The following is a 72089-nucleotide window of genomic DNA, read 5'->3' as shown; positions in this document are numbered from 1 at the left end:
TGTCGTATCAGAAACGTCAGAGGCGATGCAGCATTTATCATTGTAGAGCTTTCACACTAAACCCACAAAAACGGCACCGTCTGGAGATTTTCGATTTTTAGCTCAGGTTTAATTCTCTTTTGTCGCATGCGTCACTTTGGATGCGTTGATGCTCTGGACAAGATAAATGGAGCAGCAGCTCAAAAGTGAGGAATCGCATCAGGATCGATGAGCATCTGGCATGACATTGGACACCCGCGTATTTGCGCTTCAGAGTTCGCAAAAAAAAAAAACACCCTTTCGCGCATTCACGAAAACCCACGCTCATGAAGTTGTTGTTGTTGTTTTTTTTAACAGATTCCCTTGCTTCTTTTTTTTTCATCTGGTGACACTTTTCATATTTTCACGATGCACTGTCGGTCGGTGATCTTGTTCACCGTATGTTATTTATTTTTATTTTTATTTATTTTAATGAAATGTTACTTGAGCAAATATGCTATTTGCATACCCAACTGGTATCTCTCCGCATTAATTGGTCCTCAAGAAATAACTCTCAGTTTCAGGGAGGGTCATGACCCCTGTGCGAAGCAATACTTTGAAAAGTGTCATTGCAGAAGTGGAAGCGTGTTCAAAGGATGCGGGCGAGCTACGATTACCCTAAAAAAAATGATATGGTCTCCCTAGTCTAGATATTGGATTTTCCTCTGTCCTCGGTGAGACAAGAGCAAATCCCCCCCCCAAAAAAGAAGACTTCATCCACTTTTGGCTTTTGAGCTCAAAGTGGTAAATGAAGAGGAAAAGGAGAAAGAAGAGGAAGGGGACACACGTCGTGATGGAAGCATCTCGGCCTCAGCGTGGGCCAATTATCAAGCGCCAGACGGCCAAAAATATGCCCTGCTTAGGATGCTGTCTTGTTTATATGGGGGTCAGGCAGGGGGGGGGGGGGGACTGGCAGAGTGTTCCACTGCAGCTGTGCAGGAAAACACACGTGCGCACGCGCACCGGGATGTCACACTTGGACTTGAACATGTGGGGTGAAAAGTGGGCAAATCAATCAATCAATTGCTTGACGCCAGCTTTCAACGCTCCTAAAAAAGGACCCATCTTCAAGAGTCTCACAAATATCCTCGGCGTGTGGCTGCGCTCGACCCTTTCGGCAAGCCACTTGATTTTTTTTTTTGGGGGGGGGGGGGGGGGCTGGAAATTAATTAGTGTTCATTTCCAGCACACACACCAAAGTCCATAAGGCACAAATGCGAGTGGAGGGAAGTCAGCGAGCGAGCCAGTGAAATTGCACTCGCACATCATCCATTTCCCGCAGATGGCCGCAGAGCCTCGGACGCACTTAATCAAGCAAAGGGCACACCTCCCGGTCTCCATTGGTTTCTAATGGCATTACGGCGCACAAGGAAGATTTACACATCCCTTAATGTGCCCCGGTCCTCTGCATAAAAGTATATACAAAGGTTAATATTGCAATAATATGTTCCTGGAGGGCATTGTAATCATTATCTCTCTGCTGGTATCAATTAGAAGCACTTTACTGCAGGTAATGACAAAGATTCCGCTACAAAATGACATTATTATGATTATCCTCATCTATAATTCCGGACTGGATACACAAGACGAGCAAGGCAGGGTGGGGGGGGACGAGAGAAAAAGAAGCAAGTTCAACCAAAGGTGGCCTTAAAAAGTGAGAGCAGGCCAGGAAGGAAACTCATTGGAAGTGCCTGCGTGCACACATGTGCTGCAACTTTCAAAGGGTCAAATAATACACAAATACAAATGTGCTTCCTCTTATTCATGGCCCAACTGCGTGTGTCCCACTTTCCTCAGAGCAGCTTAAGAGTGCGTGTGTGTGTGTGTGTATCCACATTGTTGTGAGCATGCTAAAGTTGTTAAGGTTTGTGAGTGCTGACCTTAGCTCATCTGGCAGCATTGCTAACGAGCAAAAGGTGAATAATTGAGGGAATTCGTTTTTTTTTTAAAAAGAGGAGAAAAAAAAGGAAAGAAAAGTGGGCCGAGCGACGACGGCATTGGATTTAATAAGCGCGCAAACGAGCGTGCCGGGCGTGCTTCTTTAATTGGCCGTGGCTGACATCCATCACACGGTTGTCATGGCGCTGACCTTTCGATGGGCGCCATTCATAACCAGGAAGTGGCGTTTACGTTGCCGATTTTGCATCAGGTGCTAATGTTAGCATGCGTCACGTGCTCTCGCAGATGGAAAAAGGGCACTCGCAGATGGAAAAAGGGCAAAGGTAAGTTTGAGTCAAAACTGCTCGAAACGTGACCACTGAGGGACACACAAATTCACTGATGTCCACACATGGATGGCCCTGTCCGCCTGAGACGGGAGTTGACGCTTTTGTTGCTTATAAACTACGACGTAGCGGAAGGTCACATCTTGGCGAGATGACTGTCATGCACTTGACTTTGGAGTCGGCCATTCCTCCACGAAGCATCTCCAGTTGTTCCAGAATGCCGCTGCTCGCCTCTTGACTGCTACTCCTAAAAGGGAGCATATTACTCTTCCTCTGGCATCCCTTCACTGGCTCCCTGTAGAGTTCTTTTGAAGATTCTATTTGTTTAAAAAATATATACTGTATATATATTTTTAAATTCTTTTCACGCGGTAGGGTAAAGTAGAGTCTGCAAAATGAGTGGCACTGAACTAGTTAAAATATTTTTATGAACACATTAAACCCACAGATAATTGTTTTTCTTTTTGAACTGCCATACCAGAGAGAAAACTCATTAAAGAGGAAATAGACAGAAAAAGTAACTATTGCCTTCAGGGCAACACGGGGGGCATTACAATTGATTAACTCGGAATACATCGAGCTTGCCTATTTTGAATGATTTAAATGATTCCTTTCATGAGATCATTAAAAAAAACATTTCCTTTAGGTACATGTCAAATATCGAAATAATATCAATACAGCTCACGTCGCATGTCTTCCAATATCGTGCAACCGGAGCGCGCGCGCACACACACACACATACTCACACACACACACACACACACACACGTTGGATGGCAGCAGGCCACACTGGACCACGTGGGGACATCAGCTAATCGGCACAAGTGCATTCAAGCTCACAGAAATCATAAATCTAAAAATATCTTTTAACTTTGGGGGTGAGACAAATTGATGAAATGTTTTTTTTCTTTTGCTAACAACTGTTGATCTCTGGAATGTTTTCCCACTTGGAAGACGGAGTCACTCTCGTTTCAAGCGCTCTTTGTTTATCTGCAAGTGTCAAACTCAGCACTTGTTTACAACGTGGACGCTGTTTACATCTGGGTGGAGATGTGCTTTCGTCAGACCAAGGCGATCTTTTTTTTTTTTTTCTTACAGTGTGTGAGGACTGAAGCCTAGCAGATGAATCTGCGTGGAAGTGACAGTGAGTGTTTTTATACTGGGACAAAGTCAAATACGTGCAGGTGATCGGTCTCAAGTCCTAACTTTTCCCTTTTCCAAAGTCCCAAACGACTCTGGTCATTGCGACGGATGAAGTTAGAACTGGTGGATGTTGTGCCTCTTATCTTTGAGTCGCAATCCTCGTCTTTATCTTTGATTGTTTTAGGAAAAACGTCACCCTCGATTCCAATTGTAACCATCTTCCGAGCTCCCGCCGTGACACGCGCTTCAACGGGCATCTTCCGCACTTCGGTGCATTGTCATGGTAGCGCAAACTCTTCTTTCAAAGCTAACGCTATGTTTCCATGAAAACGACGTCTGACGTAAACAGTCGCGTCCCGTCCAGTCATGAGGCTTCTCGTGAATACGGAAGATGTCGAATCTTTCCCAAGTGTTCGCCAAGTCTTGAAATTGACAACTTCAAAACCCGACTCGGGTCAAGTCAGACGGCGGGACGCGAGTCCGCCAAGGCCGCTTCATGAGGAGCGTGTGGAGTGATGAATGTAACGTTAATTTGATCAGAAGCCCAAGTTGGAGCACCTTCCTCTGGGCAATAGGCAGGAACATAAGAGAAATGGAAATCCACCCAAAGGGATAAGATTTTAAATAGATATCAGCCCATATATGAAGGCAGGCGGTGCCGGGGCCCTGGTGTGTAAGTAGGTGTAATTTGGAGCGCGTAATGAAGGACGAAAGGCGCCATAGGTTAATCTGATTGACCCCACCGCTCGGGGGATGCGGGCATGGAGCCGCCACGAGAGCGGCTCCCCAGCCGTCGAGCTCCGCCTGCCCTCCGAGAGGTAATGAACGCTGGAGAGGTGATAGGGAGCGCCCCGGGAGGAGGCGGAGCATAAGGGGTGGGGGTGGGCTGGGGTGGGGGGGGGGGGTTGCGCTCGCGAGGGAGGGAGAACCTGGAGAAAAGTGGGTCTCCTGCACTAACCTCGTTACAGCAGGAGAAGAAGCCCTTTTCTTTGAAAGTGTATCTGCACTGATACCGTTGATATTGAGGAGAGCGATGACACCAATGATAGAGGACGCAGATGATAAGGTGACCCTACGGAAATTACCAACGCCGCTGTTGGTACTGATTCGATGGATGATGCAGATGACACTTGAGACGCAGATGGTACATCTGATAAGACCGGTAAAGCTGATCATACGGATTGATGGGACTGATACCAACGATTCCGGTGGTACCCATGTAACGAGAATGATGACAAGGATCCCGTTCATGAAACTATAATGACACGGATGATATTGCCGATACAGATGATGATACTCATGATAACGAATGACACTGTGCTGAGGAAATGATCGGGACAAGATATGGGTCAAACGGCTACTGACGATACTCACGATACTGATAAGTCGATGATACTCGAAGGAACAATGGCAACGATAATTGCGATGATACCAGTGACATGGGATAGACTGATGATATAGTTGACGCTGATGACTCTGATGATACTTGATGAAACTCGTGACAATAGACGATGCTGATGACACGAGGGATATATCTGATTCAGATGATACAGATGACACGGAGATACTTTGTTTCTTAGATACCCAAACAGTTCAATATCATCCATCCATCCGTTATCCGAGCCGCTTGAGCCTCACGACGTGCCGGAGTCCATCCCGGCCGTCTTCGGGCAGTAGGCGGGGGACACCCTGAACCGGTAGCCAGACAATCACAGGGCACACGTAGACCGACAACCAAATCTCACCACGTGATACATTGATACTGTCATTGAAGACCCAGAAACCATGATCTTTTGGCTCCGCGGGTATCCGATGCTCGCCCATGCGGACGACTGAGTTCATCTGGGTTGGCTTCGCTTGAGTTGATTTGACTCGGGTTAGTCAGTTCTGCTTTGGCCTGTCTGGTTTTGGATGGGGTGGTTGAAGTTAGCCAGTCCTGGCTTGGCTTGTGTTGGATCGCTTCGGCCTCACGGAGGAGGGCTGGGATCCTTGGGGTTTGTTTCACTTTGGTCTGGTTTTGGTGTGCGTGAGGCCTGTCCGATAATCTTGCCGGTCTGTCCGCTGTGACTTTGTAACTCTATCGGTCCTGAGCAAATAAATAAGATCATGCTTTTGAGAGTGTGTATTTATTACACCTGAGTGTGCGCTATCAGCCGCGGGCCCCGCAGAGATATTGGCTTACAGCGCCCCCCGTTTGAGATAAAGGATATTTAATATCCTCTGCTTGTGTGTGTGTGTGTGTGTGTGTGTGTGTGTGTGTGTGTGTGTGTGTGCGTGTGTGTGTGTGTGCGTGTGTGTGTGTGGGCTAAGTAGCAAGCAGGTAATGCCTTCATCTTTGTCTAAACACACTTTTATGGACTTTAAAGTGCAATGATGGAATGGGAGAGGGGTCAGAGATAAATGTAGTGTAATGGCTCAAAGCGCTAGATTAGCTGTGTAGCCTGTCTGGGGGATAATGCTTCAAGGCAATTCCTCCTTAAAAGGGGAAGGGAAAAAAAGACGGAGAAAAAAGGTGCTATCTCCAAACACACACACACACACTCACACACACTAAATAAGAAGCTCCTCTACTTTGCTGTGTCTTGGTGTCACTTTGCGTTAGTATGGCTGGCGGCAAAAAAAAAAAAAAGAAAAAAATTATTGGCGTCACGACAGCCCATAATGAATGTTCTGAGCTAGCAACATTAGCATTAGCCAGCACGCCGCCTCCCGCCTTTTCCGCCACATATTACCTTTTGCTTATTTGCCACCTAAATGATGATGAGCGTCGGAATGATTGCCAAGATCGTTTCGATATGACAGAGAAGAGGAGGAGGACGGAGCCGAGCATTTGAGGGCCATTTACGGAGCTTCGTCATCCAATCACACGTAAAGGCGAGGAGGAGGAGGAGAGCCACCGTGTGGGGTTTCTTTGAATTTGGTTCACTTTGATTTTGTTTTTGTTTTTTTGGGGGGGGCAGGGGGGGGGTCTGGGTTGGTCTGGCTTGATTTCCTTGTTGGATGTGGTTTGTGTTTATTTGCCTTTGGTTTGTTTGCATTAGTTGAGTTGGGCTTGATTTGTCTGGTTTAAGTTGTTTAGGTTAGGTTGTTGGTTTGGTTTGTGTGTGTGTGTGTGTGCGTGTTTAATCTTGGTTGTGTTTGGTTTGTTTGGATCTGTTTTTAGTTTTCATTGGAAGTGTGTGTGTGTGTGTGGGGGGGGGGGGTTCTGATTAGATCCGGTTGGGTAGACTTTGGCCTGGTTTGTCTGGTTGGGTTTTAGGGTAATTTAGTGTCGGTTAGGATTCTTTGGATTTCCTTTGTTTTGGTTTGATTTGAGCCGGTTTGTTTAGTTTGGTGTGCATTTCAGCTGTGCGGACTTTGTCGGGGTGTTTTCGTTTGTCCCGGTTTGGTTTCTGCCACACGTTAGCTTCTGCCGATTTGCCGTCGAAATGATCACGGGTGTTGGCAAAGCCAGCCCGTCTCATTTCGCCATGTTATGACAAAGAGGAGGAGGAGGAGGAGGAGGAAAGAGAGAGCGGGAGAACTTGAAGGCCATTTGGAGAGCTCCTTCACAGATCAATCAGGAGGCCTCTTCATCCATTACACACGTGAGGAGGAGGAGGAAGAAGACAATCGCGTTGTTGTCCTAATTATGCGTCGGGCCGATGCATTATTCACTCGCGCAACATACATCGGCAGGGCCGCGTATGAGTAAAATAATTTATGACGAGATCTCTTCCTCTAAACGCCCTCCTCCCCCCTCCTCCTCCTCTTCCCTGCCTGTCCTGCATTTTCATCATTTCCACCCCCCACAGCCTTCCCTCTTGCCCCCCCCTCCTTCTTTAAATCATACTTCAATAAAATGTGCCACCCGTATTCATTTTGCATGAGACCTCCGTGGAAGTGGGGGTGAGAGGGGGGGGGGGGCATTATCCCGAGTGGCAAGACGTGTTTTTCCAACAAGCCATCAACAGACAGACAGCCAGACAGCGAAGAACAAAATAACAAAAGACTAAAGAGGGAAGTGACACCAATTGGGTGCACATTAGTACCGCCAATCACACATGGGGTCCCATCGTTCGGTTTGCACCTGTTTCGGTTTGGGTCTGGTCAGGTTCGGTTTTGGGTTGGTTTGTGTGGGTTTGGTGTTTGGGTTTGCCGTTGGGGTTGGCTTTGGTCCACTTTGATTTCATTTGGCCTGCTTGTGGTTTGGTCTGACCTGGACCGGGATGGCTTTTCTGTGGTGTAGTTTCTGGGCTGGTTTGAGTCTAGGTTTATATCACTTTCGGTCTTTGGGTTGGGCTCGTTTGTTCGGGTTTGGGTTAATGTGTTCCGTTTGGATTCTGTGTCTTCTGGTTCAGTCTAGTTTGGGTTTACATTTTGGTGCGATTGGACGTGACTTGATTTGTACGCCATGAGGTTCAACTTCTCTTCTGATTGCTTAAATGAGATTGAAGGTTTCTTTCTTTTTCCTCGACTTTGGTCTTTTCGATGAAGAGAAAAACTCTTACCTCGCTGACAGTTTCGGCTGTCGCTTCAGCCGTCGTCAGAGCTGTCACTGCTTCCTTGTTCCTTGTATTTCGACTCGATCAGCTGTTCTTAAGACACGCCGCAAGGAAGCAGTGACGGCTTCGACGAAGGCTCAAAGGACAGCCGAAACTGTCAGCTCAGTAAGAATTTTTCTCTTCCAAGCAAAAGAAACCTTCAACCTGTCCTGATTTGAGTTGGATTTGGTCTGGTGGGGTTTGGCCCATTTCTAGATTGGATCCTTGATTGACGGATTTGGTCTGATCTGAGTTTGATTCCTTTTTGGATTTTGGTTGGATTTGATTGGATGTACATTGACCTGGTTGGTTTGGTGCTCCCCTGTCATGTGGTGTTCCACAGGGCTCAATTCTGGGGCCTCTGCTGTTCTCGTTGTATCTGCTCCCGTTGGGTTCCATCTTAAGGAAACATGGCATTCCCTTCCACTGCTATGCACATGACTGCCAGATCTATGTCCCACTGAGCAAGAAAGACGCCTTCTCATTAAGGCCACTCCTATCCTGTCTGGAAGAAATCAAAACCTGGATGGCACAAAATTTCTTGAAATTCAATGAAAAGAAGACAGAGGTGATATTGTTTGGTCCCAGTGGCCCTTGTACATCCCATCCTGTAGACTTGGGCCCCCTGTCTCCTTAGCTTAAGTCAACAGTCTCAAACTTGGGCCTTACACTGGACAGTGATTTCAAACTTGATCGGCAAATTGGTGCCGTTGTTAAATCCAGCTTCTTTCACCTTAGACAGCTGGCCAAAATAAAACCTCTCCTCTCACATGAACACTTTGAGACAGTAATTCATGCCTTTGTCACATCCCAGCTCGATTACTGCAATGCCCTTTACTTTGGAGTCCGCCAGTCCTGCATTAAGCGCCTTCAGCTGGTCCAGAATGCCGCTGCTCGCCTCTTGACTGGTACTCGTAAGAGGGAGCACATAACTCCTACTCTGGCATCCCTTCACTGGCTCCCCATACATTTTAGAGTTATTTTCAAGATCCTCTCATTTGTTTTCAAATCTCTGAATAATCTCGCGCCACCTTACCTCTCTGAGCTCATCCGCCCCTACACACCTGCCCGGCGCCTCAGGTCTGGGGACCAGACATTTTTAGAAGTACCAAGAACTAAACTGAGGCTCAGAGGGGATGGAGCCTTTTCTGTTGCTGGTCCCTCTCTCTGGAATGACCTCCCACTGAACATTCGGCAAGCCTCCTCGCTGCCCATCTTCAAAACCCTCCTCAAAACTCACTTGTATTCTTTGGCATTCGACTCAGCATGACTTAGATTTGTTCTTGGTTTTACTGTTTGGTGCTTTCTACCGCCTTTATTACCGATTTGTCTTACTGTTTATTGTGCGTGTTAAATTGCTCCATGTACAGCACTTTGTATGCAGCGATGGCTGTTTGAAAGTGCTCTATAAATACAGTTGACTTGACTTGGTGCAGATTTGTTTTTTTTTTTCTGGTTTGGTTTATTGGAGTTTGGCTTTACTTTTTGGCGTGGGCTGATGTGGTTCGCTTTGACCTTGTTCGGGTTTGTTCTGATCTGGGTCGGTTTGGGCTTTGGTGTGGCGTAGCTCGCCATGCTCGGTGGTCAGGTCTGTTGCGTTAGGTTGGTTTTACTCGCTTTGGATGAGTTTGATCTGCGGAGCTCGTTTTCTTAACTTACTAAGTGTGCAAATTAGTTGCTTGATGACTTGTTTCCGCTAAAAGAGAGGAGAGGCTTCTACTCCAGCTGGCCAAACCCAAATGTGCTATTTTTGCAGGCTGCTGGATCACAGCGGTGCACTTGAGTTGTCTTGTGGCCAGCGGAGCCAGACAAACCGCTGCCCACCGATTCTTCCGTGTTACACAAGGCGAGTCGGCTCTTTGGTCCCCGCGGGACATGAGAGCGGGGCACACATTCACACAGGAAGAAGAAGGGTGGGGGCCTTGGCCATAGCACAAGTTGGAAAAGACAGGATGCAGTAATTAGAAGATTTCCTGCCTCACGTTCGCGTGACTCCGACTTGCTTCGAATGATTACCAACATTCGCTCGACCCCTTCGAACCGAGCGAGGACCTCGGGATGGCCTCTCACTGTCACAACTGCGTTTGGAAAAGTGGAAGCAAACCACCGCATCAGACTCGTCAAACAAGACGAGGTGTCTTGTTTTTGCCAAAGCCGAACCTTTCCCCAACATCAGCAGTTGGTGTGCTGCGCACGGTGATAACCACCTTCGACACCGCAGGGAGGGCAGTGGCGCTCTGTCCATCTCGGGGCAGGAGCCACCGGCCCGCCACCGGCAGTGGCCACTACATGACTTTTCACAACGCCAACATTGAAATACAAATATTCATTCAATGAAACCATTTCAAAATGGCATAGGTGTATCTTTTTTTTTTTTTTTTTTTTTAACATGAGTGGGACAAAGAATACAATTATTCATTGATCTCTCTTGTCACATTTTGTACTGCAGAACCAGTTGGGAGTGTCCATGGGAAATTTCCCTTCAGGGACAAAAAAGTAGATGAAATGTACTGAGATGAAATTTTGGGGACGTACTTCCATTCTGGGCCGCTCATGGACTCTCTTGAAAATGTTGACGCAGGATCTCTTTTTGGGAGCAGCAGATCGGACCGAGGTGGCCACGTCACTTCTGCCTGGCGAGTCGACCGCTTGCTGTCCGCCGGGATGACTATTTATTGATTGAAACTTTGACGTCTCTTCATACCGCTGCAATTCTACAGGTAAGTTTGCTAACATTGGTTGCTAGCTTGCCCTTAGCATATTGTACTTGAATTTTTAATTGCACTCTTAGAAAGACTTACGAATGAGAACAATTAATGGTGGAAAAACCTCGGAAATGGTTTGCCTTTGTTGTTTTCAGAGCACAAATAACACATGGCATTCCTAGGGTGACTTTTTCCTACCCGGTGTACACACACACACACACACACACACACCACACACACACGATACACTGCGACGGTGAGCACCCAATCGAAACCGCTTCCCGCATTCAGATAATTAGATGACGTCAGCATCGATGACAGAATTGCTTCCAACAAAGCAGTTCCCTTCCAGACAGAACAGCAAGATGAGGAAAAGCAGGCTTTTGATTGGCAGCGTGAAAGGGGTTATATCCACACGGTTGGCCGCTATTTTGTTTTGATCAAAATCGAGCCAACATCAATATTGCAAATTCTTTTTAACAGCGTTTTAATCCAATGAAAGATCTTCAATTCTTCTCGACGCGGATATATTTCATATTTGTCCATTCTTCAAGCTCATTGTGGCTTTCTTATTATCTCGCTTAAAGGATGAGGAGGGAGGGGGCGCGATGGTGTAGATAGTGGAGAACTTTGAACCCCGCTCAGCTGTCCAGCCTGCATTTGGATCCTGATGTACGGCGTCAACGCCAAGAGCGTGACGACGGATGCTAATTAGATGCTAATTGGAGGAGCGCTTCCAAAACGCCTCGCAAACATCACAAGAACAAAAACATCCATGTGGAGGTTACATTTTCAATCATGAAATGCATTGTGTATTGTATTGCGAATATTTTGTCAATTGAAAATAAAAAAAGAATGGCGCAGCTTGCGAATTCGGACGCAGCTTGCGAATTCGGACGCAGCCTGCGTTGTAGCGGCCATGACACTCTCTTCTTCTCTGATGCTCAATTACAGGCTTGGCGTTGGTGGCGCTGGTGAGCAATGTCCGCCATCCTGTGGTTAACACTGGTATTACATCTTTCAATGCCTCAGCAAAAGTAAACCTGTTTCGTTCAAAAAGGAATGGAGGGCTATGCCGAGTGTCGGCGGCCCGCGGGCCTCCAGTTGCTCATCCCTGATCTTGGAAATGTCGAAATTTTACGGATGAAATGCCTTCAAGATGCCGGTGAGCAAGGTGGACTTTTTGATTTGTTGAAATGGTTCCCACAGTGAACCGAGCAAGCTGAACACGATCCGAACAGTTTGGGATATTGTGAAATGTCTCGCTGGAAACGAATGGGACATTTTGGCAAGAGCCGGACTGATACGTGGAGTTCTGCAGCCGATCAATCTGGGACTGCTTCAATGTGTTCTGCTCAGCAAAGGCAGGACATTCCGTTGTGTATTTTGTGCTGATTGGGCGATACCGAACTTTTGTTTTGACCCATCACGGCAACGGATGAAAATGTCGCCGTCGGCACGCGCTTCGTATTGACCAGCTGAGTCCTGTTATCTCGACCGGTGGTACGGACGGCAACGTGGCGTTGAGCCATAGTCGTGTTTGCGATGGCAAGGGCCTCTTTGAAAAACACGACCGTGATTTCTGAAGCAAGCCGATTGATTGTCAACCGAGTAAAGTTTTGGTCATACAGAAGGTCGCTGAGGGTTCAGTTCGAGTTGGGCTCATGAAGTAAAAGCACATTTTTGCTCTGAGTGTCATTTAAAAGCGAGTCTCTGCCAACGCCGCGTGACTCCGTCGTCAAGCACGCCGGCAGAAAGAGGGTCAGGGATTAGAAGGCAACATTCCCGCCGACTATCCGAGCTCGTCTGATGCTTTGTTGTCACGGCGCCAGCGATGACGACCCCCCCCCCCCTCAATCCCCCGCCCTGCGAGCCCCCCAAAGTGGCAGCGCTTCTTTGATACGTCCTTAAGTACACATCACAGCCCGTCAAATATTCAAACAACAGCTGTCTCCAAACATAACGCTAATATTCCCGTCTGGCCGCCTTCGGAGCGTTGATTTATCAATTCATAGGAATTCAAATATTCCCAATAAAGTGTAGCAAACAGAGGAGGTGGCGTAAAGCATGAAAACACATCAGATTTCTTCACCGCCCGCCTTGTTTACCGGTTCACGGAAGGCTGCGCGCAAACAGAATGCAAATGCCTCTGATTGGATCAGGTGACGGCAAAGTAATTGTATTTGGAGAAATGTCCAAGATTTGTTCGTTTTTTTTTTTTTGTTTTGTTTTCTTTCCTCCTCTCTTTTCCACGCCGTCATTATCGGTGGGGGGTTTTCTTTATGAGATCTGTCTTAAACAAAAGCCATCATGGCCCGCTCGGCTTTGTCACATGCATCTTTAATTTCCTTTCAATTAAAAGTAAATACGCGCCTTTAGTTTTCCCTCCCCGCTGGGAAATCCAAACAAGGCGAGTCAACAGCAGTAGACAGGTGAGGAATATTCATTTCAGCTTGACACGCGTTGACAACGGGGAGATTCAACAGGCTCGCTATCAACCATTTGTAGCAAAAAAATAAATAAATAAATAAAAACCACAACAAAAAACAGAAAAGCAACAAAAACAAGCTCAGGCTGAGAAAACCTCGGCAAACTAAAAAGTGTCTCATTAGATGGTGCCTAAATCACGCCTCCCGTCGCTAACGCCGCTTTTGATCACGGTCGCGTTGTCACGCGGAAACAAGATGTCCTCCCACGTTGACAGCCATCGCAGCGACTTGCTGCGTGTCGGCGGCCTTTGCCAATGTTTACTTTGGCTAATATCCGCTTTCGAAACTTCAAGCTACGGAACGGTATTGCTGCCGCACCCAAACGCTCAAAAATAAGCAGTTTTGCATCGCCGGTTGTGAGTTCAACTTAGGGTTTTGCGCCTCATCGTTAAACGCATTGAGCATCGACATTTGACATTCACAGATTTCCAATTATTATTTTGGTTTTTTTTTTGGGATAATTGAACACGCGAGACCGACCCCAAAGCACCTGCGTCACTTCCACTCGGGTTGTCGGAGGTGGCTGCAAGCTCCGGTTGGCGAGCAGCAAGCTTCAGCTGGCTAGCTCGCGCAGCTAAACTCAGAATTGAGCTCACGTAGGGATGATGAGGAAAGATGGACGAGTCATGTTGGTTGCTAAGCTAACCTAAGATTGACACGTATGGTTTTACACCAGGATGAAGTGTTTCGGCTGACCGGGAACGATTTCCACAAAGGTCTGGCTGGAACCACGTTAAAATGGAGTGATTCCAAGTTTGAACGGCGGAATAGCAAGCAGTTTAGTAAGTGGCTGGAGGCAACTAAGAAAATACGCAAATATGTACACTTGTCACGACAATTTTTTTCCCATGTATTTTTTAGCGCCTTTCCCCGTTCAAAATTCATTCATTCATTTCGCTGACGCACACCGCTTCCATTCACAATGCAGCCGCGGAGAGACCGAAGCTCGCTAATAAAAGCAGCCAAGGTTGCCAATTGAGCAATTTGGTCGCTATCTTCCTATTGTGATGACATCTCATTTCTTTCTCCAATGTCTCAAATAATCCAAACATCAAACGTGCTACAGAACCCGTATTGCACGTGTAGCGCTCGGTGTTCGCAAGTCGAATTTTATAAGGTCACTAGCGGTACGAGTAGCACGCAGTTGTCAAAGAGTGCAGCGAGCTAATAAGATATACAATATGCAATGGGGGGGGGAAATAAAACAACCAAACTCCCGAAACGTTCGTGATTTGGCAGTTTCCGTTGGCATGCATTTGATTTGGATGGAATGACTTGCAAACGGTTAAAGGGGAACATAAAAGTAAATAAAGCAAGCGCCTCATAAAAGCGCACAAAGCGTAAAACAGCGGTAACAGTTAAAAGATCATCATAAAAGATCAAAGTGTGGCAGTTAAAAGATGATCTTTTTTTTTTTCTTTGCTTCTTCAAGTCCAGATGAAATCGGGGCGTGATGTCATTATGGCACGTGAATGAGATCACAAGTTGTCATCATTTTTTTTTTTCTGCTAAGGAAAGCAAAGGAGGAGGAAAAGTTTCCGGAATGTTTTCTTGACGCCGTCAAATTCATTCAGTCCAAAATCAAATGAATTGAAATGATTCGTTTTCATGGTTCTCAAGTCTTAGCTAGCCTGCTAATCGCCATTTATCTTTCAAGGAACAATAGCCGTCTGCCTGCCGACTAGCGCTTGGATTACAGTATTTGCATTTCTTATATATGGTGCGACAATTAAGCTTTGATAGCGTAGCGAATTCGAGCAGCTTGGCTTGAGTTGCCGTTTGTGGATGACGACAAACGGTAAGTCGGGGAAACATGAACTCATGAACATAGCAGCATGAATTGTTGTGCCTTGTCGTAGCCTTGGCATAAATGTTACACTTGCGTCGGGATTGATCCATTATTGCCGATTTCATCGTCAGAGACTGGATGTTTTCCACCCCTCACTTTTTTGGGACAGACACACCACATTACTATTTTAAAAAAAATATTTTTGTCATGGGTGTGCCAGAACTAGCAAGACTGCTAATCCCCGATGACCTATGATTTACATTTTGTATGATCATTCATATGACAGAATAAGATAAGAAAACCTTTATTAGTCTCGCAATGGAGAAATTCCCGATTCACAGCAGCAAAGTTATGAAAGGAAGAAGTAGAACAACAAAATATAGGAGCTGCTGGAAAGGCAGCCACTCACGCGGCGCCATTTTGAAGTCAAAATTTCTGCATATATACGGAATGCTCAGATAATACGGATTGCGAACACTCTGTAGTATTAACTTAACTCATTCAGTACTAGCCAATTCTGGACCAAGTCTGAAAAGACGTTTAAAAACGTCTTTGGGAGTGAATGAGTTAAGAACCCGGTTTGCGATTTTAGATCACCCCCCCGCCCACCACCAAAAAATAAAAAATAAATAAAACAGTATTTAAATGAAACATGATCCGTTTGTAAAAAGATTATTTGCTGTCCGGTGTTGCATCAGTCGCTCAAAGTTACACTTCCAACTTTTGCACAGCAGAGATCAGAAAAGCTTGACTTGGCACTTTTCTTGAATCGAGCATTTTGCTTGTTGTCAGCTCGTTGTTACGGGTATGCAGGCCCGCTAAAGGAACAACAGACTTCCTTCCGCCTTGCTCGTACGGTTCGCATTAGCTGCATTTCCATGCTGTGATTGATTTGTCTCTGTTTATTTTGGATGGTTTGCGATGTGTTGTATCGGTGGCTACATCTCGAGCATCCGTCCAAATGCATCCATCTTTTGACTTCCACACCCATTCCAAAGGACATTTTCATGTTGGAATTTTCCAGATGGTTACACGGCGTCGGCTAGCCTGCTCATTTGTCTTGTTTTTGACAGGATTTCTCTAAAAATGTGCGTCTAACTACTACTGACAACCGATGGACTCATTTAGTTCTTGGGGTTTGGATGAAGCGCATTCCTGACATCATTTTGCGCCACTATAAAGCGCACACCAAACTGCAGCACTTGCTAGCGCTCCGCTAATTTAGGTTGGAGGGGGGTGGTTGGGGGTTGTGTTTTTGGCTGACAGCAAGCAGCGTTTCTGTGAACACGAAGCCCCGAACATGCTTTAACGGGATTATTGGCAGCGTTGTGTCGTGTTCTATGCTTCGTTTCACGCTTGCTCCAAACAACGGCGTTATCGCGCGGCATCTATTTTTGTTAGCGACTCCGCTCCAGTCTATTTCTGACACCTACTTGTGGATATTTCAAACGCACCATTTCTTTTCAATAAAAGACGACTCACAACTTGGGAAGCCGAGCCCCCAGGCAGGCAGTGCTACATATTAAAGTACCAAAGAAGAAGAAGAAGAAGAAGCAGAAGTGTAATGGCTTCAAGCGGCGAGCGGTTTTAAAGACCTGCACGAGGCAGGTCTTTGAACTTTTATTTATTTATTTTTTCGTTGTCGATTGCCATATTTTCCTTTTTCCTCGCAAATAGCAGATGAATATAAGGAGACACGCTCACCCGCAGCGGGAAGAAAGCGAGTCCGGTGATGCGAAGGCACACATGCTTTCGATATATTGAGTTGAGAGTCAAAAGAGGTTGAAAATACTTGGAAGTACGGAATGTACCAATTGTCTGGAAGATGTGACAACTGAGTTTAAATTTGACACTACATTGAGTGAAAAGCACTTTTTAGTGTTGAAACTTTACGTCTTGAGGGTTCAAAGTGCAATCAATGTTCAATTCATTTCAGCATCTTTCTGCCCTCCCATGCAACTGGTCCATGAAACTCGCTGGTGCAGAAAAAAAAAAGCACACACAAAAAAAAAACAACAACCATAAAACATTTACATCTTTGGAGCTTTTTCCAAAAAAGTCATGCAATACTGACTTTTTCTTCCCGCGAAGAAATGCCATTTCTGAAGGAGTAATTCCATTTTGTTTGGACCCATTTACTTTTTTTTTTTTTTTTAACCGAACAGGTGTGCAGGACTAGCTGACAAGTGACTTTGATGTATGACTTGTATATAACGTGTACATGAGTACAATATGTCTTGATTCAGATAGCGACTTCACAACTGCTGCAGCTGTAACAAAGCCTCGCACACGACGAGCATGATTTGTACGTGAGTAGTTATGACACGCCCGCTTGGCCGTCACTGGCTGCAGACGATCACATGACGTTGCTTGTCCAATCAGTGCTGAGGGAAATTGAATTCTATACTGAGGCCATGGGGTTTTATCTACTTGTTTCTGTTTTTAATAAATGTGTTTTTTTTAAACGTCTTGAATTTGTAATAAATTACATTTTTATTTTTCACTTATAAAGGGTTCGGTGAACGGGCATATGAACCGGTTGGGTTCGGTACCGCTAACTAGGTTAAGAGCCACTGATCTCGTATGTGGCTTTTTTTTTTTTCTCTAAGTCACCACTAGCTCCACTATTACGGGCGTCGTATGTTCAAAGTATGCCTTGGATTTGATTGGGACATGCTCGAATGTGATTAGTAGGCATTGACCAGCAGGAGACCTTTTACGTGCGCAGTACGTGACGAGTAGGCTATGCGAACTGATGTATGACTACTATTTGACGAGTAACCAGGACAGTGACACCTAGTTGCAGAAATTTCAAACGCGTGATGTATTTTCGAGAAAATCCGATTCCTTAACCCGAGTCCCGAGGCAGCGCTGCATAATCGAGCGCCGAAGAAGAAGAAGACGACTCCGACGAAGAACAGCGCGCGTAATGGCTTCAAGCATCCACTGAGGAGCTGTTTTAAAGGCCGACATCAAGCGTGTCTTTGAGGCCTTTTAATTGCCGGCTCCCCCCACCCCGCACGCCGCCGCGACTCGCTGACTCACAAATATCGGCGGGATTTTTCATGTCGTACCAACATCACACGCACGCGCACACACAGACACACGCGGCGGGAAGAGAGCGATACGAGTGACGGCAAACCACTGAGCTGTACTCTAATAACTAAGGAGACTATTCAGCCTTAATTGATATGGCCTTTCTTAGCATGAAAAGAACAATTATTTGCAGCGCCGCATGCTTCTCATGCTCACAGCCAGCAATCAACACAAAGTGCCCTGAGTGGAAGTAACGCACGCACACACACACACACACACATTCCACCTAAGAGGGGAATTAAAGAAGCACACTTTATTTGATTCGCCCTCCAGGAAAAACAATCGGGGATGATAAAAACATAAGCCGGAGTATTAGTAGAGGAATGTATTGGAGGCAAAGAGAAACACGGTTGTTAACATGCTAACCCGCCGACTCTTTACAATAATAAACAATGACGAGCGTTGAAGAGCGATGCTGGGTGTGTGTGCGTGTGTGTGTGTGTGTGTGTGTGTTTGTGTTTTAAACCTTTCTCATAGTACAAACATTGGCCCCCCGACAAATAAGTGAGCTGCCTTTAGCTTTGATTGCAGCACACTGTTACTGACTGCTGTTTGGACTATCTCATACATTTCTTTTGAGACACGCCCGGCGTATGCTTTTCATTAAAAAAAAAAAAAAAGAAAAAGGAAAAAAAGAACATTGACCCATCAATAACCCAAAGACTAAACCCGAATGCTAACGCTACTCTTAGCCGAAGCCAATACGCCCTGAACCCAATCGATTTCCATAGCTTGGTTGTTCAGGTTTTTCAATAAACATCAGCAACAGACCAGATGCGTGATCGATTAGGATTGGGTCCAAAGTAGAGTTAAAGTTCGGGTCCGAGGTTCGTTGACGTTGACTGATACGAGAAAGACAGTTGAGTTGCGAAGGTTTGCGGGGAGGGCAAACTTGAGACAGAGTACCGTATTTTCACGACTATAAGGCGCCATTAAAAGTCTTAAATTTTTTCCAAAATGGACAGGACGCCTTATAATGCGGAGCGTCTTGTGTATGCGCCTTGTATATGAGTTCCAAAACCTGACTGACAGCCGACACACTGTTTATATAGAGAAAAGGCGGAAGTGAGTGTGGACAGGCATGCGGCAAAGAAGTCTGTCAATCAGTGAAGGGTGGGCGTGTATATATAGTATATCCATCCATCCATTTTCCGAACCGCTTGATCCTCACTAGGGTCGCGGGGGGTGCTGGAGCCTATCCCAGCCATCTCCGGGCAGTAGGCGGGGGACACCCTGAATCGGTCGCCAGCCAATCGCAGGGCACACGGAGACGAACAACCATCCACGCCCACACTCACACCTAGGGACAATTTAGAGCGTCCAATCAGCCTGACATGCATGTTTTTGGAATGTGGGAGGAAACCGGAGCACCCGGAGAAAACCCATGCAGGCCCGGGGAGAAGATGCAAACTCCACACAGGGAGGCCGGAGCTGGAATCGAACCCGGTACCTCTGCACTGTGAAGCCGAAGTGCTAACCACTGGACTACCGGGCCGCCTATAGTATATATATACAGTATATAAATATGGAGAGAGAGAGAAAAGGCGGACGTGAGTGAGGACAGGCATGCGGCGAAGAAGTCCGCCAATGAGTGAAGGGTTGGCGTGTAAGTGGACGCTAAAGGGACGCCCCTAGAAGGTACCAACACCTGTATAAAGTGTGGGTATGTGCATTATTGCAAAACAACTTTGGTTTTGATTTCTAGGAACCCCCGAAAATAAATTCTACAAAGAGACACGCCTACGAAGCTCAGTTCAAACTTCAAGCCATCGGTTTTGCTTTTGGCATGCGTGCCCATCTCACAGCGGCGGTGAAAAACCAAGTCAAGCAAATGAACTCTGAGCTTGCCGTCATTCCCGGAGGCTTGACTAACGAACTCCAACCGCTGGACATCGGCATCAACCGGGCGTTCAAAGTAAAGTTGCGAGCGGCTTGGGAGCAATGGATGATCGATGACAAACACGACTTTACAAAGAGTGAGAGGCAGCGCCGGGCGAGTTACGCCACAATTTGCGAATGGATTGCGGCCGCTTGGACGACCGTATCTGCTTGCACTGTTGTTCGAGCTTTTGGCAAAGCCGGCATCATTTCTGTGGAGCCACATGGCAATGAGAGTGACTCTGACAACGAGAGGGAACCCGGCGTTTTTGATGGATTACCGGTACTTGCACAATTGTTCAATTCTGATACAGAAGATGAGGACTTTGATGGATTTCTGGGTGATGATTGATCGAAAAACGTGAGTACATTGTAAGATGGCTAAATAAAATACAACCGAATTCAGTTTTGCTTCCGTTGCCTTTTTGTTTATAGCGTGTATCCGTATGTCTTGGCATGCTACCGTATGCTACAAGCTAACGTGTTTTTAGCGTGCGCGCATGCATGCCCTATGTTTAAGCTGGCGTATGTTTTACCACTGTAAAACTGTGCCCAATAATACAGTGCGTTTTGTCTATGTGTCAAATACAGAAATAGCACCTGTCAATGAGACTGCGCCCAACAATACGGTGCGCCGAACGGTCGTGAAAATACGGTAGGTGTGTGTTGAAGGAAGCGATGGCCATTCCATTTGTTTGGCCTTGGGGAGGTCTGCCGTGTTTTTCGGCAAAACAAAACACGCACGTGGAGCCACAAACGGCGTACAAATGTTTCCTTGCTGATTGCGCTGATGAGGAACGACGTTGAGTCCAGTGACAAATGAAGAGGGGCGACGGGGGCAAACCCGGTTCGCTTGCCGAGCTTTAAACAAGCCAAGTTCGAGAGGTAAACACATCGGCGGCGCCAAATCTTTTCCGGCCATTTCTACTGACTTCCCTGCGAAGTATCACTCGGTTGTTTCTGCTTGAAACGGCAGCCAGGTCGCTCCGTCGCGAGCTGCCGCTTTTCCCGCCCGAGCGTTTCCCGCATCTGGACGTGAACTGTTTTAATAACACGGCGTGAAAAAGGAGAATATTTGGCTCGTCGCGGCTCCCCAGGTAATTTGCGCACTCCAGATATTTTTATCCTGTCCAACGTCTTTCAGGCGCGGCGTCGACGCGCATCATCAAACGGCGGCTCGTGATAAATATTCAAAGAAAACACGCTCGACTCGTAAAATAAATGAGCTTTGTGCGAGAACGCCGGTGAGCAGCTGGAACACAACTTTGCATTTGGATTGACATTTCTCTCCCTTTCTTGTTGTTGTTTTGACATTTGCCGTCAAGCTAAGCTAGCAGGTGACTCGCATGTAGCTCAAAGCCGAGCGGATAGCGCCTAGCATGACAATGGCCGCAGAAGACGAGCACGTGACGACGTGTTGCCCGGTATGCCACTCCGGTGCGATTCTTACAGTGTGTGACTTGTCACTGCGAGTGGCGAGGACAACGCTTACGGGATTGCGATATGGCGAGTCGGGAATTTCAATGGCTAGTCAGGCTCGTGTGAGATTCACGGGACGTTACTGATACATGACCGCTCGATTGTGACAAGGATGGCGAGTAGGTACAGATTACGATCAGGTTCCATTTGGTGTGGCAGACAAAATCATGATCACGATGAAAACTCAATTCTTCGTGCAGCCCAATTGGGAACGCTCGTAAGTCGGCGGAGTGTCTTTGATTCGCGTTTGACATCTCAACTTATTTCAACGGGAATATCGATTTGCTCTTGGCCCCAATCGAGTATCCTTCTCCAAGTGAGGTTTGACGTGGCTGTCGCCTCTGCGCTTGCTTGCCGTTCAAAGGGAAGGAAGGGAAGGATGTCAAGCCTTGATGAGATTTTACCCAGTGCATTGTTTTAATATTCATGCGCAAATATTTCCGTAATGTTTCGACAATGACTGCTGCGGCTGCTGCAGCCCAGGTGAAAAAAAAAAAGATATATATATATAAAAAAGTCAGCGCGCTGGAACATAAAAGCAATCAGCGTGTGTGATTTAACAACAACCTCAGATCATTAACTATCACACGCGCGCGCACACACGCACGCACACACGCACGCACACACACACACACACACACACGTATATGTACAGTCAGCTCTGTCTTTAATGTACATCTTTGTCGGAAACAGTTATATGAGATGAAGATGTGTGTTTATTGGGGGTGAGGGCTTCAACGAACAGGCAATCTCGTCTGTCTGTCTGTCTGTCGGTGCACGATTGTAGCTCGTGCGAGCACAAATGTCAGCTCTGAGCAGTTTGCGGACTCCCCGCTAAGCTCTTGGAGCGCTCAGATCCAGACGGCCTCCATCTTCTGGACTCTTGTCGTGCCGAGTGCGTGAGTGTGCGTGTGTGTGCGCTCATGTGTGCGCGCGTCTGCATGTGTGGCTTATGCTCACTACAAAACCAGCAGTCAAGCGCTTCAATGTTGATATTGCATTGAGAACTTCATTTTCAAAAGATGTTAGCATAAATGGCACATTGTGGTTAACAGCTAGCTTGAAAACGACAACGGAGGCACTCAGGGGTCAAAGGGTGAGTATTTTGACTTTATTTTCGTTTCCTGTGCGTGCGTGCGTGCGTGCGTGCGTCTTGTGATGACGACTCATGCATTATTCACCGAAAATGAAGAGAGCGACATTTGCATATTTATCTGGATCGGCACCAAAATGAATATTGATTCGCACTTGGCCAATGCCAGCTATCTAGTTTTGTAGCTACATTTCCGTAAAAAAACCAAACAATTTATATATATATACTGTACATATACTGTATATATACATACATATAAAGTTAAGAATTTTTTTACGGAAAATATAGTGCAACAAAAACAAATGACAAATATCACTAAAACATAATTAACCTGATAAACAACAATAATTTAATAATTTGAAAGTAATAAATACTCTGAGGCTGAAATTATAACTACAATTATTGAACAATGTTTGCGTGTGAAATTCATCCAGCCTAAAATGTAAAACACGAGTTTGAATTTGCAATGTTTTAATTGACCTCCTTTTTTAAATTAAATCTGTTGAAGTAACCTTACATTAATTTCTGCTTCAGTCGACGTGTTTTACATTCATCTCTACGTAGAGTATTTTTTTAATCAAAAGACAAGTAAAATTATAGTAAGAATTTAAATGTAAAATTAACCGAACCGAAAAGTCACTTTCATTTAAATACCTCGTTTGTCTTTACATGATACTTTCATTCAGGATAAAAGCAACTCATTAATTCTTTTTTAAATGAATGTTTAACTAATAGAATAATTCATTTAAAATGTAAGTCAAAAACATTTTTTAACAAATAAATCCATTTTTAAAAAAAAAAGTTTGTGCATTCATTCATTTTCCAAAGGGCTTATCCTCACAAGGGTCGCGGGGGGTCTGAAGCCTATCCCAGCCGTCTTCAGGCAGTAGGCGGGGGACACCCTGAACCGCTTGCCAGCCAATCGCAGTTAAACAAAGTTAATACATTAATTTAAATCTGATTTTAATTAAAAACATGCCAAAGGAAGATGTTGAATCCATTTGATAATCAAACATGTCAGTGAATGTATTTGAACGACTTTTGTATCATTACCTTGAATGAAAAACAACAGTTACAAAAGATCCCATTTAAAAGGTATTTGCCCTGGCCTGGCAAAATACACAAGTAAAACAAACACGCGCACACACACACACACAAATGAATTATTATGAATTAATTATAAACCAATTGTGCTTTAATCAAGCTGGCAGTATCATGCATTTGATACGTTTTTCTCAATGTAAATATAATGTCAAGTTTTTTCGGCACCATAGGCATGTCGCCTGACAACTTTTTCTCAAATTCATCTGAATTATCATGCAGAAAAAACAAAGTGAGAAACTACTGAACTGGACCGCATTTAACGTGAGCCGCGCTGACAACGCAATCAACGCATGGAAGCCCTGTCGCGAGTTTTTAAACAGCTGAATTGAGACAGTTCACTCTTCTCTCGCGATGGTTCTTTCTTCAAAAGCGACTCAAGCCGCACGTGAGACGCCTCGGTGCAATAAAAGACAGATTAGAAAAACGCAGGAGACATTAAAGCATCCCGGCGGCGGGCGCGCGCCACCTCGGCTGGAAAACGCCAAAGACGCCGCGCGGTGTCGTCCCCCCGTATCGAGGGGGCGACGTCACGTGACGTTAAAGGCATTGTGCGGATGTAAAAATACAACTCAAAGTCAGGGGGCGGGGGCATTAACTATTCAATACCTCCGACAACAAAAGTGATGACGCCTCCCACGTGAAATAAAGGAGACAGCTAAAAAAAACACACACACACAAAAATCCCAAAAAGTGCCGCGGCGGGAGAAGGCAACGAGGCAGGCAGCAGGTATTGTTGGCGTACAAAGACGGCAACAAAAAGGCAGGCGGGGGCAGCCCGTGGCCACCAAGACGGGCTGCAATGCTGCGGCGGTTGAAAGTGCTTTGGCGCCAGATGACAGGGAAACGGAGAAAGGCTTGGAAAAATCCTGGCGCGGCATCCCCGCGCCTGCCGGGGGCGACCCGAGGAGAAGCCCCCCGGCCGCGCTCGGGCTTCGGCGGCGTTGCGGCCGGCCGGCTCCCTTCGGCACCGCGTTTCGTCCGGTCGTTTTGCCTTTCGCGTTTTGGCTCTCCCGTTTCATCACGGCCATGTCGACATCTTTTTGACGCTGAGGTTTTGCAAATGCCCTTTGCAGAGAATCTTTATCACGATTGTTCCTTTGCTATATTTTCCATGCTGATTATTTTATTGCTATTGTGGCATCAAAATCTTTCTGTTGCACTCACTATTCCGAAAGCAGCCCAAATCCTGCGCATACACACACACACGCACTACACACACACACACACGCACACACACACACACCCAAGTGCTTTGGCGAGAGATGACAGGAAGGAGTGTCAAACGCTTGAAACGATCCTGGCATCCCGACGCACGGCAAGGGGGTGCGCCAAAGGCGGAGTGGGGTGGATTCCGGGTAAAGATCAGCCCCAGCTATCAGTAACATTACAACACGGCTCCCTTGGGCTTCCCGGGATTTGCGCTAAGCAAAGTATTCCCGCTAGGAAGACGCTCAGCTAATCCTTTTCAAGCGGACGCCGTGGACATGACTTTGCAAACAAACGCTCATATGTGCAATTCTGCTGTGCTTTTTCGGGGCACTTGTTGACTCAACCGCGCATGGGGAAGGCAGGATTTTTCTCTTTTTTTTTGGGAGAGGAGGGGGGCACAATATTTTTCTTGGTGTTTTTCTCCACTGCCCAGGATACGATGTGAAGCAGAAGTCGAGATCACGACGATTAAGACAAATGACACTCGACTTCCGGAGAGTTGGGGGTTGCGCGAAATGTTTTCTTCTTGCCGCGGGGCGTAAAAGGAAATAATTGAGAGGCGCCGCATTCGTCCCCTGGCGGTTCGGTGTTCCAGTGGTTAGGGCGTCGACCTCACAGTGCAGAGGTACCGGGTTCCATTCCAGCTCCGGCTTCCCCGTGTGGAGTTTGCATGTTCCCCCCGGGCCAATGTGGGTTTTCTCCGGGTACTCCGGTTTCCTCCCACATTCCAAAAACATGCTTGGCGGGCTGATTGAACACTCCAAATTGTCCCTTGGTGTGAGTGTGAGCGTGGATGGTTGTTCGTGTGTATGTGCCCTGTGATTGGCTGGCAACCGGTTCAGGGAGACACCGCCGACTGCCCGAGGACGTCTGGGAGAGGCTCCAGCAACCCTTGTGAGGATAAAGCCCATCGGAAAATGGATGGATGGATGCATTATTGCCAAAAGTAGACAAAAGTCAGCTCACAAGCACATTGAAAACACACACACACACGTACACACACATAGCTGTTTGGTTTTTTTTTTTACGTTGGACTTTTTGCGAGACGCGGTTTCATTTGGTGAATATCCTCTGCCCACTGACGCCCTGTCACAGCGCCTTACAATCGCTTCACGTCAGGAAGTCAAACATTTGCGCTCTTTGTCGCTTCATTTCTGTTTCGGTCGTGGCGGTTCTTGTTGCGCATCGGCGGTCAGCTGGTTCAGTGACGGCAAGCGCTTGCTGATGATCGCGTGGCACGCTACGGTCAGGGTTTCTCACATCGGGTGTGAAACCAAGGCCCAGGTTTCAGGGTTGGGAAGTATGCTTTGAAACCAGGGTTATGCTTTCAAATTGTAGGCTTCGACAGACCGGATTCAAGCAAAGGTTCAGGTCTGAATTTGGATTTCGAGCTTGGGGTAGAGTTTTACGGTCGGCTTTCAAGTCAAGGTTAGACTTTGAAGGTACGATTTAAAATAAATGTGATGAGGGTTTGAAGACGGTTTGAGGAATTTCAAACTAGGTTAGGATTTTCAAGCAAGTATCAAGAATTTAAACAAAGGCTTCGCGTTTCAAAGCGGGGCAATCGTTCGAAATGAGGCTTTCAAGCAAAGCTCAGGCTTTGAAGGTTTTGTTAAAGAGCGTTCATTCAAAAGATGATAACCTTACAGTCTGGGGAGAAACCTTCCTGATGGTTGTTGTTGTGTCGAGCATGCTGCTAGTCCATTAGCATGCTTGGAAGCCTGGCTGTTCCTGGAGGAAGGACACAAAGAAGAAAGTTGCAGTCAGTAAGAAGAAGCTGTCAAGTGCGAGCGCGTGTTTTATGGGGAAACAATGTGACACGGAGCCATCTTCATCTTCTCCCTCCATCGCGGCCTAAATGATGAGCATTAGCGGCTAAATGGCCCTCGCGCACAACGCCGTATTTAGCGGCTAATTGCTAATTACGCCGCTCGGCCAGGCAATCACTGTCCACACCCCATTCGTGTCCTTCTTAAAAATAACCAGCTCTTAACCCTTGACCCCCCAGCCCATCAGCGACCCATCTCACCGCACGCGGGCCCGATGGAAGGAGAAGGTGGAATTATTGCAGCTCCAACACCATTAGTTCCATCCCATAAACACCAAGAGCTCACACGCGTATATATCAATATACAATGATCGTTATGAATATATATCTATATATATGTAGGGATTTATATACATTTCTACAGGTCATTTAACCATCTCCCTCCAATTTGACACCGTCTCCCATTTGAAGCTCTTTTTCCATGCATAATAATAAGCTTCCACGTTAGAGCCCTAAGATGAAAATACACAGTGGTCATTTGAGAGACAAAATCATCATCATTCTAAAAAAACAAAACAAAAAAAACTTTTCATTCCATCAGTAAAAATAAGGGGAAAAATAACTTGAGAGGAATAAATTATAGATACTCTATATGAGGCGCGGGGGACTTGAATAGAGTTCACCAGAAAGCGAATTAATTTTTCGGTAAAAACCATCTTTTTTTTCATTAATTTCAAATTGCCAGCTTCAAAGCACTGCTACTGACAACATTTTATGAACACATTTTTTTTTTCATTCCTTTCAGTGTCCTGCTACTGTGCAACAAATGTAAACTACAATAACAAGATAATATGAATTGGGCCAATCTGGAATCATAAATACGCCTGATAATGCAAAGCTAATCATTTTAAAGTTACGACGGTACGTACGTCGTTAGCATCACTGCTACTTGCAAACGTGACAAGAGCGATTGACGAAGAAACTGCTCCAGTTGTCGTGGGCAGGCTGTGTGAACTCTGCTTGCATTTTCATTTCGAGTGCGAGTCGTTCAAATGATTCAACGGGTTTCTTGTTTAGCCTTCTTTTTGACGAAGTAGCAGGCACTCGCGCCCACGTCGCCCTGGACTAAGGGAGGAATTACTGCTCTTGCCAAAATAGCTTCATCTGTGAAGCGGTGCCTTTGGTCATTTTGCGACGGCTGTTTTGCTTTCCGTTTACTGCTTCGTCTTCCGTTTATTGGCGGATTCTGTTGATTCAAACTTGCGAACCAATGTTCGAAGGGTGACCGACCCCGATTGGCTCGAGTCGCGCCCATTTCCGCCACGTCTGCTTCCAGCCCTGTGCCCCTAAACGCTCCGTACAATTTTAGATCGAAAAAAACCCAATTAATTAACATGAATATAAAGTTGCAATATTACGAGAAAGGAAAGGTATCCAATCCATAAATATCAAGAGACCAAGAGTTCTCCCTTTCATAGATGTGCTGCTGTAAATTGGGAATTTCTCCTTTGTAAGACAAATAAACGTTTTCTAATCTTATCTTATTTTATACAGTACAATACATCAAGATGACACATATACATACAGGATGTGTACTGTAGAATAGTCACGTTGAATATTATTCTACCTTTGTTTCTACAGGTCATTTCAGCATCCCCATCAAATGTATCATTTTCCATTTGAAGCGTTGCACTTTTTCCATACATAATAATAACCTTCCACGTTATGACATTAACATGAAAATATGCACAAACCCCCCCCCCCCAACAGTTTTCCCTCCGTATCATCATCATCATCATCATCATCATCATCATCATAAGACGAAGGGTACGGGAAAAAAAGCATCATTGTTTTCCTGTAGCAGTGTCCCAGCAGTGTATCAGCAATTTTACAATAATAAGCGTTCATAAATTGTGCATATTTTTCCATGAATATTTCATGCGAGGGCCACTGACCACGCTGCTGATATAGACACTCTCCTCTAAAGACTAAATTAAAGCCAGCGATAAATAAAAGCCTTTAAACACCTTTTACGCGCTCACGCGCAAGTCTATCAAAGACAAAAAAAACATTAGAGGCATTTGGGTGCACGGAAACTGTCACAACTGCTTTGTGAGCCCCAGCATGATGAGTCATTTTCAAAGAGGATAAAGAATATATGCCCATGACGATTGGTATACTGTCTGTCTACATGCGTTGATGCAACATTTGTGTTTTAATATCTGTCACTTAAAGCATTATGAGATTACGTTAGTGATTATGTTTCCCGTTGTGTGGGTTATCTGTGTTGTTAAATAAATAGCATTGCGATTCTCTCTGCTGAATGTTTTGTGGTCACTCGTTTATTACGGGTGTCACATTCCAAAAATAACCCACAATAGGTGCAATCTGTAAAGTAGGAAACTTTTTTGGAGCAAAACTCCGGTTTCCTCCCACATTTTAAAAAACATACACAGAGGGAAAAAAACAGCAAATACACGAGAATAAAATTGCACTGTTTTTCCATTAAACACAATAAAGTGCATGACAACAAGGTATGATTATTTAACCAAAAACAACGGCGACATATTAAGTCCCAAGGTTTTACTGAGAAAACTTGCAATTACAAGATGATAAAGCGGCGGCATTTCACAAGCCCAAAAAAAACCTTCCAAACTGCTATGTGACGCCGTCGCTGTGGATGAGGTGAGCCAAGCAACTAACGTCATGCAAATACATGTGAATGTGTACCGATTGACTTTTTGTCAGCAATGTGGCGACGGCATGCAATGAATCAACTTTTAAATTATTGAACACAATCTTGCACAAATGCGCGCACGCACACACACACGCACACACACACACACGCGTCAACTCCTGAAATAATTCATCCAGATAAAAGGCCTGTGTACATATACATATATTTATGCGCGCCCATATTCATATGCAGTCGAGAAGAGAGGAGGAGGGAAGGTTAAAACAATTCTGCGCTTCTTTGTACACTGAAGCCTAAAATGTGATTTGCACACCTTAATTCGCGCCGCCTGCGAAGCTCTGACAGAGAAAGGAAATCAAGTCAAAGAAGAGTCTGTGTAATATTAATGAGAGCTCCTCCTCGCATGCGTTCACTCGTCAGTCAGTCTTGGGCATCGCCGTCGTCTTCGTGAGGTCGGACGGGAAAAAAACAGCCCCCCCTCCTCCCCTCATGCACACCTCTACTTGTGCAGTTGTCAAAGTACACGGTGGAATTCTCAGAAAATGTCCTTGATTGTCAGTGTTGCGCTTTGCTGATCATCAACATGACATTAGAAAGGCGATGTCGTGACGTGCTATATAAATGCGCTTTTGTTCTCGCTAGCTGCTAGCATCCGTACTTTGGTGCCGAATAGTACCACGAACAAATTAGCAAACGAGTTGATGTCATCGCTATGTTGTCAGGCGTGCCGCAACACGCTACGTTTTATACGTGGACCTCCTGGTCTATTGCGCTCTAAAAGTGCCATATGGCATCATCAAGTACTGCCATAATTTCGACGGCCCTCCTAACCATCGCAGGTTCCGTATTCTTCCTTCACGTAAGGAGGAAAAGACCAAAAAAAAAAACAACAACAACAACAGTGCCTGGCTCAGACAGCCAACCCGTCCGTGTACGGTACAACGGCGTGCAAGCGGTCAATTAAAAAAATTGATGATGGTTCCCACTGTTGGATGACATCATATACAAAGCGTTCATTCTATTGCGGCTTTAAATTTTCTTTCTTCATTGTGGCGACTTTATCATTTTTTGATCAGGCAAACTAGCCTGTTAATACTGCAGGTGGTGGCCGGATCTGTCGGTCAGTCAGTCAGTTTGTTGATTAGTTATTGTGTCAGTCAGTTTGGTGGTCAGCCAAGTCTTTAATGGGTTTGTCACTCGGTCAGCTAGTTGGTTCGTCAGACGGCCAGTCATTGAGTCATTTCGTTAGTCTGTTAGCACGTCAGTCACTCGGTCATTTTGTTTGTCGCCGAGTTTATTGGGCAGTCAGTCAGTAAATCGGCCACTCAGTTACTTTGTTCGTGAGCAAGCTTTTCAGTCGGCCACTCTTTGTTCGTTATTAATTTGTCAGTTAGTTGGGCAGTCAGTTAACGTGTCAGTTACTTAGGGTGTCAGTCAGTTGGGGGGGGGGGGGGTGAATAAAAGCGCACTTAGTAAAATGTGTATTTCAATGTCTGTCATGCGAGAAGGGCAGCAGAGTTTAAGCCTAACTCTGTGTGTGTGTGTGTGTGTGTGTTGGCACACATCCTTCTGGCACACGCACGCATGCACACACACGCAGAAGATCACATCAAGCGCCTTCTCCAGGCCTTGTCGGAATTACGGCACAGAAGATCTCCTCTGAGCTGTGTTCCTCTCGCAACCAGCGCCATGCCCGAGAATACTCGGGATGAGGAAGACGAAGGCGAGGCTGGGGGGGGGGGGGGGGGGGGGTTGCCAACGGGCATCAAAAAAAGAGCATTTGTGGGTGCGCCCTGTTCTTCTACGATGGTCAAATCAGCTTGGCACAAGAAGAGGCCGCAGCGTCTAATTCAGCCAAAGCCATTTTCTTTTGTATGGAAGGCAGGAAAAGATGAGAGGCGACAGAGAAAAAGGCCTTGAATTAACTCCTGGCGTGCGTGCGTGTGTGTGTGTGTGTGTGTGTGTGTAGGTGAGCGTACAATAAACACCTCCCTCAAATAGATGCCTCCGTCTTTCCCATTGGGGAAAAAAAAAAATGATGATGACGATACTCACCTGTACTGATGCACACCACTGGTACTGATAGTGATGCTCTGTTGATCCTGATGGAAGTCTCATGAAGTGATGATACTCTAACTTGTATTGACAATGCGGTAAAGAGCATTGTCAATCTCGGTAGACCGATACGTCTACCAATAATACTGACACCGATCATGCCCGTTCCTACTGAGGATACTCTGTACTCTACTGGCTTTACGAGCGGCTCTTTATTTTTCCCTTTTGTGTTGGCAAATTGTCGAACAATAAGCACCCCATAAACTATTGAGCGGCAAACAACAAGTGTGATCTTGACATATGTGCATTACACTCATCTCATGACTAGCCTTATCATCTCTCTCTCTCTCTCTCTCTCTATCTCTCTATCTATCGATATATTGATAGATATATAGATATATACTGTATACTATACACATTGTCTGTGCATGATTGATTATTGACGTCTGACTACGCGAGTGTCTGACACAAAGACAAAAGCGACGAGCAGTAAAGGAAAGTGACAAGCACGTGTTAAATGTATGAATATTTCACTCATGTTTTATGAAAATGAGAATGAGGACACGAGGACAAATCCTCCCTAAGCTTTAATTAGAAACGTCATTTAAAAAAAAACCACGCGCGTACACACACGTTGAGTGTAGTCTAGCGTACAACTTTTAAAGTGTATTAAATGCTGCAATCACATTTAAAAACCTTATAATCTCTCCATATAATTAGAATTTGATGGGTAATTGAGAGTGTGAGGCGCAGGTCAAGGTGAATGTTAATTCTCTGCTCGCCACAATGACAAACCTTCCTCCCTTCCAGTCAGGAAAACAGCCCAAATATACTTTTACTATCATTATTATTAATATTATTCAGAAAAAGAGACTTAAGAAGCAAAATCTGCTTGAAGGGATTTTTACCCGCCACTTTCAACCCCACGGCGAAGAACAAACAAACAAGCAAAAAATCGGTTGAAGTGCCCGTGACTTCAAATGATCAATAAAAAAATAAAAATAAAATAGAGATCACAAGAACAACACACAAATGTTTGGTCAAGTTTTGCACTTATTTGGAGATTGTCCAAACGTTTCTCATCAATTCGCAACATCTCTGTAATTACCCATGAGAAATCACCAAACCGTGATTGATTGACATTGATTACGATGTAAAATCTCTTAATTCTTCACAATTGTGACTTTGATTTGCTCTTACTTAGATGATGAGTGTGTTCAGCAAGATTCGGGAGTACCTACGCGTTTAATTTCATGAAGCCATGACTGTGGGTGCTATGACAAACAATGACTGCTTCCTTTCAAATTTGCATTCAAATCAACTTTTGATTTCATCTTTGAAAATGTCAAGAATAGAAATCAATGATGGCGGAGTATCGAGGTTTCTCACGATAGTCCATCCTGGCGACTCAAGAGCAGCCCCCGGCAGCCCGGTCCAGCGGGAATTCGCCGTTTTGCTCTTGATGGGCCACTCGGGCGGGGGGGGGAGGCACATGCGGCACCCGATCCACAACGGATTCGTCACCCGTCGGTGTCAAGGCACATATCGGCCACTTCAAGGCAGCCCATATCACAAACATCCTTTGGTTAAAAATGCAAAACTTTGGCAGCGACTTAAATCGCCGATGTCGTAAACAGCGTGCGAGGAACGAAACGAGTGAGAAGAGCGCCGTCGTCGACGAGGAGTGGCGGCTAGCGTGCGGCGACTCGCCGGGGTTCAAGTGGGTCAAGTGCGCGGGCCGCTCCTGTGAAGAGGTCTTCGACAAGAGCGGCCCTGATGGCGGCGGCCATTAGCGCCACATTGTTGACGCCCACTCGGCCGCCGTCGGGGTCGCCGGCGCAAGACATTCATCCTGAACATTCGCGCTAGCTAAGTGGCAATAATTGCCCCGGACTTTTTCGACAACTGAAGGAGCCGCCGTGAAAGCTCGCGTTCGCAAATCTCAAGTGGCCTCGAACACAATCGCGTTCAGCATACGATTGATACTGACGATCATCGACTGATACGGAATTGCGCATGGCACTTATTACGCATACTTGACATACAACTGATACTGAAAATGATACTCCAGCGAAACAGATGACCCTCGACGCTCATGCTCAGCAAATTACTCAGACCGAGGATCGTCGTCTCCTGATACTGATCTGCATCTTTGAACTCTACTGATACTGATAGTAGGTACCCATACTGTTGATACAGAAAATATTCGATTGATATCGATAACCTTTTGCTGCTACTAAAAAGATAAAAAGACTAAGATTACTGAGGACTCGTTATTGATGATTTTGATGATACCGGTGATACTCTACTGGTGCTGATGATGCCGGTACCTGGTTCTCCATTGATACCGATTACGATGCTTCTCATCGGCAGCATTGCACCGGCAAGGTTTCACTTTAAAACTCACTTAAATCATGGTTCACATTTAGATTCTGTTCCACAAACAGTTGTAAACCAAACTTTTGCCGCTCAGTCCGACATGGGCTTGGAGTGTTTACTCTCCCGCAAACAAAAAGAAAAAAAAAGGAGGCTTGACAGTGGTGTAGCAGTGTCGGCTATAAATGTAATTGCATCATAAAATTGTAATTTCCATTTCAATATCCACGGAATCATCCCTCGAAATGGTGTGGTACTCAGGTGAGCTTCAGGTCAACTTAGTTTGACTAAACTGGGATTCATTTTAAATGGTGCAAGATCAGATCTCTTCTTCATTTTAAAATTGGTTACTTTCAATTTGGTTTTACTAATCTCTGATGAGAGCTAATCTTAGATGAAATTAAACCCCGGTGATACAACAAAGCCACACCGTATTTTTTTTTCCCCCTGACATGACTGATACTCTGTTGATACTGATGATACTTGGATATGGATGGTATTCTACTGATCCTGGTCATGATTGTCTGATGACACCAGACTGCTAATGCGCTACTCTTTCTGATGATACGATGCCGCTCGACTGATACTGATGACACCGGCTGACACTCTATTGCCATAGACGGCACTCGACTGATACCAACGATGCTCGATTGATCCAAACGACACTCACACAAAGATACTTTACTGATACTGATTTTGATACTTGACTGAAATTACAGTGACCGTGTCGATACTCGACTCACCATGATACTCTGATGCGACTGATGATACTCTGCCGCCACTTTTGGTGATACTCTGAAACTGGTGATTCTCAACTGATACTGATGCTTGACACATCTGCCCCAGATGACACTCACGTTGCTGATAAGGACTCCATTGATATGGCTGATACTCTGCTACAAAAGGATGGTCCAAATGAAACACTACAGCACTACATGGTACTGTTTTAGGGTGATACTGATGATACACTACTGATTCTCTTATAATACCGGTTATATTGAATGGAAGTTGATCTCGAACTCCTACCAAAGGAGATCAAAGGCAGTTCCGGCATTTTATGCCGGCATTTTCACCCGCCCCTCCACCCCTTCCAGGTCTCCACTGTGTTCTGATGGCCTTCCACCCTCCCCACCAGTCCCCTCACATGCTGCATGAATGATAACCGCTCGCCAGCCGGGAAAAGTTGCGGCCAAAAGTTGGAGCGGGAGAATGGCAAGAAGCGTGGAGCTGAACTTTAAGCTGTGGAGGAGCGCTTCGCCGGAAGGCAAGCTGGTCTGCCATCTGCGCCGCCGCTCTCGCCATCGACGTCACCGCTGGTAGAAGGCAATAGAAGGAACCAAGAAGAAGACGAAGAAGATGAAGAAGAAGAAGAAGAAGAAGAAGAAGAAGAAGAGGTCTTCCCCACCTTTGGAGCCCAAATGTTGGCTCACCTGAACCCACGTCGGTGCACCGGCGATACGGGGGCAAGATCCTGCTTCTGGTTGCCTGTGTTTTCCCTGGACCGGCCTTTCCTTGGTCAAACGTGCCAGCGCTTGGAGATCCGAGCCAACGCATGAACTTTCAATCAGGGATTAGCCGGATTTTCCAATGTGGATCTTCTTTTGTGCACTTGGCCGGCGCCGCCTGTGTCGCTGGCAGCCGGAACGTCAATAGAATCTGATCCCACCACCGACGGGACCGCCTGGCGTCTTTCAAGGGAGGAGTCCGATGGCAAAGCGTCCGATGGAAGGGGAGCCAAAAAAAGCGCCGTCGTCTTTCTTGAGGTTCTCCTCACCTGAGCACTGAAAAACTTTGTGTTTTATCCTCCCAGGAAGTAAATGCTGCGTCCGCCGCGGATCGGTCCTATCGCGGGGCGTCCGGCCCGATGCGAAGATGTTAATCCGAGCTTACCGGGCTGGCGGCGCTGATAAGAGAGGCGCCGTGGAAACGAGTGCCGCTCCCGCCATGTGGCCCGGGGCCACCGCCCAAGTTGGACGCCGTTCCATCTACGCCAGGCTGCTTTCTGCGCGCAAAGGGACCACCGGATGGGAAGATTTCAACTTCAAAGTTGAAGCGGGCAAAAGAAGCGACAAAGGCCGGTCTACCCCGCGCCACACGGTTGAGCGTCCCCGTTTGCGGGTAAATGTCAGCAGCAAATCCGTACTCCTTCTCGTAGTCGCCTTTTGTACAACGACAGAACGACAGCCTATTCTGTACACGTTTATAAACAGGCATATTCTAGGACCTCCTTTATCCATATGATTTGTAGTTTGATTGAAATAACTGAAAAAGAAAGGAGAATGACTTTGTCTGACTAATATTGTTTTTCACTTTTCTGCACACAGGTAGGACAACTTTGGCATGCTCGTCGGACGACTGCGTTAGTATGTTTCTTTACTTTGCTTGTACGCGTTGCTGCTCCGCGGGTGCTTAGCAGTTGACGTGCACTTGTTGACATCTGTGCGCTGTTGGTGCTACTCCTGAAGTGCTCCATGTCGGGACACACAAGAAATCAGAACCAGTTGGCGAGCAAGCTACTTGCGGCAAAGGCTAACCGGGGGGTTCTTCCAAATTTTGAATGTGAAGGAGACATCCCACGCATAAGGCGCAGCAACGCGTACTTCAATATACGGCAGCCTTTGATGCTCATGTGGTAGCGCGTGCCGGATGAAAATATGCACGTTCATTTTCTTGAAATGGCAGCCGATGAATGGATGCCAAAGGCCCATTCGCGTATGTGTGTGTGTGTGTGTGTGTGTGTGTTTTATTTGTATCAGCTACTCGCATCACTTCCTTGAAGTCTCCATTAATCAATTGCTTTGTATTGCATCAGCGCGAGTAAAGAAGACACGCGCGCGTGTGTGTGTGCGTGTGTGTGTGTGTGTGTGTGCGCGCGCGATAGATTCATTGGACCTTAAAATGTATTGATGGCCGCCGCCAGGGGGGGAGGGAGGGAGCGCTTGGACGTTTACATCCCAATGTGGCATTCAGACCAGTAAAGAAAGGAGGTGCTTGAAAAAATCTCGATACTACGACTCCCACTAACGCCACGGTGACTTCCTACGACATACCGCTTCAAATGGGTGAACGTTAGAACATATATAAAGAAGAGCATTGGGGAGGAAGTCAAATCCATTCAAATCAAAAAAGCTATTCAAAAAAATCTGGAACTTGAACCCACATCGAAGTAACACTTCACTCTGGAATTAGGAACTTTCAGTTCACCATTGAACTGTGATAGTTCCCAAGGAAGTTTACTCCAGGAAGAGGAACTTTAACGAGGACCTACAGTATATGTTGGAACTCGCACCTCTTTTTTCTTTTCGATGAAATTTACGTTCATCGAATATACCCATCAAACTAGTAACTTGACCAGTAACCTTACTGTGAACTAGCGACTGCACATCTCGAACAGCAAATGAACTTTTAAGCCCCTCCACCCACCCCCCCCCACCTCGCCCACTGCCCTCCTCCCCAGAGTAAAAAAGAAAAAAAAATCAGAGCGTGTGCATATCCGCTGGACCCTAAAATATTTTAATGTTCATCGGGAGGGAGCAAAATGGTATTTACATCGGAATGTGTCTTTAATGGCGGCGCGGAAACTATTAAAGGAATACAATGCTAACGCCAACAACCTTGAGACTGTGATTAAAGGCCTTTGTCGCCTCTAAAAGACGTGACGGCGGCAGCGGTAAAAAACAGGAAAAAAAAAGGCTGATGGATTGCGCGGCGGCGGCTATAATTCAGCTGTCATCTTCCATCCTAGCGTGTGACTGTCACATTTACATATTTTATATATATAGTGCACAAATGCAGTCGTAATGCAGCCGCATCGCTCTCTGTGTCCTTCAGCGCTAACGCTAACCTCAATCACCGCATGCTCTTTTCGTTAGCGTCCGCTTTCATTCATGGACGGGGGCCTTCCGGGTCATGTGGCGTAGACGGAATATTGACTTCTATCAATATGCAAATGAGCGCGGAAATGTCTTTTATTGACTTTATTTTTTTTTCTGTGCGTCAGCTGGAAATATGCAAAGTCTCTCAATGGTGTCAATGATACACGCTCTCCAAGTCAAAATACTGACACTGACAACCTTCGCTCCACTCATTTTGCGCTTTTTCAATTAAATAATTGTTGAATTAAGAGTTTTACGTGTGCCCTGTAATTGTGAAAATATGGGACTACTTCTCCTACTATGATGGCTACAAGTTCTTCCACTAATGCTGACACTCACTCTTGCAGCGATTCAGGTGGATGACTTTACCTCGGAATTTGGAGCGTTACAATAAAATTGAACAATTTAGCACAGAGCTGCTGCACCTAGTATCTTTTCGATGGAACCGTGTGTGTGTGCGTGTGTGTGTGTGTGTGTGTGTGGCTCCCATGGGGCAAATCCTTCACACATCAAGTCCCCACCATGTGACAAAAACCTGTTTGTGTGTGTGTGTGTGTCTGTGTGTGTAGGTGTGTGTGTGTGTGTGTCTGTGTGTGTGTGTGTGTGTGTGTGTGTGTGTGTGTGTGTGTCTGTGAAGAAGTGTGTCGAGTTTTCTGCGTTCTGCATGTGCGGCGTTGTGTGATTGCATATGCATGCATGTATTTAGTGCTGTATGTCGGGCGTACGGATGAGTACATGTGGGAGAGGTGTGAAGTGTTGTGTGAAGTGCGCATGTAGCAATTCATGTGCATGCATGTGTGTTTGAGGCGTGGAGGTGCATGCGTGTATATAGAGAGGTGTTTGTGTGTGTTAGGTTTTCACCAAAAAAAAAAAAAAACAACAACAACAACAACAAAAATAACTCATCACCGATCCAATCACGAGATGGAGCAACATCTATTTCAGTGCCTAGATTTTTTTTTGGAGCACTTGTAGCTGCTTTCAAAACGTGAAAATAAAGTCACCAAATACTTGAGTTGAACCTTATCAAAAGTATTTTGAAATCACAAACTCCAAAGAACTGGACGGCTGTAGCACGGAGTGGTGTTTTCCCAGCCAAAACACGCAGCGAGACAACAAAAGAAGCACCGAGCGTGCTGTGAAAGGGACGAGGCGGCCATTTCGACTGCTGGAGTGGCAAGGGACATCGACACTGTTTGAGCTGATACCACTAAGATCAATAACCTAACTTGCAACATCGATACGGTTGATCCTTGAGTCATTTGAGCCGCTGGATTTGCAGTATCGTACCACAGAAGAAATCACTACTGAGAGCAGCGGAGCGGCTTTCCAACAGTTACATATTGACATGACATGGAGCTCCAAAATCTTTGAGGAATTGTTTTGTGACGCCCGCCGCAGGTTAACTTGGATTTCAGAAGCACTCGCAGCGGAGCCAATCAACGGTGTCATTAATTGATGGTCGAATTCAAGGCATTACGGCCAATCGCAAAATGGGCATCAAATGCTAAATGGCGGCCAATCCGATGCAGCCGACGTCCTGTAACGTCTCGCGTGTGGAAGAGAGAGGTGCGCGAATGGCGCTGCTTTGTGCTTGTGTGTGAGTGTGTGAGCTCTTGTGTCTGGGCGAGTGTGTAAAATCGAGGCATGCGGTTGTCTGCTGCTGTTGGTTGTGTTTGTGAGTGTGCACGTTGGACGGTGTTGGCATCCGTGTGCGCATGTGTACTTGAGGCTCAAGTGTCACTTGTTTACCATGGTAACCGAATGAAATGAGAGCAAGTGATTAGTGCTTATTAAGCAGACACGCTATATTCTTATCATTTGCTGTGTAAACACTCGTACAGTACACCCCCGCCCACCTTCAAGAAGCCCCCCCCCCGATCCCTTCGCACATATTGACCAGCGGCACCTTCAGAGCACGTTTTCCAGTGTCCGATCATCTCCGTGTTTGTTATTGATATTCAAATGAGCTCTTTTATTGGAGTACAAATGCGGACGCCGACTGGGCGAGGAAGGAGGAACCAGAGAGATCGGCCGGAAACCTCAAGGCTCATGCTAATTGCTACATGACCATGAGAGCAACAACCGATCGAGAAAATCGGCGTATAATTGACGTCCATTACAAATGCATTTGTACTACTTCTACTACTACTGCTAGTACTACTACCACCACCGGGCAGAGTACTTGCATGAAAATAATTACAACTTTGCAGGACTCGTGCTTCTACTACTAACCAGTAGTAGTAGTTGTATAAGAGCTCTTGCTACTCAGTATCACTTGCACGAGTACTCCACATTCCTCGCACTACTATGTGCTGTGCTCCTGATATTACTACTGTATTTATCTCTCGTACAGACTGGCGGGTATGAGAGAAGAGAGAAGGAAATGGAAGTTAAGTAGAGAAATGGAGGGAGTGTTTGGAGGAAGGTAGGGTTGAGAGCGAGGGAGGGGTGGGGGCTGCGCTCCAGGTCCATCGCGCTCCATTGGTCAATCTGTTTAGCCCGTATATAGCGCGTCTTATCGTTCCTTTGTTTGCACTTTTTTTTAAAAAACTCTCCATCTTTTCCGCCAGCCGCAGGAACGACGAGATGGTGGGAGTAAACGGTTACCAACCAGACGTCGTCTTTATAAAACTATAAAACTATCAACCATTTAAATCACGAATATAAAGAGTACATATGTAGCAATAACAGGAAACAAAACAAATCTAAGCTGATAGTCATTTATATATTTGAAATGAAATATATTGGCTAATTTAAAAAATATATAAAAATCCTCGTCTCACCCGTCGGGTGGTGTCTGTCCTCCATTTAGCTCTTGTCCTCTACCAGAGGCCAGGAAGCTTGACAAAGCAATCTTTTTTCTTCATAAAAATAATTGAGATAGGCAATGTGAGTTGGCCAAATGTGCTAGCTTAGCATCTTTACTACCTACGTCACATAAAAACCTTTTTCCCTTTTGAAAATTATTCAACGAAACATTGCGAGATAGCTAAAACCTAGCCTCGCGGGCTAAGTAGCCGTTATCTTTGTGAAATTCAACTGATCTGAAATGATGACTTTCTCCTCCCTAATAAAAACATGAAGAATGGTGACTTGACTACAGAGGCAATATGGCGGATGCAAAGCCACAACATGCTCCACTTTTCTTCCTTCCTGCACATTTGAATTGGTAATGTCAAATCTTTGTTTACGAACCGCCATTGACTAATGACGACTGTGCGCACAACTTATTGACTCATGACCATAATTGTTTAATTATTAATCACTTTAGCGCTGCATTAGCATTTGAAATGCAGCCGCACTTCAACTTTGTCATGTTTGGTGCCACATGAAAGGTTCGAGTGAATGAGCAGCGGCAGCAGCTGACACAAGCGCATCCTCCTTGCTTCCAACCTTCAAAGTTGCCCACCCCCCACAAAAATAATAGAACTAATACGTACTAAGCTAGTTATCCAAAAGTGCTAGCCAAGCATGCTAGCAGCCGCTGAGCCATGACCCTCGAAATATCCCTGAAGAATTTTAAGATTGTTTATAAAGGAGAAACTTGTTTTCAACAATGTCTTTATTATTTTATTGTTTTATTCTTTTTAAACAAAGTATGGTGGGGGACGGACGATCAGAAAATACCATTTTGCTGAAGGGAAAATAAATCAGTCAACATTATGTCAGCCTGCCAAAATTTCTGGCGATGTGGCTAGGAGCTACCATGCTAGTCAAGTATTTTGTTTATATTCAGGCTAAAAAGCAAATTTGTATATCCAATGAAAAAGATAATTCCAGTGGCATGGCTAGAAGCCGGTTTGCACGCTAGGTATGACACTTTTAGCCAAAACTTGCAATCACCCTCTAAATTTCTCTCTTTCGTGTACTCCTTTGTAGTTTGAGGGATTTCTGGGTCAGAAACTTATTCTGGTGTTAGGCTAGAATTTTGCAATGTCCCACTCAGGTTTTTTCATTAATATTGTTTCTTAAGGTGCATTTCTAGTGAGATGTCACAGTATATGAGTATATCAGAATAGCAAATCCCAATATACTGTCAATATGAATTTTTTTTTTTTTGTTCGGACCACCCCCCCCCCCCACACTTATATTCATTATTACTTGTAAACGATGCCTGGGGCGTCTACTCAGCTCTTGTACTGTAACTTCCTGTTTTAATGTTCCCGGCTCGCCTTTGAAGCGTCACTTGTTTTTTCCCCGACATAGACGAGGGCAACAATGCGCTCATTCTTCTCCCCGTGTCAGCACAATGACGAGTAGTGGCTGAGGAGGGATTGTATGTTGGTGTGGAGTGGTATTCGGGGCTGGGGGGTGGGGGTCAGTTGCACTTCCTCTTTAATACGCATCATTCATAACACCGCCACTTAATGGATGCCGACGTGCGCCATTGTTTTTCCTGGTCAGCGGCTCCTCGTCGCCTGCCAAGCGGAAAGTCACACAGGACGGCAGACGCGATGGAAGCAGGTGGGTTGGGGGGGGGGGGGGGGCAGGTGTCTTCTCTCCGTGACGAATCAAATGATTCGGAGTAGTCGGCCCCTTTTCAAGGTGAATGCTTATCATCGATGGCTTCCTCTGCCAACACAAAATGGCACAGCCCAAAAAGAAAACAAACATCCTTACAAGCAAACAAACAAACAAAAATCCAAAAGGTAAAAACCTGATACCACTTTGGGCGAATTTCCTCGTCGAAGGACTTCATATTCAATTTTGAAAGTTATGTGATGATCTAATGATCGATATAGTTAATTAATTAAAACTAGGGTGAATCTGAAGTTATTATTATTTTTACTATTACAGTATTATTATCATTTTTTTCCCCAAAGTTTCCAACAATCAAAAGGCGACCCCGGAAACTTTTAAATGGCTCCTTCTAACCAAAACGGGTGACTTCCTGTTCAATTTCAGTCATGGCTCTTTGTTATTCGACTAAAATTTGGATACAAGACATTTCTCATGCTTTTAACACACTTTTCCCAGACGCGTGTGTGTGGATACATGTCAAAGTGTGTTATTACGACAGCAAGAGCGATGCGCTGGTGCTGTCCAAGGAACACCACCCCATCACTAATGTCCCACACCTGCCTCTCTCCCACACACACACACACACACACACCATTAAGCGGCACAGGTGCATGGGCGTAATACGGCGGGAGAAAACGATTCAATGTCAACTGAAAGAGGAGTTGAAGATAAAATGCAGACGCACGTACTGGAACACCAGTCATCACGAAAGATGCCGTCCCTCCAACACTCAAGATGCGCTCGCTCGGTGCTGCAGTTTTGGTCAGCAACGGCATTCAAATGAGCCACGGCACGAGTGAGCTAACTTGTGATTGGGAGTTTTTCAATCCGGGGGTGAGTGAGTCAATGATTGTTTCTGAAAACTAGTCATGATGTTTTTTCATGATACTTACACCTTCACACACCAAGTCACCACCATGTAGCAAAAACGTGTTTGTGTGTGTCATGTTTTTGTCATGCTTTTATATATATATTTTTTTAAATATATTTTTTATATATTTATATTTTTTGTCATATCCCCCCCCCCCCCCCCCCGGCCCCCCATCCTCCTTTTAAATGTCCTTCCCATTCTGAGAGGACTTTAAACCATTGAAAATGAGTGCGGCTATCATAAACACCCAGCATATTCTCGGAATGTGAACACAAGTGGGAAAACTGGCATGTCTTGGGTTCGGCAAACATCATCTTCCGCAGTTGCTCCCTGAATGGCACCACCACAAATATGTCTCCCAATTTGCAATGCGACTGTCGACGTGATTCACTGGAATTTTCTGTCCACGCCATCATAAAAATCACCTTGTTGATCTTTGATCCCCCCTCCTTCTTCGCAGCACCCCGCCAAGCAGATTAGGGCGTTGTGTCAATCAGTCCATTTAACATGTGCTCCTGAAGGCATCGCACTTGAAGGCATCACGGTCACTGAGCTCCCCCGCAGACTCCACAACAAGAGCGGCAGCAGCCAGAGGTCAGTTGAGCATTGCGGCTGCTCATCCACTCGTGAACTAATACACACAAACACACACACACACACACACACACACTCTCCTCGCTCATGCCTGATTACCCCTTCCCACCCCCCCCATCCACCCAGCGGTCAAAGGTATGAGAGGGAACTCCACACAATGGCCTACTCCAAGAAAAATGGTCTCTGAGTGTTATTTTGGAGAGTGAGAGAGAGAAATAACCTGGAGCGGATTCGTTTTTTCGTGTGAATCAAAAAAAAGAAGAAGAAAAAAAAAGCAGCAACCATAAAAAACAACCCCGCTTTGGCGGGTGCTTTGTGACAATTGACCTTCTTCGGCATCATTTACAAAATCCGCATCTGATCGAGTGTGTGTCGTAATGATGGGGGTGGAGAGGGGGGGGGGGGGGGGGTGCCTCATCATTTCATTCCCCTCCCCTGACTGCAACCTTTGAGCTGTGACACTGTATCTCACTGATGCTGTTGAGGCTCTCTACGGACCCTGGCCCAATATGGGGCTAGAAAGATGTCAGCAAAAGCCTAGGAGAACATCAGAACTTTCTGATTGATCAGAGGCCTTTTCAGCTGTGGCCTGTAGGCGACTCTCATGGTTCTCATTCATGTTCAACTGTCATGGTTCTCACGGTTTACGCTCATGGTGCTCCTTTCATGGACCCTTACGTTAGACTCTCATGGGGCTGTTTAGGTTGACTATTGTAGCGGTTAACTCTCTCGGTTTTCATGGTGTTCCTTGAGTTGGCTATCATGTGAGACTCTCGCTGTGTTCTTTTGGTCGCCACTCATAGGGCGCCCTGGTTAGTGCTCATAAGGGTCCTTTAGTTAACTCTCACGGCGCTTTTTGATGCCCGACTTGCGGTTAACTCTCATAGTGTTCCTTTAGTTGACTCTCAAGACTGTTGTGGTGTTTTCGTTGAATCGCCTTGCTCTCATGGTCCGAGGTGTCAGGTGCCATGGCCAGAAAGTCAGACCCCTACAACAGTTTGATTCTCAACGAGATGCTTTATTCGACCCTCGTAGTTGACTTTCATACCGCTCATGGTTGTCCCTTGTTTGACTCAGATGGTGACTCACAGTGTGTCGTGAGTGGACTACCACGGCTCTTATAGGTGGCTTTCATTTTGGTCCTTTTATTGACTCGGTAACTCTGTACTTCACCGTCATGAGGTTTATTTTGGTGACTCTCATGGTGTTGTTTTGCTCGACACTCATGGCTGTCATGAGAAATTGCTCACGATGGTCCTTTAAGTGCGTCACATTGCTCTGATATTTGACTCTCATGGTGGTCTCGGTTGGCTCTCCCGTTACTCTTGAAGTCGACTCTCCTTGTTGACTCTCACTTCGGTCACCATTGTGGCGGTTGACTCTCATGACTCAAATTATGTCCCTATAGTTGACTTTCGTGGTTTTGTTTTGGTTGAATCTCACGGCTCTCAAGATTGGCTTTCTTGATGGTGCTTGATTTGAACTCTCACTGCTCTTAGATTTCACTCCGTGACCTTCATTCTGTTGACACTCGAGTAGATTACGATTCTCATGGTGCTCCTTTAATTAACTCTTACGACTCTTGTAGTTGACTCTCACTTCTCATGGTCTCACCACCCGTGGGAGGGGTCAAAGGGGTCGGGTGCAATGCGAGCTGGGCGGCAGCCAAAGGCGGGGACCCTGGCGGTCCGATCCTCGGCTGCAGAAGCTAGCTCTTGGGACATGGAATGTCACCTCTCTGGCAGGGAAGGAGCCCGAGCTGGTGTGTGAGGTAGAGAAGTTCCGACTGGATATAGTCGGACTTGCCTCCACACACAGCCTGGGTTCTGGTACTAGTTCTCTCGAGAGGGGTTGGACTCTCTTCCACTCTGGAGTTGCTCATGGTGAGAGGCGCAGAGCAGGTGTGGGCATACTCATTGCCCCCCGGCTCAGTGCCTGTACATTGGGGTTCACACCGGTAGACGAGAGGGTTGCTTCCCTCCGCCTTCGGGTGGGGGGACGGGTCCTGACTGTTGTTTGTGCATATGCACCAAACGGCAGCTCAGCATACCCACCCTTTTTGGAGTCCTTGGAGGGTGTGCTGGAGAGTACTCCTGCTGGGGACTCCCTTGTTCTGCTGGGGGACTTCAATGCTCACGTGGGCAATGACAGTGAGACCTGGAGGGGCGTGATTGGGAGGAACGGCCCCCCCGATCAGAACTCGAGTGGTGTTTTGTTATTGGACTTCTGTGCTCGCCACGGATTGTCCATAACGAACACCTTGTTCAAACATAAGGGTGTCCATATGTGCACTTGGCACCAGGACACCCTAGGCCGTAGTTCGATGATCGACCTTGTGGTTGTATCATCGGATTTGCGGCCGCATGTTTTGGACACTCGGGTGAAGAGAGGGGCGGAGCTGTCAACTGATCACCACCTGGTGGTGAGTAGGCTCCGATGGTGGGGGAAGATGCCGGTCCGTCCTGGCAGACCCAAACGTATTGTGAGGGTTTGTTGGGAGCGTCTGGCAGAATCCCCTGTCAGAAGGAGTTTCAACTCCCACCTCCGACAGAGCTTTTCCCATGTTCCGGGGGAGACGGGGGACATTGAGTCCGAGTGGACCATGTTCCGTGCCTCTATTGTTGAGGCGGCCAATCTGAGTTGTGGCCGTAAGGTGGTTGGTGCCTGTCGTGGCGGCAACCCTCGTACTCGCTGGTGGACACCAGCAGTAAGGGATGCCGTCAAGCTGAAGAAGGAGTCCTATCGAGCCTTTATGGCCTGTGGGACCCCAGAGGCAGCTGACGGGTATCGACTGGCCAAGCGGAACGCAGCTTCGGTGGTCGCCGAGGCAAAAACCCGAGCGTGGGAAGAGTTCGGTGAGGCCATGGAAGCCGACTTCCGGACGGCTTCGAGGAAATTCTGGTCCACCATCCGACGTCTCAGGAGGGGGAAGCAGTGCACCACTAACACTGTGTACAGTGGGGATGGGGCGCTGCTGACTTCGACTCGGGACGTTGTGAACCGGTGGGCAGAGTACTTCGAAGACCTCCTCAACTCCACCAACACGTCTTCCTTGGAGGAAGCAGAGTCTGAGGACCCTGAGGTGGGCTCTCCTATCTCTGTGGTTGAAGTCACCGATGTGGTTAAAAAGCTCCTCGGTGGCAGGGCCCCAGGGGTGGATGAGATCCGCCCGGAGTTCCTCAAGGCTCTGGATGTTGTGGGGCTGTCCTGGTTGACACGCCTCTGCAACATCGCGTGGTCAACGGGGAGAGTGCCTCTGGATTGGCAGACCGGGGTGGTAGTCCCTCTTTTTAAAAGGGGGGACCGGAGGGTGTGTTCCAACTACAGAGGGATCACACTCCTCAGCCTCCCTGGTAAGGTCTATTCAGGGGTGCTGGAGAGGAGGGTCCGTCAGGAAGTCGAGCCTCAGATTGAGGAGGAGCAGTGTGGTTTTCGTCCCGGCCGTGGAACAGTGGACCAGCTCTACACCCTTAGCAGGGTCCTCGAGGGTATGTGGGAATTCGCCCAACCAGTCTACATGTGTTTTGTGGACTTGGAGAAGGCGTTTGACCGTGTCCCTCGGGGAGTTCTGTGGGGGGTGCTTCGTGGGTATGGGGTACCGAACCCCCTGATACGGGCTATTCGGTCACTATACCACCGATGTCAGAGTTTGGTTCGCATTGCCGGCAGTAAGTCGGAATCGTTTCCAGTGAGGGTAGGACTCCGCCAAGGCTGCCCTTTGTCGCCGATTCTGTTCATAATCTTTATGGACAGAATTTCTAGGCGCAGCCGAAGCGTTGAGGGCGTCCGTTTTGGTGGCCTCAGTATTGCATCCCTGCTTTTTGCAGATGATGTGGTGCTGTTGGCTCCTTCAAACGGGGCTCTCCAACTCTCACTGGAGCGTTTCGCAGCTGAGTGTGAAGCGGTTGGGATGAAAATCAGCACCTCCAAATCTGAAACCATGGTCCTCAGTCGGAAAAGGGTGGAGTGCCCCCTCCGGGTCGGGGGAGAGATCTTGCCCCAAGTGGAGGAGTTTAAGTATCTTGGGGTCTTGTTCACGAGTGAGGGCAGGAGGGAGCGAGAGATCGACAGGCGGATCGGTGCAGCGTCTGCTGTGATGCGGACGTTGTATCGGTCTGTCGTGGTGAAGAAGGAGCTGAGCCAAAGGGCGAAGCTCTCAATTTACCGGTCGATCTACGTTCCAACCCTCATCTATGGTCACGAGCTATGGGTCGTGACCGAAAGAACGAGATCCCGGATACAAGCGGCCGAAATGAGTTTTCTCCGCAGGGTGTCCGGGCTCTCCCTTAGAGATAAGGTGAGAAGCTCGGTCATCCGGGAGGGGCTCAGAGTCGAGCCGCTTCTCCTCCACATCGAGAGGAGCCAGATGAGGTGGCTTGGGCATCTGATTCGGATGCCTCCTGAACGCCTCCCTGGTGAGGTGTTCCGGGCATGTCCCACCGGGAGGAGACCCCGGGGAAGACCCAGGACACGCTGGAGTGACTATGTCACCCAGCTGGCCTGGGAACGCCTCGGGATCCCCCGGGGAGAGCTGGAAGAAGTAGCTAGGGAGAGGGAAGTCTGGGCTTCCCTGCTAAAGCTGTTGCCCCCGCGACCCGGCCCCGGATAAGCGGTAGAAGATGGATGGATGGATGGATGGATAGTTGACTCTCATAGCTCTCACGGTTAACTCATCTTCCTCCTTAATTTGGCTAGCAACACCCCTGTATTGGACTCACACTGTTTCAATTGATTCTCATGGCTCTCTGCGTGTTATTTTGGCTGCCGCTCATGACTCGCATCGTGTTCTTTCCGTTGCCGCTAAATACATTTGATGTTGACGCTCAGGGTGGTCCTTTCGTTGCTTCTCTCCTGGTGCCACATGAAATCTTTTGAATCCCAAAAAGGCAGCATCTCGCCCTCCTTTTGTCCCCGCCCCTCAGCAGGCATTTTGTGTGACAATTGACCTTCCTCGGCATCATTTGCATCATCGCCACAACGTATGTGTGTGCGTGCGCCCTTCATGAGCACGTTCACGCTGCCCCACATCGGGTGTTGGGGGGAGGGCGGTTACGCACGTGAAGATGGGGGTCGGGGGAAAATGAGGCCCGGCCGATATTGTTTGATTGGATTTTTCCTTTTCAAGGTTTCGGGATCATTACGGGAATTCATTTGAAGTGTTGCCGCAAATGAAACGGCGACTTTAATTATTCCACTTTTCCGTCTCGCGCTTCTTGCCACCCTGTGCGCGTGTGTGAGAGAGAGAGAGTGTGTGTGTGTGGGGGAATTAAAATCATCTTTGAAAATGACACCGAGTGAGATGGAGCCATTCGCCCTTATTTGGTTGTGTCCCCCGTCCCACTTCCTGCCCCCAGCCCTCTTTTTTTCCTCCACACATTGAGAGCAAAAAAAAAAAAAAGAAAAAACCCTTCCTAAAATGTCTGCAATAAAAATATCACAATTGTGAAAGCAGCACTGAGACAAACTCACCAGTGTATGCGATCCGGAACGTCACCTACGAGACTGAAGGAGGGAAACGGTCTTGTGGCGTAACCCGTTTATCTTGCATGAAATCTATAAACCGCGACCATATCGTGATATCATCAAATAAGACATCACATTATTCGAACTTGAGCAATGTTTTATTTCGCTGCGTCCATTATCCCCCAATCACCATGTAGTGGTTGTGGCGGCCTCCTGATGTATCATCCACAATTTTCCTCCACTGTCGCACAGTGACCGTATCCTGATACTTTCCAAATCAATGTTGTGATTATATTTCATCAAGAATTACTCAACTCTATTGTCACTATGAATAGAAAAAGTGATGGATCGTTAGCGTGTTTTTCTTTCAATATATCAAGTCCGGCGCAATCTGTATGGCAGCGGATGGTACAGAAAATGACACCGAGGCGTTATTTGGTCGTGTCCTCGTCCAACTTGCAGTCTCAATGCCCCCCCGCCCCAACCCCTTTTCCCATTCTTTTCTTTTTTCCCCCTCTGCAAACTCTTCCAAAGCAAAATGTTCATTTCAACATTTCAATAAATTGAGCAAGGGAGGCATTAACGTTAATCTGGGCCAGCACATTGTGTTTGGCACGCGCGTGCTCGGGATTATGGATTACTATTAGCTGGATGGAAAGCGTTCATTCATTTCAATGCCTCGCCGCAGCCGTGCTAAAATTAAAAAGAGAACTAATACTTCTTGGACAATCATACTTCTTCTTCTTCTTCTTGGACACCACTTTGCTTTACTCGCTCACCCCCCGCCCCTCCTCCTCTCCGTCCTCGCTCTTCTCTTGCGAGCAGACGACAGATGCTCGCTATCAACTCTGCAATCGCAGCGAGATTAAAACGTCACCGGGGCCCCGCTTGCCTACGCGAGCCGTTTCTAAAACGGTTTTGCGCTTTCATACACATATGAACGGTGAAAGGAAGAAAAATCTCAAGAGGTCTCAATGAAGTTAGACTGAAGAATGCTTTCGGGGAGTCGGGTCCCGTCAACAGTCGGCATCTCGCAGGTCTCCTTTAGTTGACTCTCAAGGCTCTGAGTTGACTGACGGTGTTGGTTTAGGTGACTCTTATTTTGACTCTTGACTTCCACTTTTCCACTTTGCCATCTTCTTTCATTTCATAAATGTGGGTCAGGAGCAACGTCGACGAAAGGCGGCCTAACGGTTGCATTGGGGCACCTTCACAAAGCATCTTTGGGATTCCAACGACCGAGCTCACCAAGTACTTTCATGCTCGGTCGGATACAAAAGGAAAGGAAGGTTCTGTTTTTGGGCCTTGAGCTGCTCTCATGTCATGGTAGTCCTTGAGTAGAACGGCACGGCTCTCATGCGGTCCCTTTCACTGACTCGCATGGCGTTGCTTTGGTTGACATTCATGGCTCTCAGGCGACATTCCCACAGTGGTCCCTGAGTTGACTCTCATCTTTGACTCCTGCGATGCTCCCTTAGTTGACTCTCATGTTTGATTCGTGATGTTCCCTTTGATGACTTTCATGGTTGATTCTCTACGGTTGGCTCTCGGGATGTTGTTTTCGTTGACCTCAGTGGCTCTCATCGTTGACTCTCATGCTGTTTCTTTCAACGACTTTCAAGACTCCACCGGTCTGACGCTCATCAAAACAGAATCAGAATCAGAATCAGCTTTATTGGCCAAGTATGTAGAACACACAAGGAATTTGTCTCCGGTTTGCATGTTCTCCCCGGGCCTGCGTGGGTTTTCTCCGGGTACTCCGGTTTCCTCCCACATTCCAAAAACATGCGTGGCAGGCGGATTGAACTCTCTAAAATTGTCCCTAGGTGTGATTGTGAGCGTGGATGGTTGTTTGTCTCTGTGTGCCCTGCGATTGGCTGGCAACCGATTCAGGGTGTCCCCCGCCTACTGCCCGAAGACAGCTGGGATAGGCTCCAGCACCCCCCGCGACCCTAGTGAGGATCAAGAGGTTCAGAAAATGGATGGATGGATATAACACGCTGCATTAGTGTCATCATAAACAAGGACATGACAAATAAGTATGGAAGGACGTTTCGTAATGTAAGTGAACCGTAGTGCGGTGGTACCACCCAGTGACAACTGTGAGACAACGTGCAAAGTCTCAAGCAGAGCTAAAGTGATCAGTGGTAGAATACAATACGATGACAGTTGTACAGTTGGTGCAGAACATCATTGAACCATTTTAGAGTGACCAGTAGCAGTATTTGTTGTACAAGAAGAGTGCAATGGCCCTGGATTGAATCCACCTTCTTCATGCATGGGAATTTCACCTCGGTTGTGTTTTTCATGAAATCGGACCCGCTACCCTTCAATATGATGACATTTCCAAAGAGTCCTCCTGGGTTTGAACGATCATAAACATCCCGTTTAAGGCAGAAAAATCAGGATTGGTACCTAAAATGGCAGCTGGGATCATTGTCCACATCAACTACTTTTGATATTCCACGATGAGCGGAGCAAGAACACGATTGCTGTTAAATGACATCAGAGCAAGAACGCTATTGATGTTGAATGACATCCGGTGAGAGTTAGTGGTGGCGGGCGGCAGGTGTTTTGTCGACAACAATGAAGCGATGTCATCGGAGGTGTCGATGAATACGAGCTGTCTGAGCATGTCGGGCTGGGTGTGTGTATGTTCGAGCATGTGCGAGGTTTTGTGTGTGCATGTGTGCATGTGTGTGTGTGTGTCGGCCTTGAGTGACTGCTCGCTGGCTCCTCTTCATCATCAGCAGCTGCCTGCTCGCTCAACAATAAAACTGTCTCCATTACACACGTGCACGTTTGTGTTTGTGTGTGTGTGTGTGTGTGTGTGTTTGTGTGTGTGTGTGTGTGTGTGTGTGTCACAGCAGTTTGCATGTGCCAGATAGCATCACGATGTTGGACAGGTGTACCACATGCTAATCATGGATTTACTACTGTGTGTGTGTGGGGGGGGTGGTGGGGGGGGGGGGATAGAATTAGAGCAAAACACAGCAAAGATGAAGAAATCAATAGTCTTTCCATTTGCCTCATAGATCGCATGTGCATACGCGCGTGTGTGACATCAACACACTCTTGGTTATTCATTTTATACAAAGATGAAATGCTCATTGAGCCAATGATGCTAACTCTTATTAGTATGCTAATGATGCTAACTATTTCTAGTTGTGCTAACATCAAGCTCCTATACTGCTTGCTCGTGAGCTGATCATTTGGATCAAGTGTGTTGCAGCAGGGAGAGATGGAAAAATATGCAGGACACCGGCCCTCGAGGACCAGACTTTGACACCTGTGTGACCGATCATGAACATTCTCGACACTACACACTACACTACCTGTTGTACGAACAATGAATGGTAAATATCATTTTTTAAAAAACTGTACGAACTGCTACGACCTGAAAACGATAATAGGTCTGCTAATTGCTCACGAATCACACCCTTCTGTGCCACGCTAACACTGACGACAAATGCTGATTAACTAGTGTTACAAATTAGCCCATATTTTAACCTTCGTATTTCCATCACTCAACTATCTAAAGTGGTTCGGTTTTCCTATTGTTTCCTCATCTTAACCAGCCATGAGTGTTTTGCCTCCTTCGCTCCGAAATGATCTATTTCTTCCGTGTCAAATGTTAGTCTGTCAGCGCGTCCAGCCAGTTAACAGAAGTCAAGATGGCGCCCGAGTAGGCAGCCGTCGGCAAGTGCTCTCATGAGCTTTGCTTTTTTTGTTGTTTTTATGTTTGTTTTGTCACTTTGTGTTTGTTGTTACGTTTTCAGCATTTTCTGGCCACGACATTCATCAAGGAGGAGACTCTGTGCTTGGTGGTTGCGCCTTCTCGGCAGCATGGGTATACCAGCACTGTTTTTGACTGGGAGGAATGTCGGCGCCATTTGACTGTCGTTGCTGGACAGTCCCGGGGCGCTTGTGTCTTGCGCCTGTGCAGCATTTTTCACAGCCCCGCTTTGTTCAGCGGAGAGATCGGTGCTGTTGAACGGTCTGCGGCTGGATGGATGAAAGTCTTGAGGAGCCGACGATGAGAAGAAAGGAGCGTTAGCGCGGAGCGCCGATGCGGATTTGCAACTGGGAGTCGCGGCTTGGAGTTTGAAGCGGATTACGTGGGACAGGGAGAAGTGAACTCATCTCCTTTTGTCAATGGACGCTACAGCTTCGTGTTTGCTTTCAAAACTTAGCTTGTAGCAGACGTGAGCACATTTTCAGCATGACGTCTCTGATCCACTGGTGCAAGGACACTTTGATCCTCTCCTCTTTCATCTAGAACTGCTTCAGACAACAAAGTGTATGCAGAAAAGTGGTGAAGATTGCACGACTGTCTGTGTCCTATGTGTTGTGTTGTGTTATTTTTGTTATTTTGACTTCAAAATGGCGCCGCGAGAGTGGCTGCCTTTCCAGCAGCTCCTATATTTTGTTTTCTACTTCTTCCTTTCATTACTTTGCTGCTGTGAATTGGGAATTTCTCCATTGCGAGACTAATAAAAGTTTTCTTATCTTTTCTTATCTTAACAGTTCTGATCCATGCTAGCATGCTAGGACTATGGCTCGCCGCATGTGGAGAACCAATCGATGATGAGAGACCAAGAAAGTCCCTCCACCCCCTATTGCCACCGCCACCACATTAGCACCGAACGGCGTTAAGCTAAATGATACTCTTCACCGTGCCTCCATTTGCACCTCTTCTTCGTCGTCCTCCTCCTCTTCCTCTCGCCTTCCTGCCTTCAATTATTCATTTGATTTAGCATGCCGCTCGCTCCCTTTTTTTATACATTTCATTATGTTGTATGACTTTACAGCCACTGGCTGGAAAATGACAATTATTGTGCTCCAGCAGCCCGCTATTAAGACACACATGCACACACACACGCGCGCATACTTGAGCGGCAATGTGTGTGTGTGTGTGTGTGTGTGTGTGTGTGTGTGTATGTGTGCGTGCTTCAACAAAGGTCTTTTTAAAGCTTAAATGTCATCTTAAAAAAAAAACATAAATTTAAAACGCACTAATGAGACAAACTCACAATACAATAGCATTGAGCGAAAATGAATAGAGTGGCTGAAAGCCATCTGTGATAACGGTCCTTAACCACTGGTCTGCGGCCCGGTACCAGTCCATAAGTCATATCTATCCCTCTGTCTATCAATCTATGGCCATATGATATCTATCTATCTCTCTCTCTCTCTCTCTCTCTCTCTCTCTATCTATCTATCTATCTATCTGTCTATCTATCTATCTATCTATCTAATCTTCCTCGTCTCACCCGTCGGGTGGTGTCCGTCCCTCATTCAGCTCGGGTCCTCTACCATAGGCCAGGAAGCTTGAGGGTTCTGCGCAGTATCCTTGCTGTTCCCAGCACTGCGCTTTTCTGGACTGAGATGTCCGATGTTGTTCCCGGGATGTGTTGCAACCACTCATCTAGTTTGGGGGTCACTGCCCCGAGTGCTCCGACCACCACAGGCACGACTGTCACCTTTACCTTGCAGGCTCTCTCCAGCTCCTCTCTGAGCCCTTGGTATTTCTCCAGGTTCTCGTATTCCTTCTTTCTGATGTTACCGTCACTTGGGACCGCCACATCCACGACAACGGCTTTCCTCTGCCCTTTATCTATGATCACGATATCTGGTTGGTTGGCCATTACCATCTTGTCAGTCTGGATCTGGAAGTCCCACAGGATCTTCGCTCTGTCATTCTCCACCACCTTCGGAGGTGTTTCCCATTTTGACCTTGGGGTTTCCAGTCCATACTCCGCACAGATGTTTCGGTAGACTATTCCAGCCACCTGGTTATGGCGTTCCATGTAAGCTTTCCCTGCCAGCATCTTACACCCTGCACTTATGTGTTGGATCGTCTCAGGTGCCTCTTTGCACAACCTACACCTTGGGTCTTTTCTGGTGTGGTATATTTGGGCCTCAATGGCTCTGGTGCTCAGGGCCTGCTCCTGAGCAGCCAGGATGAGTGCCTCTGTGCTGTCCTTCAGGCCAGCCCTCTCTAGCCACTGATCGGACACCGATACAGGTATATATATATATATATATATATATATATATATATATATAAATGTGCAGTGCTGGGAACAGCAAGGATACTGCGCAGAACCCTCAAGCTTCCTGGCCTCTGGTAGAGGACCCGAGCTGAATGAGGGACGGACACCACCCGAGGGGTGAGACGAGGAATTTTATATATATATATATATATATATACAGTATATATGTATGTATGTATGTATGTGTGTGTGTGTGTGTTTGTTGTGTAGAGATAGACCGTCTGGCAGTGCAGGGAAAAAGGGCATCATCATCATCATCATCATCATCATCGTCGTCATCGCGGTCCCTCCGCTATCTGCAATATTGATAATCATACTTTTCACATTTGCTCTGCTTTTGTTTGCCTTGTGAGGCCGGCGCCTGTTTCAACACGAGCAGCATGCTAATGAGGACAAACACGGCTGAACATATAACTTTATCGCGCTAACTTTGGCGCCAGCGTCGCCTTTCCATTAGAGCTTGGCTATCTGACAGCTGCGAGGCCGGCCAATCGCGACCCGCCGTCCTTCTATCCTTTACATGTGTGTGTGTGTGTGTGTGTATGTGTGTGTGTGCCTGCCTGCTTGCACCAGGATGTGTTTGGTTGTCAGCACATCTCATCAAATATGGGCGACAATTTCACTCTCTATTCGTTGTGATTGTACTTTTTGTATTTTTTCCATGTTTTTCAAAAAAAAAATGTTGATTGTAATCATACTATCAAGAGGTCATATGCATGAGTTTTGGTGGGTGTTTGTTTTTCATTCATACAACCAAAGAAGTCATTTGTATGAGTTTCTGGTGTTTTTGCCTGTGATACCTGCGAGTTCACTTTCAGTGCATTATCGCACAGTCAGCGAACGGCAATCGCGACCCGTCTTGTTGGTTGACCAACGGTCCGCGCCGGAATCCACTAAGTCACGCCTGTGCGCTCGGAGGCAGAAGAACCACCAAGACGTACTTTTGATCCCGGGAATCCCGTCCGGGCGACCCGGGGCTTACTTGAAGCAAAGCCCGGCATACGTGGGCGGAGGGAGTGGAGGGGGGAGTCGTGGGGGGGCGACAGGCGACGGGTTTATGGTGAGCCGGGCGTCTTGGCCGCCCAGAGGCTGTTAGCCGGGGAGGGGACATGAATCCGAGGAGCTCAGCGCGGCTGGCGCATCGTGATAGCCATCTTAGCCTCCTCCGAGAAGGGGAGGAAGGGAGAGCGGAGGGGGGGGGCACCCCCCCATCTGGCACTTGACCAGTCACACAAGGACTCGCGCATGGCCAGGGTGGCCAGGCCGGGATCCTTCATGTGTTGATATTTGCACAACACAGCAACACAAACCACCAGCTGGGCCCTCACCGTCATTAGCATCGAGCCACCGCTACAGACGTGCTTGGACGCACCAGTCCCACGACTCTCAAACCACGAGTGGCACGTGGGCTACGCCCATACATTGGGACGCTTCACTTGTATTTCACTTACAACACTTTGCGACGGCTTCAGATAGATCTTCCTATTTATCGATATCTCCCGATAGTTTTTGTGAATGGCACATTTGCACACAACAACAACACAACACAACCACCAGCTGGGGCCTTCGCAGCCATTACCACAAAGCCACCAACACATACTTTGTGTGTGTGTGTGTGTGCATGCGCGCGCGCACGTGTGTCCACGCACGTGCATATTCCAAACGGATTTAAAGCGCTAAATGGTGGCAAAACAATAAAATGCAGGCTCCAAATAAATAAACGCCATTATGCAAATGAGATTAGGCACAAAGTGAATTAGGCGCTAATCAGCACTTCTATATAATCGCTGGGATGCGACTCGATCCAAAGAAAATGGAAAGCACGACGGCGCTACGCCTTCGGCGCCACTTCCTTAAACCCTCGGGCTGGGGGGGTGGGGGGGGGGGTGCCGGGGTGGAAACGGGCAGCTGGCGACGCTGTTTTATTCCCGCAGGATTCCCGCTGGCATCAAGCGCAACCATCAACGTTTGGATACATTTTAATGTCAGCGACATCCCAACACACAAAGTGTATTTGCAAAAAGACGTCTAAAACATTCTGTTTGGTGAGAACGCAGTAAACGTGCTGGCATATGAGAAAGAAGATGAAAAAGCATTGGTGTATATGTAGCGCTTCGACGTGCCGTATTCTGAGTGAGGTGTTACGACACTGACAAACTCGACGATGACCAAGTCATCCGTAGCGCGCGGTAACCATTTGTTTCCGTTCTTATCGGTTCGATATCTTCCGTAAAATGCATCGGATGCACGGTATATCACGTCTGAATGTTTGAAGACGTCAACCTGTCTTTTCCATGAATGACTTTCTTCTGGCTCCTGATTGGCTGCAGGGCGAACGCGGCCAATAAATACAAACACAGTTGAAGCTTGGAGTTGCAGGTGAACCGCTAAAAACATTGCCGTGCGGGGACTTGTCAGGACTCGTCAGGCGGACGTGTCGAGCGTGACGCCGGGCCAGATGGCCACCGCTGCCGCCGTCTTCGTGTGACAGCCGCCATGACGGCAGGCGCTCGCTGACAGCCGCTAAAAAACGAAAAATGTCACGAAATGCCTCCTTTAAAGGCGACGTTCCCGTCTGACCCCCCCCCCCCCCCCCAGTCACGGTATAACTTTTCTCGTAGAATTTCTTGTTCGTTTTTGTTTTTCTTGTAATGTTGCAAATTTACACTCTTAAAGTAAAGTCTTTTTTTTTTTTACTTATTCACAATTTTACAACTTTCTTTCTCAATTTCACCATTCAACTGTTCAAGTTTCCCGTTTGATGACTAACATTACAATACTTTTCAAGTTAAAAAAAAAATTCTCTGTTCATAATTTGTGTTCATAAAATGAAATGAAAATAATTTTATTGCAATATTTCAACTTTGAAGTTTTTTTATTTGGAAAGCTTTTTTCACAGGTTACATTTTTTTCTGGTCATGTTGTGAATATGCTCATAAAAGGAAATTAAAAAAAAAAAATCCCTCGTAACATTTCAGCGTTGTTAAAATTCAAAGTTCTTTCCTTGGTGTCACTACAAGTTGTAAAAAAAAAAAAATCTCTGGCGATCTTTCAAACTTACACATAAAAAGAAGTACCGGTAAGACTTTGCGGAACTTATCTTGGTAACACCACTTCCGAAAAAAAAAAAAGTTACACTTTTCAGGTAATGTTCGACATTTACACTCCCCCCAAAAAATCTGAGGAGTAATTTTTAAATTTCCGTGTGAAAGGAGGACATGCATTTATTTATTTTCATTGCCATCAAATAGGGAAGAGGTGTTGGTGGGGGCGGGAGGGAAACGGTGAGGGTGGGTGAGAGTTGGGGTGGGAGGCAACGGAGTCAAGGAATCATATAAAAAAAAAAGAGGAAATATCTTTTGCATATTATTTTAAGTAACTGTTGAGATTTCATTTCACATTGCTAATCCACAAAACAAATACGTCGTGGTATATTTAAAAGGAGGGGGGCATGGGGTTGGGAGGCGGGGGGGGGGGATCTTCAATTTCCTATTGTGGCGTTTGTGGTGTTTGCTCTTTGTGTGCGCTTGAATTGATTTGCACACTCGGCACACGAGAGCTGAACGCTCCCACCGAGGAGACATCTTTTCATATCAGCTGCCACAGATTGATTTTTTTTTTTTCCCTTTACCTTCTCCGCGGCCCGCCGTTAACAATCACAAGATGGACGCTGCCCCATTTTTGTCTTTGTCGTCAGTCAGTTCAAACAGAAACAAAACTATACTGTATACAGGTATATACAGTATATATATATATATATATATATATATATATATATATTGTGTGTGTAATATTACCAAGATTACGGAAAAAAAAACATGTCATACTGCGGCCAATTCTAATTGAAAAAAAGATGCAAATTACAAAAAAAAAATCCAATTTAATTTGAGTTTTTAATCTTAGGAATTCATTTTTTTACTCTGTCCGATTGCTACTTTTTTCTCGTACGCGACGTGATAAAGAAATTGTATCGCATTCAAGTTGCTGCACACTTGATGAAAAGAGATTTTGATCCCTTATTCGGGAGGCAAAGTCATTCTGGTATATATGACGCCGACGCCGTCGCCTTCCACAAGCAGGTTGTCATTCCCATGATGCTTTGCTGCATCAGGAAAGGCAAAGAATGACAATTATCGAAAACATAATTACAATCTTCGCCTTATTATTGTTAATGAGATAAAGCGCAGGAGTCACATTGCCATCACGTGCCGCCATCTTCTTTGGATGTGGCTGCGCGTGCAAAATTGGGAGGTCACATTTAAAGTCGGCATATCATCCAAGTTCGTTTGTCACTCCCAAGCGCTAATAACCGGGCCACCGGCCCGCCCACATAAAACAACCAAACACCACGTTCAATCATCTTAAAAAAAACAACAACAACAACAACAAGAAAAAAACCCAAAAAACTAAAACCTCTCAGAAGAGCCCACAAACTCAAAGCTAACATAAAATACAGTAACAGTAATTCCAAACCTTCAAAAAAAGTGCCCAATACTTAGAGGCACGTATTCGCTCTCCTCCATGGAAATCACAGTTGCTGCAACTTAGTTGGGGACCTTCCCTGCCTCTAGTTTTTGCTCTGACTCTCTGACTGCCGAGGACTTTTATATTTATGAACTGCAACGAAGATGGCGAAAGCACCAAAACGGTCCAACTCAACATCACGGGTCACGCCGAGTCCAAAGCCAAAGATGAAAAATGACGAGTTTGAAAGATGGGCAGCCAGGACGCTTGCCCAGCGTTCCTCCCGAAGAGCGGGAGCGGTAACGCAAAAGGCTGCATCCCCTCGGGGCCTCCACTTAGTTCTCGGTACCTCTCATAGTGTCCGGTCCGTGGACCTGAAGCACCGGGCAGGTACGGCCCGGGCCATTTCAAGTTTTGCCAACAAATCATCTTAAAAAAAAAAAAAAAGAACTCTCAAATGTAGCCAATGACGGGATGCCAGAGGAGGAGTGATGTACTCCCTCTTAAAACGATGACATGTACTCTCTCTTAAAACGAGGACCAGTCAAGAGGCCAGCGGCAGCATTCTGGAGCAACTGGAGACGCTTGGTGGAGGAATAACTCGTCAAATAGATCTTCCTTAAAAATAGGAATCATTTTGGCTGATCTTTTGGATCTTCTTTTAGAAATATTTGCCGGCAACCTTCCCCTTTAAACGTCGGCGCCTGATAAAATACGATTTGGCTTTCAAAAGCCGTTCCTCAGTCTTGTTCTTGTCATTTTACAATTTGAAACCCTGAAAAGCCCGAAAATGTGAGCATTCTTCTTCACCAAATCCTCCTTTCCTGACTTCTTTGATCAGACGCTGACAATTGGGGGTAACCGAAGCCATGGTTGACTGCTGATGACCGAAGGCTGGAAAAAGCCACGAACCAACTTGAATTGTGACGGCAGACAAGATGGCGTCAAAGTTGTTTGAAACGCGTGGGCAACACGTGCGATCGTCTGCGGCCGAGCTCAGCGCCGCCCGGCCCCGTTGCGGCCCGACGGCAGCCTCAACTCGGAGCCCGTCCATCGCCATCGGCTGAAAATCGGCGATGTCGCGAGAGGCTCCACTGCATCTGTGCTTATTACGACGGCAATGATTTCGGCGTGGCGGCAAAGCGGCGGCTTTCATTTGTTTGCTATTCTTAGTGTTCATGAAGGGGGCGACAACACAAGGCAATCTATTATTCATTAAAGTGTACGCAATGTGACATTTAAAGCGTTTTTTTTTTTTTTTTTTTGTCTGAGGTCAGCTAATATCTATATGATCGGGCCGCTGAGTCAGCAGCATTTGAATATGCAATGCTTTGCAGCACGTTTGCAATCTTCCCCTTTTGTGCTGACATCAATGGCGGCGCCATTAAAGACACTATTTCATTATTGGCTGCTCGTCTTCCTCGCCGCTTATTATTTACCATCCGGGCGTATATAAAGTGTACGTATACTAAGCAGCGAGCACTTTAATGAGGCGCTATCTGCCGCGCCAACATGTCTTCCTCCCAATGAGATTGGGAGCCTTTTTTTTTTTTTTTTTTTTTCTTCCCTCCCCGCAGATTTTTATCCGCACGTCGCCGGCGTGTCCATGAAATATGCATTTCATATCTCTTTCATTTCATTAACATAATTTAATTTGTGTTTTGCATTCCGCGCATAATACATATTTGATTTACAAAACAAATATTTCCATTAGAAAATGAATTTGGCGAGCGAGCGAAAAGATGTATTGTAAAGAAATAAGAAAAGAGGAATTGTATTATCTTTGACTGGGGCCAAAACGCACAAATACATTTCATATTTCTGCGCGCGCTTGTTTGGTCTGTGAGCGAGCATGTGCACGTGGGCATTATGGAAATGTGGCGGCAATGAAAGGCGGCATTTTATTGCCCAAAGTTTACGGCGACATCACAAAGATGGATTCACGACAGCTCGTGTCGGCTCCGCGTTCTTACCGCGACCACCGCCGCCTTTGTGACAATGACATCTCGTCCTTATTTTCATGGCGAGCGGACGCCAAAGTCCGCTTTGACGGCCAGGTTGGTGATGTTCCAAAACTAGACCGAGTTTTTCCCACCGAGAATGCGGCCTATGCAAACACTGCTGAAAAGCCTCCTAGAACATCTGAACTTTTTTGGGGGAGGTGAATAAGAGGCACTTTGAATAGCGGCATGCTAATGCTCATCGGCGAACCGCCTTCAGTGAAGCGTATGGAGTCAGCACATGAGCACGAGTCGACTCCTTCCACTTTTGGAAAAAGAAATTCACTAAAACGTCGTTATTCAGGGTTACTCACAGAGACTGAAATGTTGGCAGGTGTGTGTGCTGGAAAAAAAAAACATCTTTGAAAAAACAGCGTCATTCAAAATCCATTTTGGAATGCTAAAACGGTCTTTTTATAAACAAAACGTTTACAAAGGTGACGGGGGAAGAAAGTGACCAATGTCAGCACTGCGTTTAGACTTCCTTGTCATGTTGAGTTTATCCCCGTTAACGTCATGTTTGTTTGTTTTTTTGTCATTCTCAGAAAAGAAATTCTTTTCTGGCATAGTTCCAGTGTGATTTCTTTTCTTTCAAAATGCCTTTTTTGTTTTTGTTGTCGTTGGCCTTTTCAACGGTTCTCCGTCACCTCGTTTTCGGTGCTGGCTCGAGGCTTCTCCCGGTTTTCATTGTTTTATGTTTCAATTGTTTTGCTTTATCGTTCCAGCTGCGATTGTGCTGTCGAAACGCATTTGATGAAAATGGCCATTTTTCGTCAAGACGCGTTTGCCTTTTTCTCTCCTCAAAAACTCTTTCTGCCGCACGGGCGGCGCTTTGAGTGAAAAACGCTCGGCCCGGCCGGGCCGCGGGCTATCGGGACCGCCAAGGCGAGCGGCGCCCGAGGAGACGACGAGGCAGCCCTTGCGCGGCGGATGAGATCCGGCGCTCCAAAGCCCCTCTGGCGACTCGCTCATATTAATTGGGCTTATCTTTCTCGTTTAAAGAAATCCAGGTAGAAGTGCGACAGATGCCGGGATTTCATGAGCTCAAAACGTAAAGAGCACGTCAAAACACGTCCCGCAACTCGTCCCTGCGGCGGGGAAAGCGGGAGGGCTCGGGGTGACGGGAGGAGCGTTGTCGCAGCTAAACGGCGAGATCGGCATTGGCGGCGAACTGGCATTAGCGCGGATTTCCGGCGTGTTTGACATGCGGCAGGTGAGCGGGAGAGGAAGCGGCGCGGGGGCGAGGATGAGGAGGAGGAGAAGGGGGGAGGAGCGGGCCTTCACTCACGCTCAGGAGATTGCAACTTTTTAGCGCCCGCGCTCACTAAGTCGCTGACGGCTCAGACCATAAGATCGAGCGACACCGCCGCCGACGCGACTTTAACGTAACACGAGGCGGTTCAGAACTCTTGAACGGCAGCGAGAGAAAAAATAAAAAAGCCGCGGCACGCACGGGAGAGGGGGAAGCCGGCGGGGAAGATCTGAGCGAGAGGCCACGAAAAGCGCTCAAAACTTTTGAAAACTTTAAGTTGGGTGAGACATGGGTTTTTTTGGGGGGGGGGGGGGGGGGGTAAAGTTGGCTGTCCCGAATTTCACGCCCCTCCCAAAAAAAAAAGAAGAGAACTAACAGAACTTTTGGAACTTGTACTGAAGCCCAACTTGCTAGCTTGGCTGCCTGCGCAAGCTAACGGCAACGACCATCTTTCATCTTTGACCTTCTCCAACGTAAATGACTGTTGGAGACCAAAACATTGAATCGTTTTTTTTTCTTCACAGTGAGCGTCCTCTCCTCCTCCCGATTCCTCCATCTCATCTTTTCCTTCCTCCTCCTGCTCCTCTTTCTTGCGGTTCTCCTTCTTTGATTGCCAGCCGCCGAAAGCGGCGCGCCGCCATTGTTGTGGCGGTTGCGCGAGGGAGGTGACCTTGTTGGCTAATTAACATCTTATTGTGACTTTAATTAGACAGACGAAAGCGGTCGACCTGAGGATGAGGAGGATTCAAAGGCGCACCTGCTCGGAGGCGAATTGCTTGGCGGCGGCGGGCGCGTCTCCGCGGGGAGGCCCGGCCGCGTTCCAAGCGCCATCGAGTAGTTAAGGGAGCTATTTCCGTGCTTGGCTCCCTGCTCCTCGCCGTTCCTCCTTTCTCGCCTTCCCTCTTGTTCCGCGCCGCAAACAAAGTTGCTTGTCGGTTGGCTGGCGTCGGCCCAGACGAACGGCTTCTTCAGCCCCGCCGGTGCCTCCGCAAAGCCCCCCCCCCCCTTGCCCCCATCGGTTTTCTTGATGTTTTCATCGCGCTCGCTGCTCCCTCGTCGACACTCGCTTTTGCTTTATTTGCATCCGGGCCAAAAATAAAAGAACACGTTTGTTGTTCACAGACGCGCGGCACGCGTCAATCAAAAGGCTGACTGAGGGCTGCAGGCGAGAAGGGGGGGACGCTCCTTTTAAGAGAGGGAAGAAAACAGTACGCAACGAGAGGAGGACGACACGAGGATGAGGGCATGAAGAAAAAGATGACTTGGAGAGAGAAGAAACAAAAAGGCGACAGTCGGGTTCCATTTCTGTTCCCCGAGGCTGGTAGGTACGAATAAGTTCTGTTTACGGTCGGAACCGGCAAAGGAACCACGAAAGCGTACTGGCAAGCGACGGGCCTTTTGCAAGCGCCTTCCGGTAGCGCCCGCTCACGGTCGGGATTTGCAGTGGAAGGATATAAACCTCCACCAGGAACGTCATGCTTTTAAAACGAACTGTCAACGGTTCATCGCCGCTGCATATGTTTCTGCCGCTCTTCGCTTTCCAGCATGCGGTGCAGTCGAAGTTTTTTTTTCCCGTTTATGTCGCGATAAAGTTAAGTTGCCTGTTCACAAAGATGGACACCGAGGTCACCAACGGATCTCTTGCCAACGTGTAGCCCGTCAAAAGGTCCCGCCCCGGTGACAAGCCCTCAAACCCTTCTAGCGCCGATGGACAAATGGGCTGAAAAGCGGAAGAAAAAACACAACGAGGTCGTAGGCTTCAAATCTGCGTCGCATGACTTGATCTGCAAGTTTTCGTATGCAGCGGATGTGTGCGTTTGCGCCGATCGGCGTGAAGAACACACAGACGTCGTCACTTATCAGCAGACATAAACGCGACGATCCTGTTATCGGGTTTGCGATACGAGATGATAAAGACGCGGCACCCTGCTCATCCGCTGCTTTGCACGCCGCCTGGACAGATAAACACAAACACTCACATGGTAATCGCACGAAGGGCTGCTGTGACGACCGATTTTATTTATTTTTCAATACATTACCATCGATTATTCCAGCAAATAATGGGATTAAAAAAATTATAATAATTTTGCATGAACGTCTATTGCTAAATATTTTCCCTCCGATTCCCATGATTGTTGTTTATTGGGTTTTGTGTGACGATTCAACAAAAGCAAATTGGCGGCGAATATTTGACACTTGAGAGGGGGAGCTCCGTGCCCAGCAACTCGGATTCATTCTGATCTGATAAGCGATTGATCAGCGCACACCGAGTGATCAATCGATGGCCAGGAGGGTCGAGCGCAGCCAGGAGGAAGATGACGACATGGAGCCGGCGAACCAAACCAAACGCGACCACCACGGTCGCCTCGCGCGCCGCAACGAGGGCGCCTCATTAGACTCCGAGTGTTGAGCCCGTTTGAAGTGAGCGGAAAGCACAAAAGACGGCGTCATACGGCGGCCGCCGTAATCCGCCGTGTGCCCTTCATGATAACACTCAGCAGTGTGTCGTCTTCCTCCTCAACCCTTAGCTCCTGTATATACTTCCCTCTCTCTCTCTCTCTCTCTTTTGACGCCATCTGGCTGCGCGGCGCACGCACTCGGCTGATAGATGGCACACGCGCTCAGCCAGTCGGGGCGCTTCTATTTCGAGGGCGTGTCAGTTGTCAGGACACTTGATTAGGGACCCTTGGGCTCAGGTCACACGCCTCGCCATCAGAATGCTGCTCACTCTTTATTGCTGAATGAACATCAACACGACAACTTCCCGATCGCTTTAGTTGTGCAGCGAGCGAGCTAGCCACGTCTACAACCTCGAAAATGCATCTTCCCATCAGACGGTGGGGCGGCCGCTGTAGAGCGCCTCGTTGTGGGCCGTGAGCGCAGGCACGTCACGTGGAAAACGACAAAAGAGCCGCGAGGAGAAATTGTGCATTAAACTACAGGGGAATTACAAGCAAACTTCATGATGTCGTGCTGGTTTTTTTTTTTCACTAACTCTGAATAATAATACCGTACTGGCCCGAATATAAGACGGTGTTTTTTGCATTAAAATAAGACTGAAAAAGTGGGGGTCGTCTTATATTCGGGGTCGAGACATTACACCCATTCGCGGCGCTAGATGGCGCCAGATATCATTGAAGCGAATGCTGAAGTTGACTCCCCAGGCCAAAGTGAACCCCTGTCACGAAGAATAAAAATAAAAATAGCGGAAGCACGAAGAACAAAAATAAAAAATAGCGGTAAGAAGGGAAAGAGAAGAAAATAATAGAAGAGATAACAGAAAATGGAGAAAAGATCGGCCAGGTTAACCGGCAGCTGAGGAGAAGTTATGATGTCATTTACATTTCAAAAACCAGAAGCCATTCATTTACGAATGTGATTGCACTTTAGTTTGCATATTTAAATGTTCAAATATTAAGATCTGAATGAGGCAAAATAACATGCCTTTTCTCTCAAATATATTGTTATAATCATTTGTTTCAGATGTACTGTCATTATTTTCTGTATAAAAATTTGGTGTTCAAATAGTGTTTTTTCAAACTTGAGTCTTGAAAAAGAGGGGGTTGTCTTATAATCAGGGCCGACTTATATTCAAGTCAATACGGTAATAATGATAATATAATATGTAATATCAAAATATTTAGGAGTCATATTTAGGAGTTAAGGCGTATGTTCAGCAACAGGTGGCTTTTCTTTCTGAAATGTCATAGCTATCAATTGCAAGGCTTGGTAAAATCCATATTGTGCAAGCAAACTGCTGTGCATGAAGGGGGAAGACATTTCGGAAATTAGCGTCCTAGCTAATTTATTTCAAATGTGCTGTTGATCGTTATTATCTTTTGTTTGATGCATCCGCGTTGCCGTAAACTGGACTTAACAACTTCAACTGCTTGAAGCGAGTACATTTCGAGATTCTTTTTTTTTCTTGACAGTGAGAACAGGCACAATATTTTAACAAAACGTGTGTTCTACAACGTGTGCTTCAAGTGTCAAGGTGTCGAAAAAAATGGGATCTCACTGAACTACGCTTTCGCTTCTTGGAAGGCTTTTCGGAACGACATCCACCAGACCCGAGTTTCCTGGGATGGTCGACTCGTCTTTTGTTCTCACTCAAGTGGATTTTTTTTTTCTTCTTCTTTCCTCGGAGTCAAAGTCAAGTGTGTGCATGTGTGTGTGTGTGTGTAGTAAAGCGTGTGTAAAGTGTGTCAGCAGGGCCTTATCAAATGTTTCCTGTTAGCAAGGCAAAAAGGCAAAAGAATGAAACGAGAATGAAACAGTCTGAGCGACGGCGATGAGCTGAAACAAAGCACCGCTCTTTTTTTTGTCTTCTTCTTTGGTGCGAGCGCCGCCTTTTAAGCATCCTCAAATTGTCCATTCAGCGGCCAAAATGTCGAAGCCGTTAAAAAAAAAAAAAAAAAAACGTGGGACAGATTGAATAAAATCATGCGGGCGGGGGGACAGATTAGTCATGGAGTTGAGCCCGCACGCTCTTTGAGGCGTCGCACAATGGCGCCCTCACAAGTGCACAAAAGCCGACGTTCAATATATCGCCCATGATACACGGCCAGACGTGTAATCTCTCTTTGACTCTCGCCTCACATTCAGCCGGCAACCTTTTCACGCCCCTGATGAGCTGCGAGCCCGCACACACGCACGCAAGGCCGACACTCTTGCACGCGTGAAGAGTAATCAAGTACAAATACTATATGATTTTTCATGGACCAGGACTGACGTATTGTAGTTTTTGCAACCTCCGCAGATGAACACAGGGTCTCTGAAAGACCTCTTTCGAGAGATGTCCGGTGCAAAAACCATAAATAAATCAAATCTGCACAGCCCTGTTCGTATGCCAGATTTTGGGCGTAGACGCAAACAGCTCAACTCAACTGGAGTCTATTTCTCCAGCACTTGAAAACAACCACCGCCGTACGTGGCGCAAAAAAAGTCATCCAACAACAAACGATAAAGCAATCAGTGAATAGCAAAGACAGTAAAACACACACAAACTCAAGTCTCCTGCTGAGTCCCAAGCCAAAGAACAAAAATTAGTTTGAAGACCAGTTTGAAAGGTTCAATCCAAAGAGAGGGAGCGGCAACGGAGAAGGCTCCACCCCCTCGGAGCCCCGGCTTAGTACTCGCTGCATCTAATTGTGTCTGGTGTGCAGATGGGCTACTGGGACCAAACACCATCACCTCTGTCTTCTTTTCATTGAAATTCAAGACATTCAGTGCCATCCAGGTCTTGATTTCCTCTAGACAGGATAAAAGTGGCCTCAAAGAGAAAGCGTCTTTTTTGCTCAGCGGGGCAGTCAGCCGCACAGCACTCGGAGGAAATGCAGTACCATGTTTCTTTAAGATGAGAACACAAAGGGAGCAGATAGACTGAGAACAGCAGAGGCCCCAGAATTGAACCCTGTGGAACACCACGCGACAGTGGAGCAGTTCATGACTCAGAGCAGCCAAGGCTGACACAAAAAGCTCTGTCGGCCAAGTAGGACCTAAGCAACACCAGGGCGCTACCGCCAAAAAAGACCCCCAAAAATCATTCTCACACTTTTTCCTTCTTGTGTTATTATGAAATGGCGACAATTCGATTTAGTTTTTCTTCTTGACGATTGTGCCATGTTATTCATGCTTTCGTGAAACATTGCGTGCTCCTTATTTGGAGATTTTTATAGGATTTTGGGGGGTATTGTCTTTAATATAAAATCATACACCCGCTCACGTCACCTCCAACACGTGCATGCACGCATACACACGCATGCATATGAGCGCACACACATGCACACGGCACACACGCAAACCCACGAGCTTTTCCTTCAAAGATTCGAGTGATGCTTGGTAAGCGCTCATATTTTCTATCCCTGCTAACAAGAGTCAATGAGCTGCTCAGGCATTCATGAGTCAGTCAGTCGCTTTGCATTCGATGCCAATCACCACACATGCACGCGCGTGTACACACACACACAAACACCGAGGGAGCCTTCTACTGTGTCTCACTCACACACACACACACACACACACTGAGGGAGCCTTCTACTGTGTTTTTCCCTCAAATAAAAGACAGTAAAAGGTCACGTCAGACGCCGTCATTTGGATATTTGATGACCAAACCATCCTGTTAAATGTATTACACTCGTGTGTGCGTGTGTGTGTGCGCGCGCTCGTGTCACGTGAATGGAGAGGTGATGAGGCTGTCATAACTTATTATGTCACCATGTGTGTGTGTGTGTGTGTGTGTGTGTGTGTGTGTGTGTGTGTGTGTGTGTGTGTGTGTGTGTGTGTTTGAGAGAGAGAGACAGGCTGATAAATGAACTTTCATAATGCATGATGGATGGACACGTTCATGGAAACGCACGTCTGACCAATCAAATGCTGAGAGCAGCTAGCGGCTAGCCAACTAGCAACTACTAGCAGCTAGCAACCAGCTAAAAGCAGACCCCTCTGCAGACTCCTCAAATGAGTCGGCAACCAATTCAACAATCGTTCACCGGTGTTGTTATTTTCTAACGAGCTAGCCGTTAATGCTAGCATCTGAGTGCAACTGACGTTAGCGTGAGATGGACGGTAGCAGTTATTTTGTTTGGTTCAATGACTTCAATGACTTTGGGGCTCTCAACATGCTTCGGAAACTGGTTTTTGCAAGTGTGTGTAAATGTTTTCCTGGACACTCATATGCCTCCTACAAAACACACTCAGTAACACGGCCAGTTAGAAGAAAAAATGCCCATGACAAAAGTTTGACCGAAGGACGTAAAATTCTTGACACAAATCTGTCAGCGAGACGCACACAACAATTCTGGAGGACCCATGCAGGATACTGAACATAAGCTCGGCCATTTCCAGTGAATTGCTTCAGTAGCGTGCTGTGGAAAGTTAAAAAAAAAATGGCAACGGGTTTCACAGACTCAAAATTGGGTGGACATGACTGACAGAACAGGACACGCAAAAAGTGAGAACCTTGCCCAAAATTGAACAGGAAGTTGGCCATTTTGATTTGAAGCCACCGTTTTCTACGGTAATGTGTGCTAAAAGACAATAAATGCTGCATGCGCTGCCAAGTGACAATAATGAAGATATATGCCGGGGCGCCGCTTTGAGCCGCGGCAAGTGAAGCTCGTGAGGCTGTTTAGCATTAGCATTAGCTTAGCGTCGCCACACGTGATCCCTTTGCTGTAAATAATAACAATAACAACGATCGAACCGTCTGGCGATTCAACTTTTGGACTTGTATTTCTTTATTTCATGTACAGTTGCGAATACCTCGAGCAGCCCAGCGGCTGCGGCGCGGGGACGCCATTATGCAGCGTTATTGTGCAATTCATCACCAATAATAGATTTGTTTACGCCGCCCGGGCCCCGCGCCGCTCCCAGCGCCGCCTTCCTCGCGACTCGCTATAATAGGTGCTGGATAATGACGCTAATGCTAGCCGGCTGCGCTAATAGATGTGCTGGGAGGGATAAAGGCGCCTTGATCAGTCGGCGCGCACCTCCATTGTCTTCAAAGCGCTCTTTAATGGAGGAGAGGCGTCCTGGGAAGGCAAAGGTGCGTGTGTGCACATGTGTGCGTGTGTGCTTGTGTGTGCATGCGTGTGTGTGTGTGTGTGTGTGTGTGTGCGCGTTCAGAAGAGAACACAAGCGCGCACACACAAGCGAGCACCCGCGGGTGTGTTCCTCGTCTGAGGCTCTCTGGTGTAAACGTGTTGAGTAAATCTGTGTTTTAGTCGTAATGTTCGCTCTTTAAACTCCTCACAGGCGCCACTGGAGACTAGTGGAGCGTATGTGTGTGTGTGTGTGTGTGTGTGTGTGTATACGTGTACACACACACACACACACACACACACACATTCTAAAACTGTACATATTCATATTAGAGTGAAAAATCCGCTTAATCCGCTGCTAGCTTTGGTGTTTAAATGACCTTGTTCAGTACAGTATGTACGCAGTTTGACAGAAATATTATTTAGCATATGGTGGCAGGCTAGGAATGTTGCAATTCAATCCAAACGTTTTGGGGAAATCACAATAATTAAAGCTGCTCTCAGCAATGAATGGGCCTCTCATATTATTTTTTTTTTCCGCCCGTGACTCAAATCGATCATCCAACTTTGACGCAGAGCTCTGGAATGTCCTCCAAAATGACCGGCCCCTGTTCAATTAGCCCTGAAGGCCGCTGTCCACCTCATGTCCTCTCCATCAGTGAAATTAGTGACAGGAGCTGCTCTTCCCTCCCTTTCAGGTTGTGTTACTGGAGGAATTCGCCCAAAATGGGCGACCTGCCGTTCAGTCCCGACATTGGGTCCATGAGACGTTTTCTGTGTGTCTCTCATGATGAACACATGATGAACACAGTTTTGTCTCGAAAAAGGGATCGGAAGCTTTTTTTTTTTTTTGCTTTTGCTTTTCTTTTGTTTTACTTTCCAGGGCATGCTCCTGAAGGAATTAGACCAAAATGGGCGCTTGAAAGCAAAGTGGCTGGCTTCAATTTCCTGCATGGGTCCTTGAGACTTTCTTGTGCATCCTGTTATGACAGACTTGTCCACCCAATTTCTTGTTGATCGGTGGAACTGGTGTTTCCCATTTTAATGTTTGATTTACGATGGAAACATTGACACCCCCCCACCCCAGAATCAAAAGTGGTATCTTCCACGAAACAGGAAGTGACCTGTTAACATACGAGAAGCTTTCGGCAAAATAAACAAAAATATGTCATGTGGTCTTCTTTTTTTTTTTTTGCCCAGTTTTGATGGAAGAATCTCCGCCACTCAAAAACGGTCTCACCCAACAGACTGACTGCAATTGAGTTGCTAATGCAAAGTATTTTGAGCGTAGATTTGAAACATTGTTCTTGTTTTTTTCCTCTGATTTATGACAGAAGTGTTCCTGCCATCAGAGGACCAGAAACAAACCTCTTCTTGTCATCTGCTTACCACATGTAACATTTGAGTTTGTGTTTAAGTGAACATTGTTGTGGGTTTTTTTGTTGTTGTTTTTTTTGTGGTCTGCAGTAGTACAATTTGCATTCAATGCGCCCGTATCGTCAAGATATACGTGCGCGGCCCCCGCCCCTCTGCGCCGGGTGACTGTTTAGCTGGGCTAATTTGAATATATTTTTGGGTCAACGGTGCGGCCGCCAGAGACGGCACGAGCGGCGAGCCTTTGACGAACAATTTAATTTTTAATATTCCATTTCATTTAAATGGGCCACCGCTGGAGCGCTTGGATCAACACCAAACATGCGAGGGAGAGGGGGAGCGAGGGGGCGGCGGGCACAAGGGGGGCAGAATCGTATTATTGTTATTGTCCTCAATTTGACTGACTCATTCCGCATCATTTCATGAATCC

At 46.7% G+C, this 72089-nt stretch overlaps 1 long non-coding RNA gene across 1 annotated transcript; it reads left to right on the top strand.

Moving 5' to 3' along the window:
• Positions 1–22350: 22350 nt before the first annotated feature.
• On the top strand, positions 22351–60751 carry LOC147208116 (uncharacterized). Its single transcript, XR_015100451.1, has 5 exons — positions 22351–22441; positions 34740–35763; positions 35970–36004; positions 43376–43509; positions 60334–60751. It is a non-coding gene; the product is annotated as an uncharacterized LOC147208116 (long non-coding RNA).
• The last annotated feature ends 11338 nt before the right edge of the window (positions 60752–72089 follow it).

Source organism: Hippocampus guttulatus, chromosome 3 (genome assembly GCF_054856545.1).
Source record: "Hippocampus guttulatus isolate MCC_2025c chromosome 3, RoL_Hgut_1.0, whole genome shotgun sequence".
Taxonomy (NCBI): Eukaryota; Metazoa; Chordata; class Actinopteri; order Syngnathiformes; family Syngnathidae; genus Hippocampus; species Hippocampus guttulatus.
Note: the sequence above shows the minus strand (reverse complement) of the source record. Positions and strands in the feature narration are given on the sequence as shown.